This window comes from Salmo salar, chromosome 07, assembly GCF_965601325.2.
Source record: "Salmo salar chromosome 07, fSalSal1, whole genome shotgun sequence".
Taxonomy (NCBI): Eukaryota; Metazoa; Chordata; class Actinopteri; order Salmoniformes; family Salmonidae; genus Salmo; species Salmo salar.
Window position 1 is genome coordinate 54,982,921 of NC_138297.1, and position 60,948 is coordinate 55,043,868.

Sequence of the window (60,948 nt, forward strand, 5' to 3'; positions counted from 1 at the left end):
GCATTGCCATGGAGGTCTGATGCTTACAGGGCGAAGACCACTTTATAAAACTGCACATCTAAAGCTCTGGTCTGTTCAAGAAATGAGGGTAAACGGTAGGCATGTTCCCTGCTATCCACTTTATGTTTTAATTATTCTTTTGGGTAAAGGGGAGGATCACTTGTTTCATTTTCAAACGTTCAGGGAGGGCCATCCATTTTCGTTTAAGAGACGTCCGATTTTCTCCATGTAAGCATAACTTTCCCTCCCTAACACAAGATAATAAGAACATTTTCACAGATTAACAGGTGAGGTCTAGCAACATGTAGTAGATCATAGTCCTTGTTCAGTTTTTGACCCAGTTGACTTCTAGACTTTTACAGACAGCTAATACTATTGAATATTTGATTTATATCTTGGACTCTTACCAATGTGATGATCACACCTGCATTAAGCTACATTTGTTTGAAAAGTTGTCCACATAACATTAAAAGTATCACATCTTCACGATAGTCATAGAGTCTTCTCTACCTCCAACCCTCTGGGAACAGAGTGAACATCTGGTGACAGTGCTGCTCTATTCTGGAACAAGCAGAACCACCCAGCCCTGTCTATGTAAATCTCAGTTTTACTCCCCACAGCTACCAGTTGAACAGTTTCACTGCCTGAAATACCCTGGACTGGCCAGATGTGAGGGAGTGGACTGGTTTTAACCTCTATAGTGGATTCAGGGAGGACGACATAACAGATATCCCACCATATTAATGACAGATAAAATGGGTATTATAGTTTATGTAAACTCAGCAAAAAAAGAAACGTCCCTTTTTCAGGACCCTGACTTTCAAAGATAATTTGTAAAAATGCAAATAACTTCACAGATCTTCATTGTAAAGGGTTTAAACACTGTTTCCCATGCTTGTTCAATGAACCATAAACAATTAATGAACATGCACCTGTGGAATGGTCGTTAAGACACTAACAGCTTACAGACGGTATGCAATTAAGGTCACAGTTATGAAAACTTAGGACACTAAAGAGGCCTTTCTACTGACTCTGAAAAACACCAAAAGAAAGATGCCCATGGTCCCTGCTCATCTGCGTGAACGTGTCTTAGGCATGCTGCAAATAGGCATGAGGATGTGGCCAGGGCAATAAATTGCGATGTCCGTACTGTGAGACGCCTAAGACAGCGCTACAGGGAGACAGGACGGACAGCTGATCGTCCTCGCAGTGGCAGACCACATGTAACAACACCTGCACAGGATCGGTACATCCGAACATCACACCTGTGGGGCAACAACAACTGCACGAGTTACACTAGGAAAGCAAAATCCCTCCATCAGTGCTCAGACTGTCCACAATAGACTGAGAGAGGCTGGACTGAGGGCTTATAGGCCTGTTGTAAGGCAGGTCCTCACCAGACATCACCGGCAACAATGTTGCCTATGGGCACAAACCCACCGTCGCTGGACCAGACAGGACTGGCAAAAAGTGTTCTTCAATAATGAGTCACGGTTTTCTATCACCAGGGGTGATGGTCGGATTCGCGTTTATCGTCGAAGGAATGAGCGTTACACCGAGGCTTGTACTCTGGAGCGGGATCGATTTGGAGGTGGAGGGTCCGTCATGGTCTGGGGCGGTGTGTCACAGCATCATCGGACTGAGCTTGTTGTCATTGCAGGCAATCTCAACTCTGTGCGTTACAGGGAAGACATCCTCCTCCCTCATGTGGTACCCTTCCTGCAGGCTCATCCTGACATGATCCTTCAGCATGACAATGCCACCAGCCATACTGCTCGTTCTGTGCGTGATTTCCTGCAAGACAGGAATGTCAGTGTTCTGCCACGGCCAGCGAAGAGCCTGGATCTCAATCCCATTAAGCATGTCTGGGACCTGTTGGATCGGAGGGTGAGGGCTAGGGCCATTCCCCCCAGAAATGTCCGGGAACTTGCAGGTGCCTTGGTGGAAGAGTGGGGTAACATCTCACAGCAAGAACTGGCAAATCTGGTGCAGTCCATGAGGAGGAGATGCACTGCAGAACTTAATGCTGCTGGTGGCCACACCAGATGCTGACTGTTATTTTTGATTTTGAACCGCCCTTTGATCATTATTCCATTTCTTTTAGTCACATGTCTGTGGAACTTGTTCAGTTTACGTCTCAGTTGTTGAATCTTGTTATGTTCATACAAATATTTACACATGTTAAGTTTGCTGAAAATAAATGCATTTGACAGTGAGAGGACGTTTCTTTTTTTGCTTTTAGATACTGTATGTAGTGTAAATGTGTCTTATGTTTGAGCGCAGCGTGATTTCTCATTCACAGATCTAACAGTCAGTATCCTGCTCATCAAAATAGTTTAAAAAATGTTAGAAGATCACATCCATTTAAATCAGACATTTGGTTGAGGTTCATATGAGGACTTGTTTTGGGGTGCTGAAGTGATTGTAACTTTGAAGTAATGTTGAGGTCATAACACCTTTTGTTTTACTTCTGTAGATCTTGCTTTGCATATGGACAGGAATTGTGTTTCAAAACTTCAAATAACTTGTATATATACTTAAAGGCCATGACAAAAAGTACACGTCATAACCATGATGATGATGATGAGGATGGTCATGTGATCTTAATGATTGCTTTCTATTACTGTCACATGTCACAGTTGACCTCATCTAGTGACCATTTTTCCATGTCACTGTCTCGTCCCCCTCAGCACCTGCAGTAGGTCCCAGCTGTAGCAGTACAGTCACTGTGCAGTCTGACTGAGGGAGGTTTTTGTACGGCTCTGTATCACTGTGTGAACACTGGACCACTGTGTTCACTCTGACAGTAGTAATCTCCTGCATCTTCAGCCTGGTCTCCACTGATGGTCAGAGTGAAGTTACTCCCAGATCCACTGCCACTGAATCTAGATGGAGTCCCAGACTGAAGTCGGTTTGAAGAGTACATCAGGAGTTTAGGAGCTCCTCCAGGTTTCTGTTGGTACCAGGCCATACAGTAATAATACCCAGTACAACCAAAAGATACAGTCACACTGGTTTTACAGTTTATAATAATTGTCTGTTCTGGGAGAACAGTTTTCATTGTAGGAGTCTGAGTCACAGTGACCTGTCCTCTGGATTCTGAAAAAATATAAATTTAACCTGTTATGGCTAGGGGGCAGTATTTTCACGGCTGGATAAAAAATGTACCCGATTTAATCTGGTTACTACTCCTGCCCAGTAACTAGAATATGCATATAATTATTGGCTTTGGATAGAAAACACCCTAAAGTTTCTAAAACTGTTTGAATGGTGTCTGTGAGTATAACAGAACTCATATGGCAGGCCAAAATCTGAGAAGGTTTCATTCAGGAAGTGGCCTGTCTGACAAGGTGTCGTTCTTCTTGTCTCTGTTTATTGAAGAGTGAGGATCTTAGCTGTCCCGTGACACTTCCTACGGCTGCCATAGGCTCTCAGAAGGCGGCAAAACGCTGAATCGTGGCTTTGCAGGCTCTGGCTGAAACAAAGTAGCGCGTTTGGGTAGTGGCTGGTTACAGTACTGTGAGACTCAGGCTCGTGCCCGCGTCGACCGAAAGCTTTGTTTTCTTTCCTCTGTTTAGCTAAATGGACATTCCCGGTCGGAATATTATCGCTTTTTTTATGAGAAAAATGGCATAAAAATGGATTTTAAACAGCGGTTGACATGCTTCGAAGTACGGTAATGGAATATTTAGATTTTTTTTGTCACGAATTGCGCCATGCGCACGACCCTTCTTTACCATTCGGATAGTGTCTGGGACGCACGAACAAAACGCCGCTATTCGGATATAACGATGGATTATTTTGGACCAAACCAACATTTGTTATTGAAGTAGCAGTCCTGGGAGTGCATTCTGACGAAGACAACAAAAGGTAATCAAACTTTTATAATAGTAAATCTGATATTGGTGAGTGCTAAACTTGCCGGGTGTCTAAATAGCTAGCCCGTGATGTCTGGGCTATGTACTTAGAATATTGCAAAATGTGCTTTCACCAAAAAGCTATTTTAAAATCGGACATATCGAGTGCATAGAGGAGTTCTGTATCTATAATTCTTTAAATAATTGTTATGCTTTTTGTGAACGTTTATGTGAGTAATTTAGTAAATTGTTAGCAAATTCCCCGGAAGTTTGCGGGGGGTATGCTAGTTCTGAACGTCACATGCTAATGTAAAAAGCTGTTTTTTGATATAAATATGAACTTGATTGAACAAAACATGCATGTATTGTATAACATAATGTCCTAGGGTTGTCATCTGATGAAGATCATCAAAGGTTAGTGCTGCATTTAGCTGTCTTCTGGGTTTTTGTGACATTATATGCTAGCTTGAAAAATGGGTGTCTGATTATTTCTGGCTTGGTACTGTGCTGACATAATCTAATGTTTTGCTTTCGCTGTAAAGCCTTTTTGAAATCGGACAGTGTGGTTAGATAAAGGAGAGTCTTGTCTTTAAAATGCTGTGAAATAGTCATATGTTTGAAAAATTGAAGTTTTTGTATTTTTGAGGAATTTGTAATTCGCGTCACGCCTATCATTGGATATTGGAGCAGGTGTTCCGCTAGCGGAACGTCTAGATGTAATAGGTTTTAAGTTCTAGTTTTTCTTTTTCTATGTTTTTTGGGGGGATGATCTCCAATTAGAGGCAGCTGGTACTCGTTGTCTTTAATTGGAGATCATACTTAATTAGGTTTTTTTTTCCACCTGTGTTTGTGGGTAGTTGTCTTCTGTTTAGTTTATGTACCTGACAGAACTGTGTGCTTTCATTTTTCTCTTTGTTATTTTTCCTTTAGTGTTTTGAGTTAATAAATATTCATCATGAGCAATCGACACGCTGCGCTTTGGTCCCCTCTCTACGACAGCCGTTACAATTAGTGTCACGCCCTGACCTTAGAGCCATTTTATGGTTATTTGGTTAGGTCAGGGTGTGATGTGGGTTGGGCATTCTGTTGTATATTTCTTTGTTTTGGCTGAGTAGGGTTCCCAATCAGAGGCAGCTGTCTATCGTTGACTCTGATTGGGAATCATACTTAGGTAGCCTTTTCCCACCTGTGTTTTGTGGGTAGTTTTCTGTTTCGTATCTGTACCTGACAGAACTGTGCACTTTCATTTCATTTTTTGTTATTTTTGTTAGAGTTTTTTTTTTTGTGAAAATAAAACATCATGAACACTTTCCACGCTGCGCTTTGGTCTCATTCCGACGACAGCCGTTACAATTAGTCCCTATTGTAATATACTAGTACCTCAGTACCCTCAGTCCCTATTGTATTATACTAGGACCTCAGTACTATCAGTCCCTATTGTATTATACTAGTACCTCAGTACTATTAGGGTGGTATTGAGAGTGCTCTGCCTATGAAGGTTCTCAATATTGTGTGAAGGAGGTTTTTGTACGGAGACTTCACCAGAACAATGTTATGAGATGTTATCATCTTCTCCAGAAAAAAATCATATTTTTAGGCTATTTCTTTTTAGAGATTTTTGTGGACAGATCGGTGGATTGGTAGAGGGCAGAGTCACCGAAGTGAGAGAATTGTTCACATACCACCATGTTTATTTGGCAATAAAACCATAAGCATTCTAACATGTGATTAAAAAGAGCACATTTTGATATACTGTAATGAATATCACCTCATTTTTCTGTTGAAATTTAGCAATGACTATTTATATACCTGGGATACCTGTGATAGGATAAAGTAATCCTTTAACCCCCCCCCCCCCCTCCCCTAAAATATTTAGATGCACTATTGTAAAGTGGTTGTTCCACTGGATATCATAAGGTGAATGCACCAATTTGTAAGATGCTCTGGATAAGAGCGTCTGCTAAATTACTTAAATGTTAAATGTTAAATGTTAATAATATAAGCAACACTTTGTATTGCATTCATAGTAAATGTTAACACTGACATGGTTTGAAGGTAAACCTCATCTATAGCTCTGAATTATATTTTGAGGTCATTTTGGGCTTGTATCTCAGAGTCGATTTTACATAAATTTATATGGATATTTCATGTCTTATTTAAAATTGTGAATATTAAATGATACTGTATCCAGACTATATGAAGTGATTTTTTTGTCTTGGACTAGTCTTCATCTGTGTCCAGGGAACCTCCTCCCAGTGTTCTGTTGCTCTTGATGTGCTAAACTGTAGAGCATGAATGTAACATACATTTATCTCCACTCCTCTCCTAATGTTATAGAGTAGTAGCTGACCCTCTCCCCTCTCCTCTTCTCCAGCTGGTCCCTCTGTCAGGCCTGCAGTGTCTTTGCTCCCCCCGTCCTCTGAGCATCTCTCCGGGGGCTCAGCCACACTGGCCTGCCTGCTGAGCTGCTACTCCCCACAGGGGGCGATGGTGAGCTGGGAGGTAGACGGGCGGAGGTGAAGGAGGGGAGCCTGACCACCACAGAGGAAGAGAAGGGCGGCCGCCGTAGCAGCACCCTGACCCTGAGCAAGGCACGCTGGGAGGAGGGAGAGGTGTACACCTGCAGGGTCGCCCACGACGACACCAGTGATTCGGCCGCCTTCCGGAGAAGTCACTGTAGTGTCTAAAAGCCATTGCTGGAGGCTAGAGAGTCCCCACATGGTGTTTGTGTTTTAGTGTTTTAGAGCTGAATGTTACAGTATAATAGTGAATAATATCAGTAGTGCTGTGTGATAAATGAACTATTTTGAGATTAAGTTGTACATGTCTTCTTGCCTCTAAGTTTAAATAAAGCTTGTTTTGATTGAAATATCACCCCAGGAGTTGATTTAAGTATGATTCCAGTGATCACTATCTCATGAATAGGCAGCACATTTCATACTAATTTATATCAATCAGCTTCTTTCATTATTTAACATTGTAGCATATAGCTAATCTCATGTTTTCAAACAGCGTTAAAAGGGCATCTGATCCAACAAATACTCTAATCATTTCTACAACTGAATGATCCAGTTATACTGTAGCATCAATACCAGTGATAATAATGAGTGACATTTGATAATAAACCTCTAAGATCTATTCTCAGAACTCACACTGCTAAACAGTTACTTTCCATAACATATGTATGCTTCCAATGCTTAATTCTTAATATGATTTTATTAAATTACATGTTTTAGCAATGGTTTTCAACAATATGTAGTGTAGACTACTCCATAAAATTCCCCCAGATCTTCTCTACCTCTAACCCCCTGGGGACAGAGTGAACATCTGGTGACAGTACTGCTCTACTCTGGGACAAGCAGAACCACACAGTCCTGTCTATGTAAATCTCAGTTTCACTCCCACAGCATTCAGTCTAGCAGATGAACAGTTTCACTGTCTGAAATACCCTGGACTGGGCCAGATGTGAGGGAGTGACTGGTTTTAACCTCTATGGTGGATGCAGGAAGGGAGACATAACAGATATGCCATAATATAATTAATGACAGAAAAAAGGTGTATTATACTTTATGTAGTATGTGTATATAGTAGTTGGATAGTATACATGTGTCTCATGGTTGAGTCCAGCATCAGGTCTCATTCACAGGTCTAGCAGTCAGTAACCTACTAAGGACAAAGAGTTAATATTTTGCTGTAGATAAATACATCCATTTAAATCAGACATTTGGTTGAGGTCCAAATGAGGACTTGTTTTGGTGTCTGAAGTAATGAAGAGGTCATAACACCTTTTGTTTGGCTTCTCATGATGACTGGTAATAGCTCCCATTTGACCTGTGTATCTACATTGTCCAGCAGACAAATGACAACTATCGTCTACACATGACTGTATCTTGTTGACTGTACCTAAGGCCTGTACAGAGCTGGGGGGAAAAAGTGTTCCAGTTCTCTGGCCCTTCCACTTGGAAGGAGCTTCAAAGGGACATGAAATTGCAGGAGCTCGTCTCTTTGACTGACTACTGTAGCTAGGGTAAAAACTATAGTGGACAATGAAGTGGGGGGCTGTCAATGTTTTGACCCCTAAATGCACCACATCTCCCCAAATAATTATTGCCTTCTCAGTGTGTACATTTATGGTTTTGAACTGTAGTGCTTTGCATTTCATATTGTAATTGTGTGTAAAACCTTGTGTGCCACTATTTTGGTCAGGACTCTCTTGTAAAATATATGTTTAATCTCAATGAGACTAACCTGGGAAAATAAAGGTAAAATAAATACAAACATTTTGTTCCAAAATATCACACTTTTTAAGTGAACTTTTAGGTCATGACAAATATAATTAGTTAAAACCATGATAATGATGATGTGGAACATGTGATCAATGATGCTTTCTAACCTTATTCAATGTTTCCTCTACTGATCAGTGTTCCATGTCACTGTCTCTTCCCCCTCAGCACCTGTAGTAGGTCCCAGCTGTAGCAGTACAGTCACTGTGCAGTCTGACTGAGGGAGGTTTTTGTACGGCTCTGTATCACTGTGTGAACACATATTTACTATTGATGTAGTGGTAACTCTGACAGTAGTAATCTCCTGCATCTTCAGCCTGGACTCCACTGATGGTCAGAGTGAAGTCACTCCCAGATCCACTACCACTGAATCTAGATGGAGTCCCAGTGAACTTGTTGTTTATCTGATAAATGAGGAGTTTAGGAGCTTCTCCAGATCTCTGTAGGTACCAGGCTAAGTAATTACTGTATATACTACTGCTGAGTTTACAGCCAATGTTGACTGTCTCTCCAGTGCCAACAGCTTTCACTGCAGGTGTCTGAGTCAGAGTGTACTGTCCTCGGGATTCTGAATATTGAGTGGTGAGAGAAACAAACAAAACAATTAATATATTTACCCTGAGATAAGCATGACTACTTACTCAATTATCATTACTTAGATAATCATCATACTTATACCTTGTATGAATAAAGCAAGAGTCCAGATGAAGATGGTGATAAAAGTCATGGTTGTTGTGGGTTCTGTTGTCATGAAGGACAGCTTTCAGTCAGGAAGTGTTAAACTCACAGGAATATAAACCCTCCCAGAGCACTGAAGCATGTTTTGTCTATGCAAAGTGTCCAATCTATGCAAACAGGGGTGTATTCATTTCTGCCGGTTCTGTTGCAAAATGTTTCTTAAAAGGGAGCGAACAGAACGAAACAGGGTTGGACCTATCTGAATTTTTCCAATTGCAACTCTCGTTTTCTTCTGTTTGTTTCTTTTTTTTAACAAAAAAAACAGGACGTGACCACTACAATACCAATGTCCAAGCAGGGCACAAATTGGGATATCAAGAATAGTTAAATGGACAATAATTAATAATATTAAAAAAACAACATAAAACCAAACATCAGTAAGAGAAAACAACAACATAAAGAAAAAGTAGAATAAAACATTTTAATATTATTCCCAGTTACACCACATTAGAAATTGACTTCAGTTACATCCATTATGACCTCTAAAGTTCATTAAGCCGAGCAATAAAGTATCCGTTTGGTTCTTAAACGGTAAACGGTTTCCGTAATGAATACACCCCCAGAGGTGTATTCACTAGGAACCTAACAGAACCTAACGGAACCAAACAGAAGCAAACAGTAGCAAAAGGAACAAAACGGGGAGGGACCTAGCGGAATTTGTCCAATAGAAACTCACGTATTCGTTTCAAATCTTTACACAATGCAAAACGTTTTGCTACAGTGTACAACTAATACATACACCCCAGACTGTCTTAGTCCCACAGAGACATTGTAATTGAAGAGATCTGTGTGAGCAAGAGCATTTTTAAGCGGTGGGGCTGATTGCCCAGCCAATCATGGTCTTGCTTGGTAAACAAGCCTCAGCTGGGCTCAATTCAAGGCTGGAAAGGCACTGGAAGGTTCGAGCAGGGCGTTGCAGGAGAGACGTTTTGTGTTGACTGCACCACAGGTCATTTCAGGACAGTGTTTCCCAAACCTCTCTTCAAGTCTCCCCAGAAAGTCCACTTACAGTATTCGACGTGTTCCAGAATTAGCACAGCTTATTCAAATGGTCACCTATTTAGCAAGCCCCTCATTAGATAAATCATCTGTACTAATTCTGGAATAAAATCAAATGTGGACTTCCTCAAGTACTTAAGGAGAGGTTTGGGAAACACTGTTTTAGGGATTAGGTGTTATAATCATGTTATACCATCTCAATAAATATAGTAGATTTTGACAGAGGGATCTTACAGAGACTGGAGGTTATATTCTGAAATATTGTGAGACATTACTATTGAACATATACAGATTCCTTTCAGCATATTGTGTGACATGTTGAAGCAATGTTTGCATTTTAACTCTTTCAGGTTGACCATAACAAAATGGGAGGAATATTTTTGTGTCATGACGTTGCCCTGTTGGCGGGAAGTTTATGGCCCCCCCGCCATGAATACCTTTCCCCCTTTTTCTCTCCACTCTACAGAATGGACTCTTGGAAAGCCTTTTTGTTAACATAGAGAGAGTATTTGTAACATCAAAAGCTCGGGGAAAATAACAATCTTGATGTAATCCAACCAGTTGAAAGTGTCCGTTGGTACTTAAAGAATGTGATGTCAGATCAGTTGTCGTCTGAGACATTATTACTGATGATAGGACGACATAAACTGTGTCTTGGGAAGTCTACACATTCTAGATATCAGATTCACATGGAATTGTTGTGCAATTTAAATGTTTAAATATGAAACTATTTGTGAAATGATTAAATGTAATTTTAGCTTCTAAATGAGAGAATTGTTTTCATGAGTGAACATTGATCACTCAGTGGCCCCGCCCAAGTGAACAGGCATTGGTTGTGAACTATGAAACACACCCTTCTCTCCCCCACTACAAAAGCCCATTGGCGAAAGTCAACCTCTTATGTTCCCGATGACGTGAGGACTGCTGTTCATACGTTTAGAAGGGCTATTATCAACTACAGAACTAAGCCAACCTCAGCGTGAGCTCTGGTTGCGAATGGTTGAACGACATCAACTTAACTAAATTAACATTGTGTTCCCAATGACGTGAGTACTGATGTCTATACGTTTAAAAGGGCGAATTTCAACGTGGAAGTGACGATCGCCACGCTGGAAGAATGAATGTGACTACACCAGCCAAAATATAGCATGAGCTTAAAATATGGTGACTTGGTATGAACTTTGAACTCTTATTCACTAAAGAAGTGATACATCCTAGACGTCGAGTTATCAGCAGCAGCTGTGAATGTGCGTGGCCTGGGAAGGGATGGAGAATCTCTTCGAAACGACAGGGTGCTACATCGTATCCATCGTACCACCAGACAACAGGGTACGGCAACGTGCACGTTCTATCACCAGACGACAGGGCACTAGAACGTATCCGTTCTACCAAGGACAAGGGAGATCTCTGCTGGGCAGCCCAGCCTTCCATCTTTGACCAATCTATCGAAGCGCAGCTCAGAGTAAATATATTTCTTGCATTTTCCTTTTCCGAATGGGCGGATATTTAGAATGCATAAGATTCTGTATTTACGATAGCATAGCTTCAGAAGGTCCGATAGAGACCCAATCCTTTTGTTCCTCAGTCGTCCCGTGCTTTCAATCAAACCCAACCCCCCTTCTTTGTGTAACCAGCCGTCATATCGGTTTTGCCCCCCAGGGATGTTTTCTTTTATGACATAATTAGTAATCAATGTATGATCCATCCTGTGCATATGTAATTCTGTGTGATAATTTAGGTATTTAGTAAATAAATAATTAAACCACATTTTGTATAGCTGATTCAACTTGTTAGCCAGGGTTCGTGAAGATAACCAAGAATTTTACGAGGTTCCGATGAGACTGAATATGGTGATGATTAATAATTGACTGCTATTGATATAAAAGATTACCAGGTCTTTAAGAGTTTATTCGGAAGACAACAGCTCTATAAACATTCTTCCGTGAGAAATTATTTTATAAAATAGCATGTCATATCATTTAATCCATAGTAAAAACACGACATATGTAATCTGGACATACGGTTGTTACCACTTAAGGAATGATTTAACATGAGGGTGGATAAGTTGACATAATAGTCATCGTCACTGATATATTTATCTCAGTGTATTTTAGTTCCATTGGAGGCTACTCAGAGGAGGAAGGGGAGGATCATCCTCCTCAATGAATTTCATAAAAATATAAATAGTTAAACATTTAAAGGTTATCCTTTTTAGATAAAACTATACAAAATCTATGCACATGTCACATATTCTATTTTATAAAAACACATTGTTTTGCAATGAAGGTCTACAGTAGCCTCAACAGCACTCTGTAGGGTAGCACCATGGTGTAGCCGGAGGACAGAAAACTTCCGTCCTCCTCTGGGTACATTGACTTCAGTACAAAACCTAGGAGGCTCATGGTTCTCACCCCCTTCCATAGACTTACACAGTAATTATGACAACTTCCGGAGGACATCCTCCAACCTATCAGAGCTCTTGCAGCATGAACTGTCATGTTGTCCACCCAATCAGAGGATCAGAGAATGAATCTAGTACTGAAAGCATATGCTACAACTAGCTAGCACTGCAGTGCATAACATGTGGTGAGTATTTGACACAAAGAGAGAGAAAGACATAAGTTAAACCTCTTACATCTAGGCGTTCCGCTAGCAGAACCCCGTTCCGCCAGCGGAACCCCTAGCCAACAGCCAATGCGAAATACAAAACCTCAAAAATCCAATAATTTCAATTTTTCAAACATACGACTATTTTACACCATTTGAAAGATAAACCTCTCCTGAATCCAACCACGTTATCCGATTTCAAAAAGGCTTTACAGCGAAAGCAAAACATTAGATTATGTTAGGAGAGTACATAGACCAAAATAACCACACAGCTATTTTCCAAGCAAGCATATATGTCAATAAAACCCAAAACACAGCTAAATGAAGCACTAACCTTTGATGATCTTCATCAGATGACACTCCTAGGACATTATGTTATACAATACATGTATGTTTTGTTCAATCAAGTTCATATTTATATCCAAAAACAGCTTTTTACATTGGCGCGTGATGTTCAGAAAATGTATTCCCACCAAAAACTTCCGGTGAATTTACAAAAATACTCATCATAAACGTTGACAAATTCATAACAATTATTTTAAGAATTATGGATACAGAACTCCTTTATGCAATCGCTGTGTCAGATTTTAAAATAGCTTTTTGGTGAAAGCACATTTTTCAATATTCTGAGTACATAGCTCGCCATCACGGCGAGCTATTCAGACACCCGCCAAGTTCGGGGCAACCTAAACTCAGAATTAGTATTAGAAATATTGTATTACCTTTGCTGATCTTTGTCAGAATGCACTCCCAGGACTGCTACTTCCACAAGAAATGTTTTTGTTCGAAATAATCCATAGTTATGTCCAAATACCTCCGTTTTGTTCGTGCGTTCAGGTCACTATCCAAAGGGTAATGCACAAGTGCATTTCGAGACACAAAAAGTCAAAATGTTCCATTACCGTACTTAGAAGCATGTCAAACGCTGTTTAAAATAAATTTATATGGTATTTTGAACGTAAAATTGTGATAACATTCCAACCGGACAATAGTGTATTCATTCAAGGAGGAAAAGAAAAAACAGCGTGCTCGCAGGAACGCACATATACAATCTCTTTGTCCCCAGGCAGTCCACTCAGAAACTGAGCTACTATACTCTGCCCAGTGACAGGGGAATGCTCAAAACACTTTCTGAAGGCTTTAGACAGCCAATGGAAGCCTTAGAAAGTGCAACGTAACAGCACAGATATTGTAGTTTCGAATGGGACTAGAAAGAAGAACTACATTTCTCAGATCCTACACTTCCTGGTTGTCTTTTTCTCAGGTTTTTGCCTGCCATGTGAGTTCTGTTATACTCACAGACACCATTCAAACAGTTTTCGAAACGTCAGAGTGTTTTCTATCCAAATCTACTAATAATATGCATATTCTCGTTTCTGGGCCAGAGTAGTAACCAGTTTAAATCGGGTACGTTTTTTCATCCGGCCGTGAAAATACTGCCCCTATCCATATCAGGTTAAACAGTTTTGAACAAATTAATTTATAAAAAATGAAGGATGAGCGAGAGAGAGAGAGAGAGAGAGAGAGATAGCTATATTTCATAATTTTTTTCACTTTCACTTTCACTTACTTGGCTATCTAGCAAATGCAGCAAGCTAGTTTTGCCTACTCAAACACCCGGCTCAAACAGAGGGATGCTATGTTAGCTAGCTGGCTATGACTGCCAGTCAGGGAAGAGTGAGAGTTTTGGCTAATGTGGCTACCCTTTATAGCCTGCAGGCCCAGGTGCGCCAAATAAGCTCTGCCTACTGGCCTCCTTATTTATAAAAACACCCAGCTAAACCCCCAGACACACCTCTGCCCTTAAGGCTGCCCCTCCCTCTCTCACCTCAGCAACCTTGGATCCTAAGGAGCACTTTAAGAGTGAGAGAAAGAGAGACAGAACCGGGGAAGCAAGAGGGAGACAGAAGAGCACAGGCAAGTTATCCAAAACAATGACAAAAACTACGGCATTGAGGCACGGGACAAGGCATCGGCAAGGACATTTTCTTTGCCCTTAATAAGACGAATGTCCAAATTGTAGAGCTGCAAAAACAGATCCCACCTCAAATCTCCCTTGCTCTAGGAGACAATGGGATGTGGCAGTTCACTTTTAGAAGATCGAACTTGCTCACAAATTTTGCAGAACCCACTTGATCAACACAATCCTCCAAACAAGGAAGAGGAAAGAAACCAGGCTACGTAATGTTGTTAACTTTACGATAGTCTGTGCATGGCCTAAAAGATGCATCAGGCTTCTTGACTAACAGATAAGGTGAAGCCCAACTGGAACAAGAATGTTCAGCAATATCGTTATCCAACATGTACTTGACTTCTGCATCTAAGTGCCTGCACTTGTCAGTTGAACACGATGGAAGCACTGTCTTATTGGCTGAGCAGCTCCAACATCAACATCATGCTCAATGAGATGAGTACGAGAGAGCGTATCAGAAAACAGAGCAGGATTACTGTCAATACGTTTACCTCAATAGAGCATGCAAATTCCCAGTGGTGGAAAAAGTACTCAGTTGTCATACTTGAGTTAAAGTAAAGATACATCAATAGAAAATGACTCAAGTAAAAGTGAAAGTCAACCAGTAAAATACTACTTGAGTAAAAGTCTAAAAGTATTTTGTTTAAAATATACTTAAGTATCAAAGGTAAATGGAATTGCTCAAATGTACATAAATATCAGAAGCAAAAGTATAAATAATTTCACATTCCTTATATTAGGCAAACCAGACAGAACTATATATATATTTTCTTTTTATTGACGGATAGCAAGGGGTAAACTCCAACACTCAGACATAATTTACAAACGAAGCAGTTGTGTTTAATGAGTCTGCCATATCAGAGGCAGTAGGGATGACCAGGGATGTTCTCTTGATAAGTGTGTGAATTGGACCATTTTTCCTGTCAAAATGTAACGAGTACTTTGGGTGGCAGGGAAAATGTATGGAGTAAAAAGTACATTATTTTCTTTAGGAATTTAGTGAAGCAAAAATATAAATAGTAACGTAAAGTACAGATATCCCCCAAAAACTACTTAAGTAGTACTTTAAAGTATTTTTACACCACTGTAAATTCCCCAAAGTTCTGAAATTTTAAATGGCCTTGAAAAACACCATCATCAGGAGCTGAACTCTCCTCCTCATACAATATATGAGGTGAAACGGACTCTAGGGCAACTGAGAATGCAGAAAGGACAGAACCAACTCTAAGTGAACTATCACCTAACTTAACAGGAGTTGATGCCGATGAACGAGAGTAGTACGTTTTCAACAAATTCACATGAAAAAGTTGGGTGGCCTTCCTGCGCTTAGGAATTGCAATCAGACAGTTCTGTTCAGACACTTTGCGCACCTCCGTGAAAGGACCAGTGAACTTAACCTGCAAAGAAGAACCTACAAATAGGTAAAAGAGCTAAAACTTGGTCACCAGAGCTAAATTGTCTACGCTCAGACCGACAGTCATAAATATGCTTAATCTTTACTTGTGCCCTTTCCAGTTTCTCTTTTGCCATTTCAGCAGCAGAGCACAGTCTATTACGAACACCATTGACATAATCAAGTAAATTTAGTGGTGGCTCTACTGTTCCCCAGCTGTCCTGCAACACAGCCAGAGAGCCACGCGCTGCATGTCCAAAAAACAGATCATTTAGACTAAATCCTTTACTCTCCTGGGCAACTTCTCTAGCTGCCAACAGTAACCATGGCAAACCAACACTGGAACTCTTCCAAGTCAAGGTACAGTGCCTTCGGGAAAGTATTTAGAGCCAATGACTTTTTCGTTCACGTTTTGTTACGTTACAGCCTTATTCTAAAATGGATTAAATCGTTTTTCTTCTTCATCAATCTACACACAATGACAAAGCAAAAACTGTTTTTTAGAATTTGTTGCACCTTTGGCGGCGGTTACAGCCTTAAGTCTTCTTGGGTATGTGTAATGGAAATTATATGATTAAAGGTTTGACTAAATGATTTCACTCAGAAACCATATAACCTGTTGAAATGTATTCGAAATTATAAGGCTATAATAATGGGTTAAAAACTATATTCCAATTCTGTGTGTGAGTAAGACACTGTTACTATTTCAAAATGAACAGGGCATAGTTGATAAGACGACCTTGTGAGAGGAACAGGAACAGGGCCTCCCTAAGTTATGGAGGGGAACAACTGCCTGAAAACGGCTAGGCTGGCAAAAGATAAGGAGACAGGTGGTCTGGGTACTGTGGAAAAATACAACCGCCTAAAGCGGGGTGGAGTTCTCTACTGATGTAAGTTTATTTGTGTGTGTGTGTGTGTGTGTGTGTGTGTGTGTGTGTGTGTGTGTGTGTGTGTGTGTGTGTGTGTGTGTGTGTGTGTGTGTGTGTGTGTGTGTTTGTGGTAATATAAAAGGCTGTGTGCATTGTATGAATTTCAGAGCTCTCATAAATCATGGTTTTGACCCTTGTAGGCTGGGTATCCATCTGCTTCATTCAACCAGAATCTTACACAGTCTGGGGGGGCAGACTGAGTAGTTTCATTGAAGTTCGGTTTAAGAACATTGATAACTTAATTATCGTAACAGTATGACTCTACAAGCTTGGCACACCTGTATTTGGGAGTTTCTTCCATTCTTCTCAGCAGATCCTCTCAAGCTCTGTCAGGTTGGATGGGGAGTGTTGCTGCAAAGCTATTTTCAGGTCTCTCCAGAGATGTTTGATTGGGTTCAAGTCCAGGCTCTGGATGGGCCACTCAAGGACATTAAGAGACTTGTCCTGAAGCCACTCCTACGTTGTCTTGGTTGTGTACTTAGGGTTGTTGTCCTGTTGGAAAGTGAACCTTCGCCCCAGTCTGAGGTCCTGAGCACTCTGGAGCAGGTTGTCATCAAGGATCTCTCTGTACTTTGCTCCATTCATATTTGCCTCGATCCAGATTAGTCTCCCAATCCCTGCCGCTAAAAAACATCCCCACAGCATGATGCTGCCACCAACATGCTTCACCGTAGGATGGTGCCAGGTTTCCTCCAGATGTGACGCTTGGCATTCAGGCCAGAGTTCAATCTTGGTTTCATCAGACTAGAGAATCTTGTTTCTCGTGGTCTGAGAGTCTTTAGGAGCCTTTTGGCAAACTCCAAGCGGGATGTCATGTGCCTTTTACCGAGGAGTGGCTTCCGTCTGGCCACTCTACCATAAAGGCCTAATTGGGGGGGTTCTACAGAAATGGTTGTCCTTCTGGAAGGTTATCCCATCTCCACAGAGGAAGTCTGGAGCTCTGTCAGGGTGACCATCGGGTTCAGTTTGGCCGGGCAGCCAGCTCTAGGAAGAGTCTTGGTGGTTCCAAACTTTTCCATATAAGAATGATGGAGGTCCCTGTGTTCTGGCGGACCTTCAACGCTGCAGACATGTTTTGGTACCCCTCCCCAGTTCTGTGCCTAGACACAATCCTGTCTCTGAGTTCTACGGACACTTACATCGACCTCATGGCTTGGTTTTGCTCTGACATGCACTGTCAATTGTGGGACCTTATATAGACAGGTGTGTGCCTTTCCAAATCATGCCCAATCAATTGAATTTACCATAGTTTGACTCTAATCAAGTTTTAGAAACATCTCAAGGATGACCAATGGAAACAGGATTCATCTGAGCTCAATTTTGAGTCTCATAGCAAAGGGTCTGAATACTTATGTAAATATGGTATTTTTGTTTTTAGTTTTGAATAAATTAGCAAACATTTCTAAAAACTGTTTCCACTTCGTTATAATGGGGTATTGTGTGTAGATTGCTGAAGAAATGGTTTTATTTAAACCATTTTAGAACAAGGCTGTAACATAACAAAATGTGGAAGAAGTCAAGGGGTTTGAATACTTTCCGAATGCATTGTAAGCTTTTAGTTTGACTAATGTATTGCCACTGGGGCCTGCTGGTGTAACTGCTAAACTGCTTTCTGACTGTACACTGTACTGCATGATTGTAGCGGGTTTACTAACGCGTTAGTTATATTAGCTATGTTGACTATGACGTTACTTTAGCTAATATGGTGAGCTAGCTGCGGTTATGATATGAAGGTTTGGCTAGGAAAGGTTTTTTCACCTGGTCACAGACAGCTGATATGTTGAACATTGAAGTCCACTATGCGAGAATGAATACAACGACCTGTTTGTATGTGGCTACGAAAGTGAACTGTTTGCATGTGATCAGGGGTGTATTCATTCCGCCGATTCTGTTGAAAAAATGTCTTAAATGGAAGGAAACGGAGCGAAACAGGAGTAAACATACATGAATTTGTCCATTAGAAACTATTGTTTTCTGTCACGCCTGCTCCCGCTCTTCCTCCCCCTGGCGCTCGAGGGCGCCAGGATCTCCAGCATTACACACTCAAGCCACCATCAGTACGCACACCTGCCTTCCCCCCTGTCACACGCATCAGCGATCATTTGACTCACGTGTACTCAGTTACTTGTGTCATTACCTTCCCTATATCTGTCTGTTCCCAAGCTCTGTTCCCTGCTTCGGGATTTATTGTCTCATGTCCGTGTTCCGACACTGTTCCTGTCTTGCTTCCTTGTCTGTTCCCTAATAAATGTCTGACTCCCCGTACCTGCTTCTCCTGTCCGGCTTCAGTCCTTACAGTTTGCAACTGTTGGACTAATGATTACACCCTAGGTCAGCAAGAGTGTGCAAGGCAGTATTGAATGTGTCACTGTCTGTCCATGTGTCCCTGTCACCACAAATCTTTCTCTCGAGCTGTGTTCACCTACGTTGAATTCATAGGCTAGGTTGTAGGAACCTCATGATGGGTATAGGGAAAATGCAAGAAATATTTAGTAGCCTAAACCAATCTATGTTAAACTGGGTGAATGGAATATCAATGACAGTCATCCAATATGCTGTAATAGAAATAAGGCCAATACACATACAAAAAAATAATCATGCTCCCTCATCTTAAATGGCACCGACCGCCACTGTTTAGTTCAGTCAGTGGTCCATGTCACTGTCTCTTCCCCCTGGCTGAACATCTGGTGACAGTGCTGGTCTATTCTGGGACAAGCAGAACCACCCAGCCCTGTCTATGTAAATCTCAGTTTCACTCCTACAGCTACTAGTCTAGCACTTGACCAGTGTCACTCGCTGACACCCTGGACTGGGACTGATGTGAGGGAGGTGACTGATTTTAACCTCTATGGCGGATTCAGGGAGGGACATATATGTCACGACTTCCACCGAAGGTGGCTCCTCTCCCCGTTTGGGCGGAGCTCGGCGGTCGTCGTCGCCGGCCTACTAGCTGCCACCAATCCCATTTTCCTTTTCATTTAGTTCTGTCTGGTTTTACACACCTGTGTCTTGTTTTTCTGATTTCGGTGGGTTTATATTTCCCCGCTGCAGGTTAGGCTGTGCGGGATTATTTGCTGTAGGGTACATGTAAGGTGTTTACCATGGACATATTGCTTGTGGCTAGCGGAGTCAAGGTTTCTCCCCTGTGTGTGTCGTTGCGCTTTCGGAGCGCCCAATTAAACTGTTGATTTTCCTGGAACCCTTCTGCTCTCCTGCTCCTGATTCCACACACCCCCCTCCATCGAGAGGCATTGTTACAACATAACAGATAAGGCACCAAGTAATTGATGACAGATAAAAAAAATATTATACTTTACGATGATAGTGTGTAGTGTATGTCTCTACGTAAATGTGTCTCATGTTTGAGCCCAGCATCATGTCTCATTCACAGATCATGAAAAGGGTTAATACATGCTAGATGATCACATCAATATTTGGTTGTGAAGTGCATGTAGGGATTTGGTTTGAGGGGCTGATGATGATTTAACATCACTTTTCTTTTACTTCTGTAGATCTTACTCTGCATATGGACTGGTAATGTGTTTCAAAACGTCTCATAACTTTTGTACACACTTTCAGTTCATTACCAATATAACCAGTTACAACCATGATGATGATATAAATGATGATGATGATGATGAGGACGATAATGAGGACGTTGGAGAACGTGTGATTTGTATCATGCGTTATAATCATATTCAAAGTTTTTGTACGACTCTATCACCGTGTGAACACATGACCACTGCTATGGTAACTCTGACAGTAGTAATCTCCTGCATCTTCAGCCTGGACTCCACTGATGGTCAGAGTGAAGTCACTCCCAGATCCACTACCACTGAATCTAGATGGAGTCCCAGACTGAAGTGTTGTAGCATAGTAAATAAGGAGTTCAGGAGCTCCTCCAGGTTTCTGTTGGTACCAGGATAGGTAGTTATTAGAATACACATTACTGCTGGTTTTACAGTTCAGAGAGACTGTCTCTCCTGGGACAACAGCTTTCACTGCAGGAGTCTGAGTCACAGTGTACTGTCCTCTGGATTCTGGAAAATATAATAAAAACATTTATATTAAATAAATGTTACATGTTGTAATGAATAGCTCTGAATAGAAATATTAACATGAATATACTGTATGTTATACCTTTGTGTAGATGTAATTATTTTTCAACAACAAATTCCAAAAACTGTAACCTTGAAAGCAGAAAGCAAGTGTCCAGATGAAGATGGTGATAAAAGTCATGGTTGTTGTGGGTTCTGTTGTCATGAAGGACAGCTCTCAGTCATGAAGTGTTAAACTCACAGGGCTATAAACACTACCAGATCACTGAAGCATGTGCTGTCTATGCAGAGCATCATCACTATGCAAACAGACTTTATTGATCCCCAGGGAATCTGTAGTTGAAGATCTCTTCTTCTTCTTCTTCTTCTTCTTTGGGATTGGATTGGCGGATTGCATCCAATTTAAAAGGTGTATACACTGCCACCTACTGTACTAAAAGGTATGGCCAGTCACGGCCTACAGTATCTACATTAAATTATCTTCATTATTCCTGTTCCTAAAAGGATAAACTTACACACCAACTAACCCTACACTTATATACCACTCTTTAATACAAATAAAATCACCTCCCCATTAGCCTCTCTGGGCTAGGCGGGACGAATTCGTCCCACCTACGCAACAGCCAGTCTAATCCAGTGGCGCGATTTTCAAATACCTTAGAAATGCTATTACTTCAATTCTCAAACATATGACTATTTTACAGCTATTTAAAGACAAGACTCTCGTTAATCTAACCACACTGTCCGATTTCAAAAAGGCTTTACAACGAAAGCAAAACATTAGATTATGTCAGCAGAGTACCCAGCCAGAAATAATCAGACACCCATTTTTCAAGCTAGCATATAATGTCACAAAAACCCAAACCACAGCTAAATGCAGCACTAACCTTTGATGATCTTCATCAGATGACAACCCTAGGACATTATGTTATACAATACATGCATGTTTTGTTCAATCAAGTTCATATTTATATCAAAAACCAGCTTTTTACATTGGCATGTGACGTTCAGAACTAACTTCTGGGGAATTTACTAACAATTTACTAAATTACTCACAATAAACGTTCACAAAAAGAACAACAATTATTTTAAGAATTATAGATACAGAACTCCTCTATGCACTCGATATGTCCGATTTTAAAATAGCTTTTTGGTGAAAGCACATTTTGCAATATTCTAAGTACATAGCCCAGCCATCACGGGCTAGCTATTTAGACACCCGGCAAGTTTAGCCTTCACCAAAATCAAATTTACTATTACAAAAGTTTGATTACCTTTTGTTGTCTTCGTCAGAATGCACTCCCAGGACTGCTACTTCAATAACAAATGTTGGTTTGGTCCAAAATGCCAGGTTTTCTCCAGACGTGACGTTTGGCATTCAGGCCAAAGAGTTCAATCTTGGTTTCATCAAACCAGAGAACCTTGTTTCTCATGGTCTGAGAGTCTTTAAGTGCATTTTGGAAAACTCCAAGCGGGATGTCATGTGCCTTTTACTGAGGAGCGGCTTCCGTCTGGCTACTCTACCATAAAGGCCTGATTGGTGGAGTGCTACAGAGATGGTTGTCCTTCTGAAAGGTTCCCCCATCTCAGCAGAGGAACTCCGGAGCTCTGTCAGAGTGACCATCGGGTCCTTGGTCACCTCCCTGACCAAGGTATTTCTCCCCCGATGCTCAGTTTGGCCGGGTGGCCAGCTCTAGGAAGAGTCTTGGTGGTTCCAAACTTCTTCTATTTATGAATGATGGAGGCCACTGTGTTCTTGGGGACCTTCAATGCTGCAGAAATGTTTTGGTACCCTTCCCCAGATCTGTGCCTCGACACAATCCTGTGTCAGAGCTCTACGGACAATTTTTTCGACCTCGTGTCTTGGTTTTTACTCAGAAATGCACTGTCAACTGTGGGACCTTATATAGACAGGTATGTGCCTTTCCAAATCATGTCCAATCAATTGAATTTATGACAGGTGGACTCCAATCAAGTTGTAGAAACATCTCACGGATGATCAATGTAAACAGAATGCACCTGAGCTCAATTTCGAGTCTCAAAGAAAAGGGTCTGACTACTTATGTAAATAAGGTATTTCATTTATTTATTTTGCATAAATATAACAACATTTCTAAAAAACTTTTCGCTTTGTCATTATGGGGTATTGGGTGTAGATTTTTTTATCAATTTGAGAATAAGGCTGTAATGTAACAAAATGTGGAAATTGTCAATGGGTCTGAATACTTTCCGAATGCAACAAGGGCTTCCCCTCAGACAGGATCATGAGCTGGAAAGTGGACGGAACCAGCAAGAAGCAGGAGGCCAGTCCCATAAATCCCAGACTCCAGTCACCAAGACCTTGAGGAGGGCTGACTGTTCTGGGTAGGACCCCTCAGTCACACACCCCTGTGGAGAGAGGCTGCTGGTTCCTCTGCTTTGACTCTGTTCTGAGATCAGATGTTCTCTGTCTTATTGATCACTGACATGTAAACTAACAGAGGGCTTTGCTTGAGTTCATGTATCAATCCTCTCTGTAGACTGAGGTTGTATCAGTGTTAGATGTGATGTGTTCTGTTTTATTACTATTAGATACTGTAGGAATGTTTGCTTTAATGCTTTGATGAATAAGTTAAAATACAGATTTACCTTAAGAACAAATATTTTTGTTGTCTCTTTCAATAAACCAAAGCAGACTTTAATCTTAAATGTTGTTGAATGATATAGAAATATATTCATAAAGCCTTGTTGACAGTTTGAAAACTTTCAGACCTAAATGTCATTGCTTAGTTATTCATGTTCTCACTTGAAACCACATCGTCATCAACCTCTAGTTCATACTAACACAAGATACTACAATGGTAACAGATTAACAGCAGAGGTCTAGATACTACAATGTTAACAGATTAACAGCAGAGATCTAGATACTACAATGTTAACAGATTAACAGGAGAAGTCTAGATACTACAATGTTAACAGATTAACAGCAGAGGTCTAGATACTACAATGGTAACAGATTAACAGGAGAGGTCTAGATACTACAATGTTAACAGATTAACAGGAGAGGTCTAGTCACATGTAGTAGATGGTACTCCTTATTCATCTTTCTTGGAAAAGTTTTTTACCTGCTTGATTTCTAAAGGCTGTAATCTACAGATGTGGGACCTTAATTTGATCACTCTATCTAACTGTCCTGTAGTGCAGGAAATGTAAAACATTTAGTGTATTTGAGGTTTAAAATGGCTTCTGAAGTTTGTAATTTCCACCTTCAAATTTCACTTGATTTTCCCTGATGAAAAACGCATCACTACCTACATAAATGTAGGTTACTGTTGGATTACTGTTACTGTTGGATTATTTTCCTGCTGTAGCAAATTGGCTCAAATTAAGAATGCTATTGAACATTTCATCAATATCTTGGACACTCACCAATGTGATCACACCTGTATTTAGCAAACCCCTGGGGACAGAGTGAACATCTGGTGACAGTGCTGCTCTATTCTGGGACAAGCAGAACCACACAGTCCTGTCTATGTAAATCTCAGTTTCACTCCCACAGCTACCAGTCTAGAAGTTTAACAGTTTCACAGCCTGAAATACCCTGGACTGGGCCAGATGTGGAGAGAAGGGGTGGAAGTGACTCAATGAAATGAATGGATGATTAAACCGTCAACCAATTTCAGTCACATTGTGGTGACTATTATAGAAATGATACTCAGCACTGCTAAAAATAGCCATGAATCAAAGTTTATCAATCTAAACTCTTTTCCATAGGTTAACAAGAGGTGAATACTTCTGCTGGAATTTTGATTCCTTTGCAAATGCTGCCCTCTACTGTGGTTTTCTGTGGCCTTTGTCCTATTTTTTTGTCCCTTTTTTCAACCATATTTATCATAAGCCCGGGCTGTCTCTTCAGACACAAGTTAAACGTGACAAACACTAACTGGCACATGGGTGTGAGGTGTCAAGACGATGGAATAGGAGGAATCTCATGGCATCGACGTTACCATACATATGGATAATATTCCAGGCTTGGTTTGCACAGAGCCTTCCTCGCCCCCATCTCACTGGTGGAACACACTAGTTAAATGGCCCTCCAAGGTATGCCCCTCTCCCCTGATGGATGGTTGTCCTTTTCAAACGACGCCTTCATTGCGCAAATGTGTTTAATTAGCGGAAGGGGCTTTAATGAACCTTGATTGGTGTATGTGTGTGTGTCGCAGATGGAGGATGGGGATGACCAATGTTTGAGAGGGATGCTCTCATTCCAGCCTGGGACAACGGGTTACCATTTAACAGCACCTGAGAGAAGGAGATATCGTCGGTCCATGAATTGGGAGACTATATTTAGCATTCAGAATCTATTTGGTGCAGATACCGTAGCCTGTTTCATCTCTTCCACGACCAAACACAGTAAATCAATGCTATTTCTGGAAAATATGTATAAAACTTTGGGGTCAGTGCCATTTGCAGCAAACTATCAGAGGGGAAAGTATATGAATGTGTCCAGGAAGCCCAAGATGGAGGATATACCATGATATAGTGGTGGGGCTATGACATCAAACTGAGACCTTCACCTTGGCTAATGGTTCCATGTTGTTAATGGCGGTCAGGCCATTAAGCCCTTTACCCCCAACAAACTCTTTAGCTGTATTTGGTTTCCCATTGACTATCAAAATCAACTCTGGTCTAATTCCAATTAAAACATTGTTCACAAAATGGCTGAAGAGTATCGCAAGGGTAGAGGGGATCCAAAAGGGACTGTTGTTGTAATCTCTTTGTAAATTACTCAGATGTTACCAAAAATGGAAGCTAGCATGACAAACTAAGTGAAGCTATAGCATGCTAGCTAACCAAATACGTTGTCAAGTTCATTTTGGTCTCATGATGACAGCGGAGGCTGCTGAGGGGAGAACGGCTCATAATGATGGCTGAAATGGAGTTAATGGAATGGTATAAAAAACATGATACCATTCCAGCCATTATTATGAGCCGTCCTCCCTTAAGCAGCCTCCACTGCATGACGACAGTTTCTCACTTTGTACATTTCTTTGGAAGAATTACAGCAATCGACTCAATTTATATTCAAAAGCTAACTTTGGTAATGATCACTAACGTCTACGGGATGGCTAGGGGACATGCCTCTCTTTCGACGCCATATCATTCATTACAGAATTTCTGCTGGAACATTTTAAAATTTGAGTCATTTAACAGACACTCTTATCCAGAGCATATATCTTCAGCTTGTTTTATTGTTATACTGGAATCAAACACACAACCAACACAGCACCATTCTCTACCAACTGAGCCACACGGGACCTCTAATTTGCATGGATTTTGCAGGATATTATGGTATTGATAGTCAACAAAACAATTATATAGCCTATGTAAGGACGTGTAAGCAGTTGTGTTTCGTTATCTAATACAGTTTCAGATTCAGAGCACACATCTAGTACATTTCCAGTTGCGTTAGTTTCTATTGCCATCCAATCCCATTCCAAGTGCCATAAAGTCCATACATACAGGTGCTGGACTGATATTGGTTCATAAAATGCTTGTCGACCACTTGCCTTATCTCATCAGAATATCATACATGTGAGTGCATGTGTCCTTATTGGGATGATATTCACAAAATACAGGACATACCAGAATAGGGGACTATCTTGCAGGCTTGTTGATGCTACAAATCGACCAGAGTGGGTACTAAAATCCTGACAAGTGATTCCTCCGCACCGAGAGAGGGGGTGCCTGGGTGGTTTCTGAGTCCTAGCCATCATAAACACCTCTGCCCCTGACCATAGAGCGAGAGGATGCGGCACTCACCATAGTGACATGGAACTCTGGTGACCACGCAGGTGGAAGCAATGCCCGAAATAAACAGATAAATGAGACAGAAGAGGCGGGCTGTGGATGCAGATAACACCACGACGCGACGCCTCCGTCAACCAGATTTACTGTGAAGTGGGGCTACGGAGGAGGGTGTGTGGGGAAGGTGGCTTAACAGCCAGTCGTAAAGAACCGGGGAGGGGTTGCCTCATAGGGAGAAACAAGGGAGAACGGGAGGAGAGAAAGAAAAAGAAAGAGAGAGAGAGAAAGAGAGAGAGAGAGTGAGCAAGAAAGGGATGTAGATAAAGCCTGAACCGGCATCATGAGCTGTGCACTGCCCTACGACTCTTTGCCCGCTCGGCTGAGCCCCAGGCGAGTGGTGGACTGGGAACGTGAGCAGCTAGCGGCGCGGAGGCTCTCGTCTCCCAGAGGGCTGAGCCTCCTCAACCCTTCTACTGGGCTTCGGCGGCACTCTGCACTCCCCGGGTACATGCTGTCGCCCTTCCAGGAGCAGCAACACCAGGAGCACCAGGAACAGCTGCAGCAACAGAGCCTCTCATTGTCCCTGTGCTCCGAGGCTTCCATGGCGCCCCCAGCTCCCCACGTGGGTGGACCCCTGCCCTGCTGCCGGCCAGTGGGCGTCATGCCCCTGCTGCGCCTGGCCCTGCTGGCCTTCAGCTGCCTCTTTTGGGCGGCCGGTCTGGCCATCTTCACCCTGGGCGTGTGGGCCCAGGTATCGCTGGCCGACTACATGCTGCTGTCGGCCAACCGCTACCCCAACGCCCCGCTCATCCTTCTGGCCACGGGGGCCACCGTCACGGCCTGGGGCTTCCTGGGCTGTCTGGGAGTGGCCGCCAACCTACCCTTCGTGCTGCGGGCATACGGCTTCATCCAGTTGGCGGCACTGATGGCAGGGCTAGCCGCCGGCCTCTCGGGCCTGTTTTACCGCGAGGACATCGCCGGAGGGTTCCGTAGCGGACTGCAGCGGGCAGTGTCGGGCTATGGCGAAGATGAGGGCCGCTCCAACGCTCTGGATAGCCTGCAGAGGGCACTAGAGTGCTGCGGGGCCGAGGGCTGGCGTGATTGGCTGACCTCCGACTGGGCCAATCAGGACGCAGCCCTCTCGCCCATGGGTAACGGCTCCTCTGTGTCGCTACCCGATAGTTGCTGCATGCGACGCAAGGGTTGCAGGAACCGACCCTTGCCAGCAGTGGGCAGTGAAGGGGTGGCGGCTGCTGGGATTCATCCCCACGGATGTTTCCGGAAGGTGTTCAGTTTCGTCAATGACAACGTCTTCCACATTGCTGCCACCGTGCTAGGGCTAGCCTTCACCCAGATAGGCGGCATTGCCCTGGCCTGTCTACTAGCTAACCGCCTGCAACCAATACCACACCTACCAGTCGCACACTAATAAAGAGAGTGGGCAACACTGGACCTTGACTAGGGATCAACCAATCGCAGAGTTATACCATTTGGACTGTACAATGCCTCTAACTTCACATTTGGAATTTTGTGTAGAAGAGGAAAATGGAGGACTTATATTTTTACTATGTCTCTACTTTAACCCAAGAACGAGGTTAGCTGTGACATACCTGCTCCTTTGTCTCTACTTTAACCCAAGAACGAGGTTAGCTGTGACAGACCTGCTCCTTTTCATATCCACTCACCACCTCTTTCTCCGACCAACAATCCTGAGGTATTTACTGTATAAGACCGACCATTGACTGACTGTAAATATACTGCCTGCTGTTCATGAACATGCCCCTTTAACAAATGTGAAGACTGTACATATACATTACGACTGTTTAACAAGATGTGCAGTGAAAAAAAGTGTTATTTTATTATGTGCTATTTTGGCAAGTGATAATAACTAATTTGGTTGTTTCTTGTAAATAATCCGGCACAGGAAATGTAATATTTACTGTTATATTTGAACAGTATGATTGTTATGATCAGACTTAACCATACACTCTTAGAAAAGGGTTCCAAAAGGGTTCTTCGGCTGTCCCCATAGGAAAATCATTTTTGGTTCCAGATAGAAACCTTCTGGGTTCAATGTAGAACCCCCTAGGGTTCTACATGGAACCAAAACAGGCTCTTCTAAGTGTTCTCCTATGGGACAGCCGAAGAAACCTTTTAGGTAGCACCTTTTTTTCTAAGCATGTACTGACTATATCATTTTCTGTTTTGTGATATTTGTCTTGTATATCAATATTTGACAGTCAGTTGACCATTATGGAAGACGTCTAAAGTCCAAATTGCTACAGCAGACACACCCTAGGTCTAGTTCCATGTATACATTTGTATTACTTTAAGTGTTTGTGCAGTTATATTTTGTGATACATATTCATCCTATGATGATACACTCCCAACATTCTGTGATAAATTGCCAAGTTAAGCTTTTGAAAAGACCAGATACATGTCTATACCTCCATTTGGTGTATTATGATGGGAATGTATCATCCTTTTCTGGTCTCGGTTTGCAAGTTCCTGTGACAATAATACTTTGTTATATTTAGCACATACACAAATTCAACTACACACCAATTCTGCAGTGGTCCCAAAGCATTGGCATGACACGGATATAGTGCATTGGTTGGGCTGTCACATAAGCATGAAGCAGTACTGGACAGCCTGAAAAACCATCATTTCCTCAGTGATTCCTTTTGTACAACTATCGCAATTCCTCACAAGGTGCATTGTTGTTCATCAAACTGCAATAAGAATGGCAATTGACTTTGATTTTAAATTGAATATGATTGCTAATTATAATCAATGGCATTGAAATAAATCAACGTAAGGATCATTTCATGGTCAAGTAACTCAGACCTATGGAAGTTGATCATACAAAAAGTAACCATCTATATAGCCAGGAATGAAATAGGGATTGTGTAGGCGGGGGAACTGTCTTCAAAATGTCTTGTTTCCCCTAATCATTTTTAATAGACATCTATTCCCATTATAGGTTGTTGCAACACCTGCCTCCTAATTTATGTCTTGTGCACAGCCCAATGGATCAATACATTCGCTAATGTGATCTCACAATCACCATTTATCCTCTACCCTCCAATACTCACTGTGCATTTGGTTCTCTTCCTCTTGTAATTGTGTTGTGTGTGTGTGTGTGTTCCATGTATTATAATTAAGCAGTAAGGCCCGAGGGGGTGTGGTATATGGCCAATGTACCGCGGCTAAGGGCTGTTCTTATGCATAACGCTACGTGGAGTGCCTGGACACAGCCCCTTAGCCGTGTTATATTGGCCATATACCACAAACCCCGAGGTGCCTTATTGCTATTATAAACTGGTTACCAATGTAATTAGAGCAGTAAGAATACATGTTATATGATACCAGTGTCAGCCAATCAGCATTCAAGGCTCAAACCACCCAGTATATAATGTGTAACATCTATTCTAATGCTTATCAGTGACGGTGAATCTGACAGACATTACCTCATGACTGATGAACAAAAGATTTGTGTCATACCTCGTGACAGAGTACTTCAGTCTGTTGGTTGTCCTTGACATGCGAGGCACAAACACATGACACCCCTGTACTACTCATGTTGATGTGGCCATAATCTGATAAACACAACTCGTGTATATAAAAATATATTCACTGGAAAGTACATTTCACTAAAATACTCAAAGGAAAGGACGAGGGTGAGTTCCTTACCGTAATGAACTACACTCCAAAGACAAAATTATCTTCTGAGTGAATCTTTGAAAACAGATTGTGTGTGTTGATGTTTCTGCAACTCTTTAGAAACCATCTGTAGTGTATATCCTTTATGTATTTTGTGACGGTATATATGACTTGCTGTTGTATACATTTCAGCTATGGGAATATGCATGATAGTGGCCAGTTGTGCCAAATGCCTATACTGTATTTTTCCAACTAAGCCTTTATGATTAAAATTCCATAGTCATATCCCACCATTTTGCCCAAAAACTAATCCAGGGAGTCCTTCCCCAGTGCTTCCTCTTTAAAGATATAAACTGCCAAATGTATCACCAGCTTCACAGATTGGCAGGCACAGCGCTTCCATCTGCATTTTAAAAGCCTTGGATGCTAGCTGGGTTTATTTTATGACCACGACCAGTGCTGGAACTGAACCCAAGTATTAAATCTTCTGCCTAGGGAATGGTCGATTCTGCCTGGGCCTCTCTGGCCAGACATTCACAGTGTTGAATTATGGGTACCTGTATGACATCTCATTTCAACCCAAGACAAGGGTGATAAGATCTCCTGCACAAGGAAGCAATAATGTTCCCTGGTCTATATTATTGGCAATTAACCACACACACATACACAATGCAACACACACACACATAGCCAGGCATACCTTACTTACACACACACTTTGAAAGCTCACTGTAGAATAATACTTTCTTTGAGCAATGTAGCCCACTCCATCGGCAATTAACATTACCAATTTGGTTCAACCTTGTCAAAATAGACTAGAGAGATGTCACATGACCATAATGACAACATTCAAGTGAGTAAAATTGAGACTTTAAAGACATTCTATGTAGGCTGGTTTTGAATAGTGCACTAATAAACTCACTCACTGTTTTGCACCATGATCCAGTCAGTGTGAGTGTTGCCATAGGCTAAATCTATGAGTGGATTATAGAGCACTTGTTTTGTGCCGACACGACCTCTGTTGACCACTGTAGTGGTCACTGTAGGCATGGACTCAGAGGGCTCTGCACCCTCATCTCTCGAGCGCCTACCTTTCAACAATGTCGCGCTGAAAAAACTTCCACTTGACTCCTCCGAAGAACCAGGGTCACGAACGGTGAGCGGAGCATGCTTCTCCCGCGTCCAGCCACAACCTCTTGTCAACCCCACTTTCGTGGCAGTATCCGGACCAGCACTCGCTCTGCTTGGACTAGATGAGGAGGAAATATTTCACGACTTGCTTGGTCCAGAATATTTGAGCGGTTCTAAAGTTTTACCGGGCTCGGAGCCGGCTGCGCATTGTTACTGCGGTCATCAGTTTGGACTATTTGCTGGACAGCTGGGTGATGGGGCGGTGTGTTACCTTGGCGAGGTGGAAGCACCTGCGGACCAAATCGGTTCCATGCAGCGTGACAACCCATGTGGGCGATGGGAAATACAGGTGAAGGGTGCAGGTGTCACACCTTACTCCAGGTAACAGCTTTTATTTTTGACCTACGTTTTGAATAGTCTAGCTGCCTAGGCCTAATAGGTTTTCAAGGAAGGTTTTTGTATAAACCTATCACAACCGACAATTAGCCTACGATAGGCCTAAAATGGCAACTTCACAAACTTGAACAGTATTATGATTTACAGCCTAGGCTCTATGCTTAATTTTAGGAGGTTAATGTTCGTTGTATGCACTCTTTGTTAGTAATTCACTAGACCTGTATGTATATGCTCTTATTTAGCAGTAGGCTAACTAGGACATACTTTTGGAAGTCTGTAAACACGCCCTTTGGAATGTAGGGGTATGTTCCAGAATGTTAATCTATGCAAAGGCACACAATAGGTATTTGCTGACTCAATGGATCTGGCATCCCAGCCAAGTCTCCCATGTCTAGATTATATCCACGTGATACAATTGCACAACAGCTACAGAGCTGCTTAAAAGATCAACTTCTTGGCACACTTCAACACCTTCCGCGTTGCTAAACAATACACAGGCATCTGAATTGTGTCAGGCCCACCTAGTGATTGGTACTACTGCTTGAGTGGGTCTACTTCTATTTGATTTGTACCAATTTGAATGCACACAAGACTTGTGCTCAAAGAATAAAACTCTTATGAATTTCTGATAGCTATCACTCAATTGATTCTGGGACCAACACACCTTTTGGTCACACTTTACCTTCGTTTCACAGCTATCATGTGCATGTAGCCACGTAGAATCACCGTTTCTTTACATCGTTACATGTAGGCCTAACTACTGTGTAAAAATAACTCATTTCATACAGAAGTTGGTCAGTACAGTTGGTAGTACTATTACCTGGCAAGAGGACCATTTATAATCTTATCCTTATTATTATTATTATTATTCCTATTATTATTATTCATGTAATGGTTGTACTCCTCTGTCCTCACTGCTCCCGTCTCCTCCTCTCTCCTCTTCTCTCGTCCCACCAGAGAGTCAGACGGACGGAAGGTCCTTCGTTCCAGCATCCGGGAGTTCCTGTGCAGCGAGGCCATGGCCGCTCTGGGCATCCCCACCACCCGTGCCGCCTCTCTGGTGACATCGGACCTCTATGTCAACAGAGACCCCCTCAACAATGGCCGGCGCCGCCCGGAGAGGTGTTCGGTGGTCCTGCGCATCGCCCCCTCCTTCATCAGGTGAACGGTTATTGGTGGTTCCCCTCTTCCTCTCAATTACAATATATGTATCAATGGCCTCCTTTCCTTGTCTCCTTTCCTTCATGATGACCACAGTAGGAAGGTGAATGGATGGATATATACAATATTTCTCTACGTTGTCAAGTTCTCAGTGGTAGAGAGAGGAATCCATTGAATATGATGATTTGGCCATATTATATTACTGTGATAGCTTTCTTACTGTATGTGGAGTACCAGGGTCATAGGTGAAAGAAAACAAGGAAAATAATTAATTTAAGAGCATCGGGATGTAGGTGACCAGCTGGCTGACTGACTGACTGCCTGACTAGCTGGCTGCCTGACTAGCTGACTAGCCATGTACTCTGCTTTTGGTGCTGACTTGTTTGTGCAGGTTCGGGTCCTTTGAGATCTTTCGGTCTCGGGATGAGTTTTCAGGCCGACAGGGTCCCAGTCCAGGGCGCCACGACATTCGGGCTCAGCTAGTGGACTACGTCATCGACACCTTTTACCCTGACATCCAACGAAGCCACGGCAACCGCAAAGAGAGGAACACAGCATTTTTCAAAGAGGTATGGCCTACACTGAAACTTCAGTTTCAATGTAAGGTGTCTGTAGCACTATACGACAACTGTACTACCCTTTTGTATTTCTACTCATGATAAATATGAGATTGTTACTTATTATCAATATGAACAACGGTACCAGATGGACATTGCTAATATTCTAAAATTATTCTCTAGCACTGTACATAAACTATACAAGGTGAATACATTTCACCTTAAGTACACACCGTGACAAAATTACATGAATTTGTAGACCTGCTCTGTGGGGCCCCCTTGTGTTCCCAGGTGACAGTGCGGACTGCTCGTCTGGTGGCCCAGTGGCAATGTGTTGGCTTCTGTCATGGTGTCCTCAACACAGACAACATGAGCATATTGGGACTTACTGTGGATTATGGCCCCTTTGGCTTCATAGACAGGTACATCTGCCTCACTTCCCCTTTCAACAGGAACTTCAAGATCCTATTGACATCAAAACATATTCATTCAGGAAATGGATACTTGTATCGCGCATGCTGTGCATAACTCACAAAATAACTTATAGGAAATCTGAATATACAGTATTATTACGTAGAAAGAACACTGAGTTAAAATGTATTATATATTTTTGCTAACAAAATGCAATTTGTGCAGTTATATACGGTACATAATCGATTAATCATAAGGGCTTATTGGTAAACACTCCATATCTCTTCCCATCTTCCAGATTCGACCCAGAGTTTGTGTGCAACGCGTCGGACCGGAGGGGGCGCTACTCATACCAAGCCCAGCCGTCCGTGTGCCGTTGGAACCTGGCTCGTCTGGCTGAGGCCCTGGGCTCTGAGCTCCAGGCATCTCAGGCAGGGGCCATCCTTGATGAGTTCATGCCCCTCTATGAGACCCTCTACCTGGCCAACATGAGGAGGAAGCTGGGCCTACTGAGGCGGAAGGAACCGGAGGACCAGGAGCTTGTCTCTGAGCTGCTGCGGCTCATGCACAACACAGGTATGGGGAAAGGGATGGAACAAACTGTGCAGAAAACAGGCATAATGTACCTGTACGAACAGAGGGGACTAACTCTGCACAACAAGTTATTTGAACCAGCAACCAAACATTTAAAGTCCCCCCCCCCCTCTCTCACAGGAGCAGACTTCACCAACACCTTCCGCTTGCTGAGTGGCGTGTCCTGCCCTGTGGCGGGGGAGGGGAAGGGGGCCACGGGGGGCCCAGTAGTGGACCTCATCCTGGAGCAGTGTGTCTCCCTGGAGGAGCTTAAGGTGGCCAACAAGCCCACCATGGAGCCCCGGTGAGGGGGGGTACAGTGGTGTGGCCCACCTGGAGGCTAGTCCTCCATCACATGAAACCTAAATATGATCTTTAGTGATCAGAAACTCTGTTTTAATTCACAGTTCACAGGATTGGAAATGCAAGATGTATACATGTAATGCTCTACAACATGCAATGAGGTTAACTTGGAAGGAATTGACTTCAACAATTCTGCCACCAACCAATCCACTGTGATCCCCTCATTTTCATTCACACACAAACCCCAAATGACTTGGGTATACAGTAGGTTAACCTAACAAATGTTCTCAGAAATGTTCCTAATCACATGTTTGGAAGAGGTTGTGGTTCCTAATATCATCCTTCATTGTGTTCCCTTGATGTGCAATCAGCGATTTGGAGAAAATTCATACAAGGATAATCTGTAAGTTAAAGCTGTTTTAGTGCAGAGTGACTTGTTTAAGGTTGCTATACATTTTTATTATCTGTCTGGTAGCTAGAAATATTAGCGACACATGCTAATGTAAGTATGTCAGATATAGCACCTCAGTGTATGTATTCATATAGTTATCACCAAGTAATTAGCTAACTAGCACTATATTGCCCATTCTCCTAGCTAATGTTTTCAATCTAGCCCCTTAGTCTCAGTTTTTACCTCTCTCTTGACTCCCTCTATGCACACAGTGAGCTGGCTATGGCCCTCTCTATGGCCCAGACCAACCCAGCCATGTTTGGCCTGGTGGCAGACCGACCAGAGGTGGCCCATCAGCTGGAGAAGATGGGCAGGCTGAAGGAGCTGCTGAGCACCAATCAGGACGAGCTGAGGGCAAAGCAGAGAGAGGATTGGCTACTCTGGATCAGTCAGTACAGGTTGGTTAGTTAGTAGATGCCGGATCGAGGATCCTACTCAATCAAAACCCCTTACTTGGTTATTGGTTAAAGAAATAGCATGCTACTGATCCTATTGATCCATACTTTCTTGGTATTGTTTCACGCCAGTGGTGGCTGGTGGCACTTTAAATTGGGAGGACGGGCTCATAGTAATGGCTGTAACAGCATAAATAGAATGGTCTCAAACACATCAAACACCTGGTTTCTATGTGTTTTATACCATTCCATTCACTCCATTCTACTAATTATTATGAGCTGTCCTCCTCTCACCAGCCTCCTCTGTTTCACGCTGTAATCATGGTTTACATCATCCCCCTGTGTGTGTATGATGACCCAGGAAGCGGTTGGTGAAGGAGTGTGATGGAGCGAGGGAGGTGTGTACCATAGAGGAAGAGAGGATCCGTGTAATGGACAGCACCAACCCACGCGTGGTGCTCCGCAACTACATTGCCCAGAATGCAATACAGGCTGCTGAAAATGGAGACTTCTCAGAGGTATAGAATTGACATGTTGTATCTACTAAATACACTGTAGCTATCAACACATGGTGAATGTTTTTGTTGCACTTTCTGTTTGTCGTTATATTACAGTATACAGTGGGCTCCAAAAGTATTGGGACAGTGACACATTGCTAGGAATATTCCGTGCTAGGAATATGGGACCAAGTACTAAACATTGACTACTTTAATACACATTTTAGTGAATTTGTTCCGATACTTTTGGCCCCCAAAAATGGAGGGACTATGTACAAAAAAAATTCTAAACGGTCACCCAATATGGATGAAAATAATCTGATTACTTTTGGATTACTTCTTTGGTTAGCCAGCATCTGCCTCTTCTGTTTATGCTGCAGATATCTTTAGGCAAGTGCTGGCTCAGCTGCCTTATGCATCTTCTTGATGAAATGGCATCACTGCTAAAAGGTCAGCTTCACTGTCAAGTTCCAAGGAAAGCATTCCCAACACTCATTCTTTGGTTGTGCAATGGGCCTACTCCACCCACCCACCAAGCAGATTGTGGCCAGTAAAAGAGGAAACGTTCATTTGAATGTCTGACCCAGCTATGTATGTCTGTCCCACACATGAATGTCTGACCCAGCTATGAATGTCTGTCCCACACATGAATGTCTGACCCAGCTATGAATGTCTGTCCCACACATAAATGTCTGACCCAACCATGAATGTCTGACCCATAAGTCTACTATGATAAAGACGTCAATAGACGGATGTAACAGATCCAGGAGTAATCAGATTATTTCATGAGTTGGATGATCAATTGTGCAAATACTTTGAATGTGGACTATTCTAAGTTTGCAAGATCTATCTGAAAAGCAGACGGGTAGATTTTAGTGTACTCATTTCTACTGAAACTAGAAGTTTAGCTGAGTAAGCAGCTGATTTGTCAAGTGTGTCATTCCAGTACTTGGGAAATGAACAGAATGGAGCTATGTTGACTAACCAAAAAAATCCTTTTGACCCAAAGATCCTGATGAAATTTGGGATGATTCAGTTTTCAGTAAGCGGGGGTCTGATGATTTTAGTTTTTAAAAAAGGAGAGAACTTGGCCATTTTGGAGATTTAAAATAGATTAGAAAGCTTCCATTCCCACTGAAAGGTGACTTCCGGGTTGTGTAACGGCAGGTAGCCTAGCAGAACGTTGTGCTAGTAACCGAAAGGTCGCTGGTTCGAATCCATGAGCCAACTGGGTGAAAAATCTGATGTGCCCTTGAGCAAGGCACTTGACCCTATTATGCTCCTGTAAGTCACTCTGGATAAGAGCGTCTGCTTAAAATGTAAAAACCTGCTACTTCAGTGTGCTTGAGTCAAACACATGCAGCGCACATCTTGATATTAGTTGAAGTAATCCAAAATGTAATCAGCTGTTTAAGACTAACTAATCCGATTATTATTTTTTTTAAATGTAATCTGGGTTGATTAGTTACTTCATTTTTGTAGTCTAATTACGTCATCCCTGTTACATGTAAACCGTTAGTACCCAACCCTGTATATCATTGCTCATTATGTTAAATCAACTCTTGTTCAATCTCTCAGGTCCGCAGAGTTCTAAAAGTTCTAGAGAACCCCTACTCTGCCCATCCTGAGTCAAAACTACCTGGTGGGCCTAAAACATTTGGTGAGAGGGACCAGAAAGGGATGGAGAAAGACAAAGAGGGAAGGAAGGACGAGGGGAGGACAGATGGAAACCAAAATTGTGTCCCATATGACAGCAAGCCTCCTGTGTGGGCACGAGAGATCTGTGTCACCTGATCGTCATAGTGCCTCCCTGACCCCAAAACTCAACTGACAGTGGAGAAAGATGTAGATGGTGTTCCTCAGGGCACTGTTCTAGGTCCATTCCGCTTTTCAATGATGGAACCCTCCTCTTTGTTCTGAGTCAGTTGGGTTAATGTCAAGGGAGGTAGTTCAGGGTGTATACTTCAGAGTGCTCCTGGATGTCAATCAGTGGAATAAACTGATGGTGAATGAAGACTCAGGTAATCAGTCAGTGACCTGTCTGTGTTGGAGAGACCAGGAGCACCCTGACTGTGTGTCTATGCGCACACACACACACACACACACACACACACACTTGACTTTTGCATGTATTTAGATTATTTCACACACACCATGTAGTGTATGCATGATTGAAGAGATATAATCAAACTCATACATTCAGAAACAATCATTGATCATCTTACTAACACCCACAAAATGGTCTTCATCTTAGAACAGTGGTTAAAAACAGTATCTATACACAATCTCTTGAATCCATTAAAAAAAAGGTATATCTTAATAATACATCTTAATACAAGAGGCAAGGTTTCACACAATGTTATGTTCATGTGTATTATGTGATGTGTTGAAAGTGGGAAAAAATGCTTTAAAATTAGTTTGTTCTGAACTTCGATGTGCATTTAAAAAATATGTATACAAATGTTTATGTACAGCAGGTTTGGAATTGCTTATTGATAACTTGCTGTACCATGTTGCTCTGTCAAAACAGCCAACATTTTAATAAACCTATTACTACTTTATATTCAGCTGTATCTTTAAATTCTTCTAGATTTGATTGCGATGAGCTTTTTCACATTTCTTTTCAGAATGTAGATATTGTTGTACGTTTGTTTCATATTGATAGTACATACAGAACAGTACGCAGCCAATGTGCCACATTTTATTATCCTCACTTGGAGTGTTATCATAAGAGGGCTTGATTTGGCTGTCCTGATTGCTACAACCAACCCACAAGATACAGTCTAACTAACACACTGTACTGTGGTAGAGTGAACCTAGAGCTATGGCCATAGCCTTGTTACATAAAGCAAGTAGAGTACTACAGGTGTTTCCTGGTTTTATTCATTTTAATCCTGTAGTTCTCCTATCCAATGGTTGTTCTTACCTGGACCAGAGGGTGGCACTAGTAGTTAGGAAACATAATATCTTTTGAAACACTGCAGTTGTTTTTGAACAGGATATATCTAAAGACATCTGAGAGATAAACACATATGGAGTTGCTAACAAGAGAGTTTGTATTTTTATTTGATGTCTTATTCATTGGACTGTGCTGTGTGTATTCCTGGCTGTTTGTAATTTCCTGTAAAGTCCAGTATTGGAATGTCAAGAGTGTTTGCTTTGGAGCTGGGGCTCTGAGTAACAGGGATCGCCCACAATAACATTAGCACAAGCACGGTGTGGGGGAGTGTTTTTCCGTAACAACACTATGGGCAAGTTAATTTTGCATGGCCCTGTGCCCCGATTGGGAGGAGTTTGCTCATTTTAGAACCTTCCATTGGTCCTTAAGTGAAATCTCCCTGTCTGTGAGCCCTGTCTGTGATACTTTGAGGCATCTGACAACACTAAACTGGAAACGTGGAGTCGGGTTGTGTACAGTAGGCGGTGCTTGAGTCAATAAATAGGCTTACAAGAAATCCTGTCTGAATGAACTTTAAACTGACTGGTCGTAGACAACACACCTTAAAGGAATACACAGGCGGAGGTAGGTTTTTTCTACATATGTGAATCACCCGATGACAATTTCAAATTTGCGATTATAATAACTTGCATAATATTTATCCTGTGTGAAATGTCTAATTATGGCAAAATAACAAGAAATCATCTATAATTTTTCCTTTTCCCGTATTTGGGTACATGTATGGTGTTTACTGTTTTGTTAATGGAGTGGATATGGTGATGTTTCAACTTCTCTCCAAATATTTGTAGCACAAAACTACAGTAGCTCTGGCTCAGAATGTCTTTCTCAATTTTTGGTTTTCTACATAATCACTACATTTTAGAGACAGAAAAAGTAATTTACTTGCATGAATGGCCTACAACAAATGCTTGCTTGTGTAGGGGACCAGTGTGGTTTCAGATGTGGACAGGTTACTGATGCCACAATAATCATACTAACACACACCGAATACTAGTAAGAGATGGATCTGGGTCTAAGGATATTATATATGTTTGACATGACTTTTCTGTTTAGGACCTGTAAAGGATGCAATTTAGGAAACATTGCATTTTTACAACGTTGGGTCACACAGGGATAATAAGGAAACAGCATAAGAAAAAGTAACTAAAATGACATTTTCATCTCTCCCTCTCTCTCAGAAAATTTGACAAAATGTGGAATAGGATATTTCTTTGTGGACTGGTTGTCTGTCTCATCTGCCTCACTGATCAGACTCAGGTAAATATAGAGTCAGTCAGCACTGATAAACAGAGAAACATGTTATTCCTTTAAACCTGGGAGTAATCATGACTTATCTGCTGATTTGTACAGGGCCAGAAAAAACCTTTAGTTGTTCACGGTAAGTGTTAGTTATTTTTTTAAATCACTTACATTGGAAAGACAAGAGTTCATGTAATGTATGTGCATGTGCTTTTGCTTGTTTCAGGGACAGATTGCACACAGATCAAAACTCTCTCCCCTCGAGCCACCAGTGGAGTGTATGTCATTCAGCCTGCAAGAGTCAGATCCCCCTTTAAGGTATGGAAACATCTAAATATTTATGCCAGGTACTATATTATTTGGTTACACAGCCACACAGGGGCAGTAAAGCTTAGCTATGGAATGTTGAAGGTGTCGCCAGGCTTGCCAGAGTTACTGAAGTTCTACAGAGTTCCATTCTTGGACCGTTTCTGTTCACAAAAAACTATTTCTTGATTCAAAAGTACATTGATGTTGTATACAGGTGTATTGTGAGATGCTGGCGGACGGAGGCTGGACAGTCTTTCAAAGGCGCACCGGGGCAGAGGTTCTTTTCAACAGGAAGTGGGCAGTGTACAAACAAGGCTTTGGGCATCTACGGAGTAATGAAGGGTCCCTCTGAGCACCTCACATTTCACCAGCAACTAATACTGTAAAATGTGTACTTTGCTGAGCCAATGTTGGCCAAATTTAAATGAATTTTTGTCTATAATAATGTTTACCTCTGAGGCAACTTATAGAGGTTTCCCTATACTGTCCGTTTTTCTCTTCTCAGTTCAGTTCTCTTCCCTGTTGTTTCCTAGAGGACCACTGGCTGGGTCTGAGTAAGGTGTTTGCTCTAACAAAGGGCAGGGGGCGGAGATCGACCATGCGGGTCGACCTGTGGGACTTTGAAGGGGGCACTGCCTTCGCTGAGTACAGTGACTTCCGTCTGGGCACGGAGAAGGAGAGCTACAAGCTGAATGTTGGAGCCTTCAGGGGCAACGCAGGTAACTGTGATTTCAACAGCACAAGGTGACAGTGGTCATATTATTTACTTCAGTGTTATAGTTATTTCACATTTGGTGGCAGCAATGGGACCATTACACAGCACATATGTCATATGATATGTATTCTGGGTTGATATTTATAAATGGTGTATCCTTTGGAAGTCAATACAATCAAGAGAGAAGTAGAACTGATGTACTCTCTCTTCATCACTCCCTGTCTCTCTATAGGTGATGCCATCCGTGGGAAATACGCCGGCATTGACCAAAATGGCTTTGGCTTCAGCACAACCGACAAGGACAATGATGGCTGCTCGCCCTGCATCTTTGGCGACATCGCCAAGAACACGTGCAGCTTCTCGGAGGGAGGAGGAGGGTGGTGGTACAGTCGCTGTGGCTCTGCCAGCCTGAACGGAGACTGGCACCCCGCCGGCGAACACATCGGCTGGGCTTCCGGCCTCCACTGGGAGACCTGGAAAGGACCTGCCCCATACTCGGCCCGAGCGAGCCGCATGATGATCAAGTCTGTGTGAGGCCACGTCTCAATACATCTGAAATGGTTTCCTAGGCCTATGTCTCCTTTGCTTTATGACCACTGGTCTGAGCCACATTAGTGGGCATGAGTAGAGGAAACCATTGAAATAACTGGAACACACACAGCTATGTGTTCCATGGAGTAATGCCTGCATATCGTGCCATATTGCTTAGCTTGAATGGTGTGTTTATTTGGGTCTGTTGTGCAATCAACACACTGTATTTGTTTTTTTTGTTTATCCCATTCGCTTTGTTGTATTATATCATGGTGCATCAATCAGAGCCAACATGTAAGTGACAGAAATAGAAAATATCAATTTTTTACACACCTCTAAAGTCTACCATGAGTTATGTTTTCAGTGAAGAGAAAATACCTTGTGGAAGTTTTATTTGTTACACTGCAACAATTCTACATCTAACTTCTGAAGAGTTTCATCACATAGTTTCACAATTTATATTGTAGAATGTTGATATTGCATGCATTTTTAAATAAAATACATTTTTGAACATTTGTTTAGCACAAACATATTCAATAATTTTCAGAAACCATTCATTTTGCTTGAATTCACACATTCAAAGCTCTGTGTTTATAGAGAAATAGAAGGTGTACTAATTGCATATTAAATCATTCATGGTTTCTCATCATACAGTAAATAGGTTGTTGTTCTCCTACCCTAGAAACCTGGTTTCTAGCTTTGATTGATTATGGATCTTCAACTTTGTTAAACGTTGCTACATTCTTTTTTTTTTTTATGGTGACATCATTTGGACCTTTAAGGTTGCAGTGACACATCCATAACCTGAGCGGAAACCAGATTGCATACCAGAGAGAATACTATAGACATCAAGAAAGCCAGTCAGTTGATTATTGACAAGTTTTTCCAACACTTTTGATTAACAGGGCAAAATAGAACAGTTAGGATCAGCTTGATCTCCCCCTTTAAATAAAGGGCAAACCGTGGCGGCCTTCCAAGCAATGGGGACCTCCCCAGAAAGGAGAGAAGTTAAGTGAGTGCATACATGTTCTTACTTATTACTTCTCCTTACTGGTTCCCCGTGGGAATCAAACCCACAACCCTGGCGTTGAAAGCGCCAATGCTCTACCAACTGAGCTACTCCATTTGCTGCTTTCCAGTCATTATTATGAGCCGTCCTCCCCTCAGCAGCCTCCTGTGCCATACATACACATATTATATATATATATATATATATATGTATGTGGATGTGTATATATATATATATATATATATATATATATATATGGATGTATTATATTGAGGTATTAACCCAGGATAATCCAGAATGAGGACTAAATGGACTAACAGACTTCGAATATTCTCAAGTGGTCATGTCTTATGTCTTTTGACTTACCTTCCTTTCTTTCTTTCTTTCTCTCCTCTTTCTCTTTCTTCTGGAAGACTTTGCCATCCGGCTGCTCCTTCCATCGCACAGATGCACCTCCATCTCTCTTGGTGATCTCTGCCTGTATCTAAAAACAACATGGATGACAAATGCTGTATAAAGATGTGATCCACAGAAAATGATCTGATGGCCATTTACTCATTTGTATAAGTGTTGTCACATGTCTGAGAGGTATTCTTTCACTTCATTGTGTCATGACTGTCCTGATCAGGTCAGGGTACAGGAGACCACCACCCTACAGATTATCTCCCAAACCCCCAACAGAGGAGGAGAGATCTAGGGGTCTGAAGATGTGGGGGTTTTATGACCCCTCACGCCCATAATAAACCTTAGGCCACAGAGAAATTCCTTTGTCCTCACAATGGAGAACTGGCCTCAGAACATTAAACATGCAATAAAGGGACTTTGGAACAATGGTTTCCGTCAGCCACAATGGTGGTCATGACGAGAGGTGGAATATGAAAATGTATGTAACTTTTGTATTGTTATTAAAGGTTAAGTGATGACGTTATTATGAAAACTTTGTACCTTTAAGAGTTTTCCCAGTATATGCCTGATGTTTATACATTGTACGTTGTGTGGAAAATATCCAAATCAAAGAGAATGTTTTGGTAAAGATGAGATGTGAAGGTAGTGTCTAAAATAGGATTTTAGTCAAATCTAGGCCTTGCCCCTTAACTTGGTCCGCCCAGAGAATTGCCCTAAAGGCGGTTACGCCCACTTCTGACCCGAGGGTATAAGACAGGAGAGTGAAGAATTAACATAGGAGACTAATTGACCCCAAGCTGCAGCGAAGGTCTAACAAAGTCAACGAACCCCAAAACGAAACACAAGGTTGAAGACAAAGAAATCTTTTTCTACACGAGCTACGGACGAGTAGCTGTGTCTAAGCGGATGAATTCAAGCCGAACCACCCAGCCTCCACTCTCCATTGAATCGTGGTATCTACACCGTTCGAGTCCGAAGCTGTGAGCTCTGAGCTACAGAGCTGTCTGTCCTCAGAAGACCCCTTTCAGATCAAGGGCGAGGGATCAGACCCCTAAGCCAAGAAGGACACTGACATCGTGAGGACAACCAGAGAGTTGCGCCGGAGAAGTGCATCATTGAGAAGCCTAAACGACACACGCGGAGCTTCCCACCTGAGACCTCCAACACGTAATTACATCATTATATTCTGACCCATAAGAGCGGCAGTTCGGGGTAAGGCTAGGTTTAAATAAGCATGGCTGACAAATGAACCAAATGTATATTTCTCTCGTGTACTTTCTTGGTTTCTCTCTCTTTTAAATCCCCATTTTGGGTAACACGTGCCATAGTGTGTTGGCCCGTTATACTAAGTCCTAATCAATAGCTATACTGTGTTTTGTGTATGTGTATTTTTATCATCATTTTAGCTTGCTAGTAAATAAATAATCAACTAAGATTGGTGTGGTAAACTCATTGGTGGGACCCGGGTCCGTGCAGATTCCCGGATTATGCGATGTTCAGACATGAGACAAGAGGTTGATTAATTTAGCGACTGTTGTAAAATTGATATTCTGATATCCTTTGAGTTAATTTGGGAAATAGAAACTCAATCAAAATAATGTTCCCATGGTGCCCCAGGTTAATGAGTTAATAATTGCTTGATTCATTGCTTAATTCATTTAATCACGCAATTATAAACCGTTAATCATTCGATGAGCAACAGTCGTCACATTAACTAATACAACGTCACGACAATTGATTAGGCTACAGTACAACGCTGTCAAAGAGCCATAGCAAATCTATAGCAAAGATCCAAAGTTACTCCCTGAAACTAATATTCCTGCTGATTACACAGGTATTGGATTTTAATTATGGCTTTATAAGGTTGATGTGTGTCTTTAATGTCTGCACTGGCTGTTCCTTATGACTGTGAAGATCCTCCTTTTTAGCCTCTGTTACATCACTACTGATACTAAAGGTAAAATGGCTGGATATGTTGCCATCAGACGAATGTTACCTTCCATGTACAGCTGAAGTCGGAAGTTTACATACACTTAGGTTGAAGTCATTAAAACTCGTTTTTCAACCACTCCACAAATTTCTTGTTATCTTGTTAACAAACTATAGTTTTGGCAAGTTGGTTAGGACATCTACATTGTGCATGACACAAGTAATTTTTCCAACTATTGTTTACAGACAGATTACTTCACTTATAATTCACTGTATCACAATTCCCGTGGTTCAGAAGTTTACATACACTAAGTTGACTGTGCCTTTAAACAATTTGGAAAATTCCAGAAAATGATGTCATGGCTTTAGAAGCTTCTGACATCATTTGAGTCAATTGGAGGTGTACCTGTGGATGTATTTCAAGGCCTACCATCAAACTCAGTGCCTCTTTGCTTGACATCATGGGAACATCAAAAGAAATCAGCCAAGACCTCAGAAAAAAAATTGTAGACCTCCACAAGTCTGGTTCATCCATGGGAGCAATTTCCAAACACCTGAAGGTACCACGTTCATCTGTACAAATAATAGTACGCAAGTATAAACACCATGGGACCACGCAGCCGTCATACCGCTCAGGAAGGAAACGCGTTCTGTCCCCTAGAGATTAACGTACTTTGGTGCGAAAAGTGCAAATCAATCCCAGAACAACAGCAAAGGACCTTGTGAAGATGCTGGAGGAAACAGGTACAAAAGTATCTATAGCCACAGTAAAACGAGTCCTATATCGACATAGCCTGAAAGGCCGCTCAGCAACGAAGAAGCCACTGCTCCAAAACCACCATAAAAAAGCCAGACTACGGTTTGCAACTGCACATGGGGACAAAGATTGTACTTTTTGGAGAAATGTCTTCTTGTCTGATAAAACAAAAATAGAACTGTTTGGCCATAATGACCATTGTCATGTTTGGAGGAAAATGGGCGAGGCTTGCAAGCCGAAGAACACCATCCCAACCGTGAAGCACGGGGGTGGCAGCATCATGTTGTGGAAGTGCTTTGCTGCAGGAGGGACTGGTGCAGTTCACAAAACAATTTCAAGACAATGCTACCAAGTACTAATTGTGTGTATGTAAACTTCTGACCCACTGGGAATGTGATGAAAGAAATAAAAGCTGAAATAAATCATTCTACTATTATTCTGACATTTCACATTCTTAAAATAAATTGGTGATCCTAACTGACCTAAGACAGGGAATGTTTACTAGGATTAAATGTCAGGAATTGTGAAAAACTGAGTTTAAATATATTTGGCTAAGGCGTATGTAATCTTCCGACTTCAACTGTACCTTCATGAAGGAAACGAGGACAGTACATCTATTTTTGAGGATTGGGTCACTCCTGAAAACTCTTCTCACCTGGGCCAGAATTTGCTCTGAAACTGTATCAAATTCTCTGCTCTGCCATTAGTTGAGCCCTTTAGCACTCCTGTCGACTTTGTGAGAAGATTAAAATGTACATATAGAATCCCTAGAATAGACAATGGGATCCTTGCAACATGCCTAAGAAACTAATCAAATATGGTAAAACATTGTATCAAACAATGAATTTGTGTATATATATATATATATATATATATATATATATATATATATATATTTTAGGCAATAAGGTCTGTGTAACGATGACGCTGTGAGTCGAGAAGCAGGTGAAACGTTTAATAAAACAACAAACATGAAACAAGACAGCGTAACAGGGGGAAGATACATGAAAACAGGAACAATACCAACTGAGGAATGAACAAAGGGAAAGGACCTATAAAAGGGAGGTAATGAGATGCAGGTGTGAATCACAATGATGAGTGCCAGGTGTGTGTAATGATTAGTGCCAGGACCGGTGGTTAGTATTCCAGCGACGTCGCAGGGGAAGTGAGGCTGACCGTGACCTTCTCCATGAAGGCCCTCCATACTCGTGATGTGAATTGGGGACCACGGTCAGAGACGATGTCCTCTGGAAGGCCATAATGCCGGAAGACCTGCTGGAAGAGTGCCTCAGCGACCTGGAGAGCAGTGGGGAAACCAGGAAGAGGGATTAAACGACATGACTTAGAAAATCTATCCACTACCACCAGAATGGTGCTGAAACCGTCGGGAGATCGGTTACAAAGTCAATGGATAGATGAGACTCGGGTCGCTGAGGCATGGGAAGCGGCAGGAGCTTCCCTGCTGGTGCATTCCGGGGGGACTTGGTTTGGGTACATATGGAACAGGAATTGACATAACAAGTTACTTCCTGCGCCAAGGTGGGCCACCAGTACTTCTCAGCGATGGAGTGGATAGTGCGAGAAATACCTGGATGTCCAGCGACGACAGCTGTGTGTGCCTAGGTCAGCAGCCAATCCTTTATCCCTGTGGGAACGTAGATGCGCTCAGGAGGACAGTTCAGGGCTGTGGGCTCCCTCTCTGCATCCCAGGTCACTGGACCTACGACTTGGGAGGATGGGATTATAGGTGCACTCTGGACAGGACCCTCTCCCAAATCGTAGATACAGGACAGGGCATCGGCCTTGATGTTCTTGGAACCTGAGCAATAGGTCAGCGTGAAGTCGAACCTGGTGAAGAAAAGTGCCCAGTCTGTGATTATCATCCTCGACCATGAAATTATAGGGTTATGACGTTGAAGCCAAGGGAGACCGATAATTATCTTGTGAACTGGTGCACTGGTGATGAAGAAGGGGATGTTTTCCTAATGAGTGGACCACACGGACTAAATGGTGAGGGTGAGTGGTTGAGTGATGTGGGTGACGGTTCTGGACCCAAGAGGCTGACTATCCAGGACTTGAATCGGGAAAGGAGAGGAGAGCAGGTATGAGTTTATGTTAAGAGAGGAGGCAAGGGTCTGGTCAATAAAGTTCCCAGCGGCACCGGAATCCACTAACGCTGTTGACACAGTACATGAGGGACAGTCAGCTTGTGTAATGGACACCAAAAAGGGCCTGATGAAGATGGAATACTCCCTCCTTCCCTAGGTGCTGGAGTCTCACGTGACAGTCCCTCTGCTCTTCTGGATCCCGGATTTGGACATGCCGGACACCTCTGGAACTCATGCCCTCCTTGTCCACAGTACAGACAGCGCCCCAGCTGTATCCGTCTGTGGCACTCCGCAGCGGGGAGACGGACGAGTGAACCCTACCTCCATGGGTTCTGGCTCTGATCCCGAGTATTCAATGAGGGAGGGAGAGAAATGATGAGAGTACCGGCGCTCCCGACGTAGGTTATCCAGACGGCTGGCCAACGCAATGAGTGTGTCCAAGGTGAGATTATCGTCTCGACAGGCCAGTTCCGTCTGGACCTCTTCACACAAACCTCTTCTAAATAGCGTGCGAAGTGCCAGTTCATTCCACCTACTGGATGCTGCTATAGTCCGAAAGGTGAACGCGTACTCAGCAGCCGTCTGATTCCCCTTCCATAATTGCAGTAGCCGCTCACTTCCCGCTCTGCCCTCCAGGGAATTATCAAAAATACATTTAAACAGAGCCATAAAACCCTCATGAATCCAGCTCCTCCTCTCCTTTCTCCCAGACAGCCGTAACCCATTACAACGCCCGCCCAGTCAGCAGAGAAATTACCGTGGACCTCTCTGTGGTGGGAGCTCCCCTCTGATGCGAAAAGTAGAGGGAGCCCTGAAGTAGGAAGTCACGGCATTTGGATGGTGTACCATCATATTTATCCGGGAGGGATCGCTGACTTGAGCGGTTTGAGGAATGGGCTGATGTACTGGCTCACTGGGTCGACTGGTTGTAGAGTATCCTCTGCTGGATGAAGGCAACACCTCCCGGGTGTGTTTGAGATGTTGCACACTGTGAAGAACCTCCTCCATAGCTGATCCCAGTTGTGCCAGTTGGTCATGGTGTTGATGTAAAAGAGAACCCTGTTCATTGACCATCTGAGAGAGATTTGAATTTCCTGCTGCTTCCATGGTTTGAGTTGGTATTCTGTAACGATGACGCTGTGAGTCGAGAAGCAGGTAAAACATTCCATAAACAACAAACATGAAACAAGACAGCGTAACAGTGGCGAGATGCATGATAACAGGAATAATACTAACTTGAGGAATGAACAAAGGGAAGGGACCTATAATGAGGTCCAGATGTCGCACGTCGAAGGGCAGGAGCAGGAGTAGACGTGACAGTCCGAGGCGGTTTGGTATAATTAAGCAAAAAGGCCCAGTCGATGGCCCGGTTTAATGCTCTAATTACGTTGGTAACCAGTTTTTAATAGCAATATGGCACGTCGGGGGTTTGTGGTATATGGCCAATATACCACAGCTAAGGACTGTTCTTAGGCACAACGCAAGGCCTGGACACAGCCCGTAGCCATGGTCATATACCATAAACCCCCGAGGTGTCTTACTGCTATTAAAAACTGGTTACCAACGTAATTATAACAGTAAAAATAAATGTTTTGTCATACACTTGCTATACGGTCTGATTTACTACGGCTGACAGCCAATCAGAATTCAGGGCTTGAACCACCCAGTTTATAATGGTCAATATACCACAGTTAAGGGCTGTTCTTAGGCACGACGCAAAGCGGAATGGTTAGACGGTGCAACAGTTCATCACCTCAGGATTAAATGTCTGTTAGCTTTTCATAGACAAGCATTCAGAGCTCCAGACAGCAGGTCCAAGAGAGAGAGAGTGAGAGACAAGGTAACACCTCTGGTAAAACAGGTCAGGGTTCCATAGCTGCAGGTAGAAACACTAGAACTAGATTGGCAGCACTACTAGGTGGACTGGGGACAGGGACAGACTGGAGTCCTGAGGCATGGTCCTGGGGCTCAGGTTCTCCGGGATGGGAGAGGGGGACATAAAGAGAGAGAGGAGAATTAGAGGGAGTATGCCTAAGATCACACAGTACAGCAGATAGGACAGACTGACCCGACCCCACCGCCACATAGGGTAGCATAGATACTGGAGACTGAGACAGAGGGGGTCGGGGGACACTGTGGCCCCGTCCAAAGTTACCCCTGGACCGGGCCAGTCAGGCAGGATATAATCCCACCTATTTACCGAAAGCACAGACCCCACAAGGGATATCAACAGACCACCAACTTACTACCCTGGCCAGGTATAGCTCACAAAATATCTCCCCCACCGTATGAGCAGAGGAGCCAGTGAGTTATCCCCCGTAATAGAATCAGAGGCAGAGAATCCCAGTGGAGAGTGGGGAACCAGCCAGGCAGAGACAGCAAGGGTGCTTCATCACTCCAGTGCCTTATTGCCGTTCACCTTTGCACCTCTCAGCCAGACTATGCTCAATAATAGGACTTACTAAAGAGATGAGTATTCAGTAAGTCTTCAGCAAAGCCTTAAAGGTTGAGACATAGATCGGCAGACCATTCCATAAAAGAGGAGTTCTATAGGAGAAAGCCCTGACTCCAGCTGTTTGCTTAGAAATTCTAGGAACAATAAGGAGGTCTGCATCTTATGACTAAGCTATGGTATTTCACATAAACAAAAAAATGATTTTGCATTAATGACTCTGTGGTAGAAGTGTTCAACACCAAATAGTGCTCATCAAAGATTCTGAACATAAAACACAGGGCATTAAAAGTGAAATTTGAGTTTTGTAAATATACCACTTACATTTGATAAATGTGCCAAAGTGATTGAAAAAAACATATATACTGAGTGTACAAAATATTGAGAACACCTTCCTAATATTGAGTTGCACCCCCTTTTGCCCTCAGAACATGCCTCCATTCGTCAAGGTATGGACCCTACAAAGTGTCAAAAGCATTCCACAGGGATTCTGGCCCATATTGACTCTAATGCTTCCCACAGTTGTGTCAAGTTGGCTGGATGTCCTTTGGGTGGTGGACCATTGTTGATACACACGGGAAACTGTTGAGTGTGAAAAACCCAGCAGCGTTGCAGATCCTGACACACTGAAACCGATGCGCCTCGCACGTACTACCATACCACGTTCAAAGGCCCTTAAATATTGTCTTGCACATTCACCCTCTGAATGGCACACATACACAATCCATGTCTCCAGGCTTAAAAATCCTTATTTAACCTGTCTCCTCCCCTTCATCTACACTGATTGAAGTTGATTTAGCAGGTGACATTAATCAGGCATCATAGCTTTCAACTGGATTCACGTGGTCGTCTATGTCAAGGAAAAAGTATGTGTTCCTAATGTTTTGATAATCAGTGTATATTTGTTAGAATAATTTGTATGTGTTAGGATAATGACTTAAGTGTTCCACTCTGAAATTGTAGGATAGGGGGAAAAGTTTGATAATTATGAGAAGATAAAACCAGGATGGGGTAGATCTGTTAGTATTGTAATACTATGATGTTATATTCTTTAGTAGGGATATAAACAGAGTGAAGTTGTTAAGTAGATAATAGAAAATCATTAGAGGGTTTCAAACCAAGAGGGTCCCAACGGGGGAGGGGAGGTGAAAGCCTTGGAGAATGTGACAACTTTTATGGTTCTTTGTGGTTAGTGCTGGTTGTACTGGTTGTTTGAGAAGGGAGTGGTCTAAAGATAGGAATGTATGTGTGTATTATAAAAGGACTGAGTCCTCATTTTTTACTTTAGAGCCCTCATGAATAAAGATCTTTGAACCTTTTTTATAAAATCTGAGACTTTGCCCAATTATTAGTGATCCCAGAGTATTACAAACCTAGGGGAATTGGTTAAAGATTAAATGCATGATTGGAATTGAAAATTCCCTAAACAATATTGTAGCAATCCTCGCTAAATGAGCCATGTTACAATTCCCACCATGTGAGTTAACCCTATTGGCGTGATGCGTAAGGTGTTTGCAGGGATTGATGTGAAGGTTTGAAAGGCAGTTGCCCATCGGACAAGTCAGGAATCTTTTTTGGTTGCCCAAAGATTATGATCACTTGACCGAAAATATAAATGAGCTATTTACATGCAGAAATGTTACATACAGTATTGCAAGCCTTTCACCTACACATAGGGGAGGAACCAGAAAGATCAGTTGTGGAATTCTTTGTATTTTAGTTGTCAGTAAAAAATGTTTGCAGAGCAGACTTAACTTGCTCGACTAAAAAATGGGGAGGAACGAGAAAGATCCGTTTTAGGCTGGAATTATTTTCCGTTTGGTTGTTTTTTTAAATCACCTGCCCAATGGGGCAACCTCAGAGTAGGATCAACTAGTACGACTGCTCAGTATACTTCCCGCAGACAATAGGGCAACGCTTTGTGTCAATCCCTGGTTCACATCCCTGCCCTGCTGTTCGCTACAATATCTTAAATAACAGCTTTTTTAATGAATTTGATTATATAATCTTGAAGCCCATTCAAAACAGCATGGGAATGGATACTGAAGTAAATCATAAGCAACTGTCGCTTTCACAGCGAATATAAATCCCCTGATTACACATGAAGGCAATATCATGGCGACGTTAGCTGGCTACACGCATGCACAGAATCAGGTCTAACTGTCGTGTAACTTCTCCCTTCACCATAGCCCTAACCTTTAAAAAGACACAAATCCCTTTGAAAGCGACCTATGTGGCATCAATATGAGTCAGAAACAGTTATTCTAGTGTCAAAATTGACTTCTAATTTTGGTCAAGTCGGAGTTTGGAACATCAGTGCGTCATAACAGGTAAATTAATGTTGGGTTTCAATTTAAAAATGTCCATTTGCCCACTAACATGGGGTGAACAGCTGTGGTGATTGCTCTCTACCCAATAGCATAGACAGTGAAACAGAACTGCCCAGCATCTACGACTCTGTTTACATAAGACAACACATTGCACAATGTTTTCCTTGAGAAAAATCTGCCCCAAACACCTTTAGTTATAATGCAAAAAGTAATTACAGATTTATTGAGTTATCTTACATTCATTCTGGGGATTTTTAGGAAGTGAAATAGGCTACAGTGTCTCATGGTGGACAAAACACCAAATGCAGAATCAGTCAGGAAACACACCTCCAAGACTGAAATCTTGTTTTTCTAATGAGCAACAGAAAAACACATGTGCCAATCGCACTTTAACCAAGTTGAAGCGTTGGCTAAACTTCACGTGGGTTATTGTGAAATTGAATCATCATTTTGATAAGCTAATGTCATTATTTTGACAAGGCAAGTAAATTCCTGTCATAATTCAACGTTCCAAAATCCGACATTTGCGACTGTTGGAGAAACGTCTAGTATCGCAGTGAGTTGATAGTAAATACTGTTTGTGACAACTGTCAGGGACACAAGCAACAATGGAGGCAAACACGTACTTAGAAAGGGAGTACATTCCCTGGACCACAACTGAAGGACATTGACCTAAAACTACTTTCAATTAACTATCTTTAGATGGTAGGTCTGGAGCTCTGGGTGTAGGTGAGGTCTACCTCTCCAGTGCTCAGAAGGGTATCCTACGAAGCAAGCTACATCTACTCAAGTTTTCTAAAGCTAACCAGCTTCAGTTAGCTTCACATTCCAGCTCAGGCTTAATCCGTACTACAAACTCTAGCAGGCTTGTAACTCCGCTTGCATGTCGCACACGGCTAGTCACACACCAAACTCTTCATTGAGACAATGTTAAAACATAAATCCATGGGCAAGTCAGTGCCATATTTTAATTTGTACTGAAATCAAAATGAAAGAAAAAGTTATCTTGCAAATTCCGCAAGTTATGGTATGAAATAGTATTTTAGAAGTGCTGTCTTTATTGTATTACTTATTGTTAATAGTCGACTTTGGTGAGCTTATCAATGCACAACCACAAGCACTTTACTCCTAGCTATAAAATCATTGTATTAAGTGATACAAAAGTGTTACTGTGCGTTAAGTTTAAATTGCATTCTGTCATTACTAAATGTATAATGTGATATATTATAACTTTAATATTTTTTAACACAAAAAACGTTTTGATTAATAAGATATTTAGCAAGTTGTCTTCCTCAAATGAAAGGGATGATGATGCAATCTTTGCAATACGGAGGGAATCTGATTTATATTGGTCCTCAACTCGCGACTCAGTCATTTCATTCAGGGTAAGTGGATTTCAGTGTAGGCTGCTGAGGGGAAGACAGCTCATGATAATGGCAAGTTAGTTCTGAAGGATTCGTTGCCATAGAAATTGACTTGGCTAAAAGGTGAGCCACTTTTGTAAGACCGGTTATTCCGAGTTGCAGAGTTAGTTACCTCACTAACACCTCAAACCTGCTTCGTAGGATACCCATCTGGTCACCTCTGACACAGTGTTTGTCAGGGTGCGTCAGGATAAATCAACTATGGGTTCAGCGCATCGACACCAATGACATTTTTCTTCTACAGCAAGCATTACTCATGTCAGAGTTTTTGCAGAGCAGAGTCACAGAGGATCCATCCCGTACAAGAACATCTGTGTTGGACAGTGAGGATACAACTGTGGGAAGAGCATCCACAGAGCAGTGTTAGAGAGGGAACTGATGGTCTAGAGCATAAACTGAGGAGTGTCCAAAAGTAATCAGATTACCAAAAGTACATTACTCATTTTGCGTAATCCAATGGATTACGTTACTAATTACTTTTATTGTCATGTAATCTGACCGTGACAAATGGTTGAGGTAAAGAAACACATGCACAGATCATGATAAGGATATTTCCAGGGGATCCATGGGGGTGGGACAGGGACGGAACGGGGGATTACCTACGGCTCTGCACCCTCAACCTAAAGAAATACGTTTAGAGGAAACCCTCTCTGAATGAACTGACTGGGAGTAGACCATAGACCGTAACAGAATACACAGGACAAGGTAGGTTCTCTCTACATTTATTAGTCACATGCAGGCATTTTTGTAATTTGTGATTATAATAATTTGCATAATATATTTCCTGTGTGAAATGTCTAACTAGTATTTAACTGTTTCATTTCCGCCTAATTGGGTCAAACTGAATTTGAAGGGTACATGTATGGTGACCACTATGTTGTGAGTGGAGTGGAAATGGTGACGTTTCAGGTTCTCTGTGATAATGTTGTGATATTTGACGGTTTTAGATAAGTTAGACATTAATATCAGTCTTTTGAGCCATTTCAAAAAGATGATAATTTGTGGGATTACAATAAAAAATAATAATGTGATATCAATGATATCCATTAAAAGGAAAAAGCAGAAAATAAAATAACATTCTCATCACTCCCGCTCTCTCTCTGTCTCTCTCCCTCTTGCTCTCATCACTCTCCCCCCCTTTCTCATTCTCCCTCTCTCTCAGAAAATTTGACAAAATGTGGAATAGGATAATTTTTTTGTGGACTGGTGATCTGTCTCATCTGCCTCACTAACCAGACTCAGGTAGATATACAGTCAGTCAGCACTGATAAACAGTACATCTGCCTCACTGACCAGACTCAGGTAAATATACAGTCAGTCAGCACTGATAAACAGTACATCTGCCTCACTAACCAGACTCAGGTAAATATACAGTCAGTCAGCACTGATAAACAGTACATCTGCCTCACTGACCAGACTCAGGTAAATATACAGTCAGTCAGCACTGATAAACAGTACATCTGCCTCACTGACCAGACTCAGGTAAATATACAGTCAGTCAGCACTGATAAACAGAGAAACATGTTATTCCTTTAAACCTGGGAGTAATCATTACTTATCTGCTGGTTTGTACAGGGCCAGAAAACACCTTTAGTTGTTCAAGGTAAGTGTAACACTTATTTGTTTTACTTACATGAAAAACACAAGAGACAACCATTCTTAACCCGACCCCTGCCTTTTTCAATATGTTATTGTGTATGTGCATATGTGTTTGCTTGTTTCAGGGACACATTGCACACAGATCAAAACTCTCTCCCCTCGAACCACCAGTGGAGTTTATGTCATTCAGCCTGCAGGAGTCACATCCCCCTTTAAGGTATGGAAACATCTAAATATTTAGGCCAGGTACTATATCTACTAGGGATGCACAATATATCGGTGAGCATATCGGAATCGGATGATATTAGCTAAAAATGCCAACATCGGCATCGGCCCAATGTCTTGTTTAACGCCGATGTGCAAAACCGGTGTCAAAGCTGACGTGTATACCTATATAACATAAGTAGATGACGTAATGACGCCACGTAAAAGACAACGCTACACAGAACAAAAGCAGAAAAATACTAAGCGCACACTTCCAACAACTAAACAACTTCAAGTCGAGCAGTCATTTGAAAGAGTAAGAAAATTTCAGCGAGACAACTCAAAGGTGAAATCCATTAACGCCAAGATAATGGTTTCATTGCCCTTGACAGTCAACCGTCCTCTGTCGTGGATGATGTTGGCTTTCACCGACTGGTCGAGCCCTGGTACACACTATTTTTCAGATGTTGCTCTACCGGAGTTACACAGTTTTGTTGAAATGTACATCTGTGAGCTACTTGCTATAGGCGTCACAACTGACATTTGGACCTGCGATGTCAGCTCCATGAGCATGCGGAGTCTGACAGCACAGTGGGTCGACGAGGATTTCGTACTGAGGAAAGCCGTATTGCATGCTCAAGAATGTGCTGGTTCTCATGCCACTGCTGCCATTTCAGTGGCATTTGAGAACATGTTTGAAACATGGAAACATGAACACACTCCTAGCGCCAATTTGAACAACTGACTGGAGAAATAAGCTCATCAACTGCGTCTGCAGCAGACGTGATACTCTCTGTCATGGCATTGAAGCGCCTGCTCAACAAAACTGCCCACACAGACCGTGGGGTTAAAACTTACAAAAGTACTCAAGGCTGTGAACAAGCGAGTCAGTGGCATTCTCTCTGAGCCTCTTTACTGTGTCACCACCATGCTCAATGCTAGGTACAAGGACCGCTATTACGATCCAGACCAGAAACAGGGTTTATGTGAAATGTTATATACACACAACAGGACAAGATGGAAACGGACACAGTGACCGTGCGCACCGAGGAAGAGAGGCCACGGACAGACAGGGCTGAAACTTCCCTGCTTGACATGTATGATGAAATCCTGGTTGAGAATGAAGCTGAACATATTAACCATGAAAGAGCACAGCAAGGAAGTAAAAAAAAATTGGTTTTGATTATGTTTTACTGGTAATGGGGACATACGTAAATGCCAACAAAATAACTTTTTGGTCAGTGTGGTGTGTGAGTGTGTGTGTGTGTAACCTTTATTTAACGAGGCAAGTCAGTTAAGAACAAATGTTTATTCACAATGACGGCCTACTCCGGCCAAATTCGTACGACGCTGGGCCAATTGTGCGCCGCCCTATGGGACTCCCAATCACGGCCGGATGTGATACAGCCTGGATTCGAACCAGGGACTGTAGTGATGCCTCTTGCACTGATGCGCAGTGTCTTAGACCGCTGCATCCGTGTGTGTGTGTGTGTGTGTGTGTGTGTGTTAACTATTTAACTGTACTAGAATGCTTAAAAAGGCTGCTAAAATTTAAAATATTGGTTATCGGTATAATTTTTTTTGGCAAGGAAAATATCGGTATCGGCTAAAAATATCATATTGGTGCATCACTAATATCTACTGTTGTCATTTGGTTACACAACCACACAGGGGCGGTAAAGCTTAGCTATAGAATGCTGAAGGTGTTGCCAGGCTTGCAAGAGTTAATGGAGTTCCACAGGGTTCTATTCTTGGACCGTTTTGTTCACAACAAAACAACTTGTCAAAAACATTGTTGATTCAAAAGTACATTGATATTGTATACAGGTGTTTTGTGAAATGCTGGTGGACGGAGGCTGGACAGTCTTTCAGAGGCGCTCTGGGGCAGAGGTTCTTTTCAACAAGAAGTGGGCCAAGAATGAACAAGGCTTTGGAAATCGACAGAGTAAGGAATGGTCCCTCTGAGCACCTCACATTCCACCAGCAACTGATACTGAAAACTGTGTAGTTTACTGAGCCAATGTTACAAACATTGAAATGCATTTGTTTATAATGCTCATGTTTACTTCTAAGTCAACCTGTCACAGAGGGTTCCCCATGCTGCAGTGGATTTATGTTAAGTACATTCTTCACTTCTCAATTCAGTTCTCTTCCCTGTTGTTTCCTAGAGGACCACTGGCTGGGTCTGAGTAAGGTGTTTGCTCTAACAAAGGGCAGGGGGCGGAGATCGACCATGCGGGTCGACCTGTGGGACTTTGAAGGGGGCACTGCCTTCGCTGAGTACAGTGACTTCCGTCTGGGCACGGAGAAGGAGAGCTACAAGCTGAACGTTGGGGCCTACAGGGGCAACGCAGGTAACTGTGATTTCAACAGCACAAGGTGACAGTGGTCATATTATTTACTTCAGTGTTATAGTTATTTCACATTTGGTGGCAGCAATGGGACCATTACACAGCACATATGTCATATGATATGTATTCTGGGTTGATATTTATAAATGGTGTATCCTTTGGAAGTCAATACAATCAAGAGAGAAGTAGAACTGATGTACTCTCTCTTCATCACTCCCTGTCTCTCTATAGGTGATGCCATCCGTGGGAAATACGCCGGCATTGACCAAAAGGGCTTTGGCTTCAGCACAACCGACAAGGACAATGATGGCTGCTCGCCCTGCATCTTTGGCGACATCGCCGAGAACACGTGCAGCTTCTCGGAGGGAGGAGGAGGGTGGTGGTACAGTCGCTGTGGCTCTGCCAGCCTGAACGGAGACTGGCACCCCGCCGGCAAACAGATCGGCTGGGCCTCCGGCCTCCACTGGGAGACCTGGAAAGGACCTGTATATCTAATGTGAACAGTTTAAAGTGTTTGACATAACTTATAGTCTGGAATGTTGATATTGTATGCGTTTTCAAATATAATTATCTTTAGAACATTTGTTTAGCACACACTTAGCCCATACTCAATAAAGTTCAGACAACATTATTTTGCCCTGTAAACATGCTTTAATTCACACATTCAAAGCTCTGTGTTTTAAAGTGAAATAAAAAGTTGTACTTATTGCATATGATATCATTCATTGTTTCTCATCATAGAGTAAATAGGTTGTTTTCCTACCCTAGAAGCCTGGTTTCTAGCTTTGATTGAATAGGGATATTTAGCTTTGTTACACATTGCTACATTAATCCCAGGGCTCACTTGAAAAAGAGATCTCAATGTGACTGATCATGGTTAAATAAAGCATAAAAAGAATGAAGGCTTCAACTTTGAACAGATTATGATTAACAAATCAACATACCCTGCTGTGCCTACTACAACTCTTTGAACATGATGTGACATTTCGGATAAAGCAGAACAATTAGAAGAAAGTATTCGTCAACAATTGAATTTCTGTTTCAAATAAATGAAGCCCACTTTGTCACCTGTAGGACTCTCACTCAGCATTCCTGTGATTTCTTTACAGTGTCCTGAAGAGATAATTATACACACACACACACACACACACACACACACACACACAAAGAGGTATTGTAATATGTATTGCTATTTTTATTATGATGCATTATATTGAGGTATTAACCCAGAATGAGGACTAAATGGACTAACAGACTTTGAATATTCAAATGGTCATGTCTTTTGACTTACCTTCTTTCTTTCTCTCCTCTTTCTCTTTCTTCTGGAAGACTTTGCCATCCAGCTGCTCCTTCCATTGCACAGATGCACCTCCATCTCTCTTGGTGATCTCTGCCTGTATCTAAAAACAACATGGATGACAAATGCTGTATAAAGATGCGATCCACAGAAAATGATCTGATGGCCATTTACTCATTTGTATAAGTGTTGTCACATGTCTGAGAGGTATTCTTTCACTTCATTGATTAGGCTACAGTACAACGCTGTCAAAGAGCCATAGCAAATCTATAGCAAAGATCCAAAGTTACTCCCTGAAACCTCTCCTCCCACCTGCGTGAGAATTTGCTCTTTCACCAGAGGGTCATTAAGGTCAACTCCTGGAGGTACTTTCAGTAACATCTTCACCATGCTTACAGTTTTCTTTCCTGTGAAGAGAAACATCTTGACATCAGGCTCTTATTCATTAGTGCACACAGTAGCAAAAAGTTTTGCAACAGAAAACGAAAACAAACGTTTCTTATACCCTTTGAAAGTAACTGCCTCTTAACTGCCTCTCTGCCTCTCATTCCGTATCATGTCCCCTAATCTTTTCAATGGGATTGACGATTGTCATAACATTTGTGAAAACGCAGTAATTTAAGATATATACAGTACCAGTCAAAAGGTTGGACACACCTACTCATTTCAGGGCTTTTCTTTATATTTTCTACATTGTAGAATTATACTGAAGACATCAAAACTATGAAATAACACATATGGAATCATGTAGTAACCAAAAAAGTGTTAAACAAATCAAAATATATTTTATATTTCAGATTCTTCAAAGTAGCCACCTTTTGCCTTGATGACAGTTTTGCACACTCTTGGCATTCTCTCAACTAGTTTCATGAGGTAGTCACCTGGAATGCATTTTAATTAACAGGTGTGCCTTGTTAAAAGTACATTTGTGGAATTTCTTAACCCTCTTAATGCATTGAAGCCTATCAGTTGTGTTGTGACAAGGTAGGGGTGGTGTACAGAAGATAGGGCTATTTGGTAAAAGACCAAGTCCATTTTATGGCAAGAACAGCTCAAACAAGCAAAGAGAAATGACAGTCCATCATTACTTTAAGACATGAAGATCAGTTAATCTGGAAAATGTCAAGAACTTTTCAAGTTTCTTCAAGTACAGTCGCAAAAGTTGTCTC

The 60,948-nt window shown here is 42.1% G+C and overlaps 3 protein-coding genes, 1 long non-coding RNA gene and 1 pseudogene across 6 annotated transcripts; 3 read left to right on the plus strand and 2 right to left on the minus strand.

The window, feature by feature from the left end:
- Positions 1–3,431: 3,431 nt before the first annotated feature.
- Positions 3,432–21,041, minus strand: LOC145879953 (Ig kappa chain V region K-25-like; annotated as a pseudogene).
- Positions 21,042–30,369: 9,328 nt separating this feature from the next.
- On the plus strand, positions 30,370–38,724 carry LOC106609549 (protein adenylyltransferase SelO-1, mitochondrial). Its single transcript, XM_014208480.3, has 9 exons — positions 30,370–31,798; positions 32,771–32,974; positions 33,366–33,543; positions 33,823–33,953; positions 34,241–34,518; positions 34,657–34,819; positions 35,482–35,667; positions 36,026–36,182; positions 37,740–38,724. The coding sequence occupies exons 1-9, from the start codon at positions 31,335–31,337 to the stop codon at positions 37,962–37,964; spliced, it is 1,986 nt and encodes a 661-aa protein (XP_014063955.3). The 5' UTR covers positions 30,370–31,334; the 3' UTR covers positions 37,965–38,724.
- A 655-nt stretch (positions 38,725–39,379) lies between these two features.
- On the plus strand, positions 39,380–42,429 carry LOC106609550 (angiopoietin-related protein 5). The gene is made up of 7 exons (XM_014208482.3): positions 39,380–39,684; positions 40,299–40,377; positions 40,471–40,498; positions 40,586–40,677; positions 40,883–41,000; positions 41,202–41,387; positions 41,616–42,429. The coding sequence occupies exons 2-7, from the start codon at positions 40,312–40,314 to the stop codon at positions 41,915–41,917; spliced, it is 792 nt and encodes a 263-aa protein (XP_014063957.1). The 5' UTR covers positions 39,380–39,684; positions 40,299–40,311; the 3' UTR covers positions 41,918–42,429.
- A 12,110-nt stretch (positions 42,430–54,539) lies between these two features.
- On the plus strand, positions 54,540–59,193 carry LOC106609543 (fibrinogen-like protein 1). Of its 3 annotated transcripts, XM_045722517.2 has the most exons (7): positions 54,545–55,033; positions 55,491–55,570; positions 55,904–55,931; positions 56,053–56,144; positions 57,959–58,076; positions 58,300–58,485; positions 58,714–59,193. In XM_045722517.2, exons 5-7 carry the CDS (start codon positions 57,971–57,973, stop codon positions 58,980–58,982), a joined length of 561 nt encoding a protein of 186 aa, XP_045578473.2. In that variant the 5' UTR covers positions 54,545–55,033; positions 55,491–55,570; positions 55,904–55,931; positions 56,053–56,144; positions 57,959–57,970; the 3' UTR covers positions 58,983–59,193. The 3 variants fall into 3 exon arrangements, with proteins under 3 accessions (XP_082833896.1, XP_082833895.1, XP_045578473.2); XM_082977770.1 differs by having other exon boundaries at positions 54,540–55,033; positions 55,904–56,144; XM_082977769.1 differs by having other exon boundaries at positions 54,540–55,033; positions 55,491–56,144.
- Positions 59,194–59,267: 74 nt separating this feature from the next.
- Positions 59,268–60,587, minus strand: LOC145880053 (uncharacterized). Its single transcript, XR_014392947.1, has 3 exons — positions 60,092–60,587; positions 59,774–59,882; positions 59,268–59,595 (listed from the first exon to the last, which is right to left on the minus strand). It is a non-coding gene; the product is annotated as an uncharacterized LOC145880053 (long non-coding RNA).
- Positions 60,588–60,948: the final 361 nt, after the last annotated feature.

What these genes read in the sequence shown, in the direction of transcription:
- LOC106609550 (XM_014208482.3), top strand. Translation starts at nt 40,312, where the DNA reads ATGTGGAATAGGATATTTCTTTGTGGACTGGTTGTCTGTCTCATCTGC. An exon ending in GCCTCACTGATCAGACTCAG is followed by an intron (nt 40,378 to 40,470) that starts GTAAATATAGAG and finishes TGATTTGTACAG; the next exon opens with GGCCAGAAAAAACCTTTAGT. An exon ending in AGCCTTCAGGGGCAACGCAG is followed by an intron (nt 41,388 to 41,615) that starts GTAACTGTGATT and finishes GTCTCTCTATAG; the next exon opens with GTGATGCCATCCGTGGGAAA.
- LOC106609543 (XM_082977769.1), top strand. Translation starts at nt 56,034, where the DNA reads ATGTGTTTGCTTGTTTCAGGGACACATTGCACACAGATCAAAACTCTC. An exon ending in AGGCTTTGGAAATCGACAGA is followed by an intron (nt 58,077 to 58,299) that starts GTAAGGAATGGT and finishes GTTGTTTCCTAG; the next exon opens with AGGACCACTGGCTGGGTCTG. An exon ending in GGCCTACAGGGGCAACGCAG is followed by an intron (nt 58,486 to 58,713) that starts GTAACTGTGATT and finishes GTCTCTCTATAG; the next exon opens with GTGATGCCATCCGTGGGAAA.